General features: G+C 42.2%; 1 protein-coding gene across 2 annotated transcripts; it reads left to right on the top strand.

Annotated features, from left to right (window-relative positions):
• The first annotated feature begins 14,237 nt into the window (after positions 1 to 14,237).
• Positions 14,238 to 54,955, top strand: SNX19 (sorting nexin 19). 2 transcript variants are annotated; one of them, XM_082684021.1, is made up of 11 exons: positions 14,238 to 16,471; positions 18,621 to 18,759; positions 20,049 to 20,149; positions 20,266 to 20,385; positions 22,263 to 22,393; positions 23,696 to 23,792; positions 24,217 to 24,397; positions 27,092 to 27,221; positions 50,840 to 51,024; positions 52,250 to 52,337; positions 53,422 to 54,955. In XM_082684021.1, exons 1-11 carry the CDS (start codon positions 14,768 to 14,770, stop codon positions 53,552 to 53,554), a joined length of 3,009 nt encoding a protein of 1,002 aa, XP_082540147.1. In that variant the 5' UTR covers positions 14,238 to 14,767; the 3' UTR covers positions 53,555 to 54,955. The 2 variants fall into 2 exon arrangements, with proteins under 2 accessions (XP_082540147.1, XP_082540148.1); XM_082684022.1 differs by lacking the exon at positions 50,840 to 51,024 and having other exon boundaries at positions 53,422 to 53,628.
• The last annotated feature ends 17,134 nt before the right edge of the window (positions 54,956 to 72,089 follow it).

Here is a 72,089-nt window from a genome sequence, read left to right as displayed (position 1 = left end):
AGACTCACAAATACAGAGAACAGAAGGAAGGGAGTGGGAAGATGAGCAAAATAGGTGAAAGGGATAAAGAGGTACAAACTTCTAGTTATAAAATAAGTAAGTCACAAGAGTGAAAGGTGCAGCATAACATTTATAGTCAATAATATTGTAATAACTCTGTATGATGACAGGTGGTGACTATACTTATCATGGTGACCATTGCATGTTATGCACATGAAGCTAATAAAATATTTTATTATGTCAATTATAGTTCAATAAAAAAATTAAAAATAAAAAATTATCAGACATACAAAGTAGGTAAATATGCTAAATAATAAAAAATAAAATAAAAATATTAATTGGATAAATTATAAAACTTATTTTATAAATTATAAATTTATAAAAAACTGAAAAAAACCAACCCGTACAAATCACATCAAAACCACAATGAGATACCACTTCACCCTAGTCAGAATGGCTAAAATTAACAAGTCAGGAAATAATAGATGATGGCAAAGATACAAAGAAAGGGAAACTTCTTACACTATTGGTGGGAATGCGAGCTGGTACAGACATTCTGGAAAACAGTATGGAGTTTCCTCAAAAAGTTAAAAATACAGCTACCCTATGACCCTGCAATTACACTACTAGGTATTTACCCAGAAGATTCAAAGATAGTAATCCAAAGGGGCACCTGCGCCCCAGTGTTTATAGCAGAAATGTCCACAATAGCTAAAACTATGGAAAGAGCCCAGATGACTATAAATAGATAATGAATAAAGAAGTTGTAATTCATACACACACACACACACACACACACACACACACACACACACACACAACGGAATATGACTCGGCCATCAAAAAAAAAGGAAATTTCGCCATTTGCAACAATGTTGATGGAATTAGAGAGTATTATGCTAAGCCAAATAAGTCAATCAAAGATAATTATCATATGATTAGAATTTAAAAACCACAAAACAGGATCATAGGGGAAGAGAGGGAAAAATAAAATAAGATGAAATCAGAGAAGGGACTCTTAACTATGGGAAACAAACTGGGGGTTACTGGAGAAGGGGGTACTGAGTGATGGACATTAAGGAGGGCACTTGATGTAATGGGCACTGGGTGTTATATGCAACTGATGAATCACTAAACTCTACCTCTGAAACTAGTAACACATATATGTTAATTAATTGAATTTAAATAAAATTTAAGTCAAATTTAAAAAATAAAATAAAACTGATTTTGTACCCCCCCACCAAAAAAACAACCCATAAATGATATGGATGATAGGATTAGTAGACAAGGACATTATCATAACTACATTCTATATATTCCACAAACTAGAGAAAGAGTTAACATGTCAGAGATAGGGAAAACTTTTTAAAATTCTCAGCCTTCAAGTGATGATAACTACAATGTCTGAGATAGAAAATATAATTGGTGGAATTAACAGTATATTAGACATTGCAAAAGAAAATATTAGTGAATTTGAAGAAATTATCCAGCATAAAACATGGAAAGGAAAAAGATTTTCTGAAGGCACATCATAATCAAATTACTTAAAGCCAGAATTTAAGAGAAAATTTTAAAGCAGCAAGAGATAAAAGGCATATTTCATACAGAGCAACAAGATAAAGATGATAGCAAACCCCTTATCGGAAACAATGAAAGTCAAAAGAAAGTGAAGCAATATTTTTGAAGTACTGAGGAAAAGAAAAAAACCGTCAAACATCCTTGAATTCCATACCTAGAAAATACATCTTGCAAAGGTGAAATAAAGACATTTTCAGGCATAAACAGGTTTGAAAGTTTTTATTACTAACAGAATGTCACCAAACGGACACGGAAAAAAAGTTAAGGGAAGTCCTTTGGGCAGAAAGAAAGTCATATCAAAAGGAAATGCATGTACACAAAGAAAGAAGAGCACCAGATTCGAAAACTATACAAGTAAATATAAAATTCATTGTTATTACTTATATGTCTTCAAAAAACAGTTCATTCTTTAAAGCAACAGCAAAAATACTTAAATATATGTTGGGATTTACAAAATATGCTGAAATCAAAAGTATGAAAATACTGCAATGTTCAGAAATTGAAAAACTCTATTATAATATTCTTAAATTATGTATAAAGTGATATAATACTTTTTAAGATTTTATTTATTTATTTGAGAGAAAGGGAGAAAGCTTGAGTTGGGGAGAGGGGCAGAGGGAGAAGCAGTCTCCTTATAGTGCAGGGACCCCAATGTGGGCCTCAATCCCAGGACCCTGAGATTATGACCTGAGCCAAAGGCAGATGTTTAATCGACTGAGCCACCCAGGCACCCCAAGTGATATAATATTTTTTAATATTTTTTATTTTAAATCCAGTAAAGTTAACAGACTTATATTTGATTCAGGTATACAATATAGTGATTCAACAATTTTACACATTATAAAGTGGTATATTACCTGAGGGTAGACTATACTGCTTTAAAGATGTGTATATAAACCTTAAATGAGAGGTTCCTGGGGGCTCAGTTGGTTAAACAGCCACCTCTTAGTTTCAGCTCATTATATACATACATAAATTTAAACAAAACCTTAAATGAAACACAAAAAATATTGCAAATGAGGCAACAAAGAAGAAAATATGGACTTGGCCCTATGGTATACCAAGGCAGTTCTGGCATGTCAATTTCATTTAGTGTTGGCCAGTTTTTGGTCCATGTTTCAGCTAACAAACCAAACAAACTATTAGGGCCCCTTTCAAGTCTTGGAGCTGTACTATTAAAATGAGAATCTCTGCAAGAGGACCATATCAAGAAATTTTCTCTAACCCAATTTTATGTGCCTTCCATCATTCTTCCACACCCTTCATATCTATTCCCACACATATTCCTCAGATTTCTCTCTGTATAAATTGGAAATGCATTCTGTTATTTTAGAATGCATACACTTCCTTTTATCTCACCCTTAAGGGCCTGCTGAGACTTGAATCTTGCTGTAGATCTAGAAGCAATGAGGGGTCACATGGGGGTAGACCCTGAGAAGAGTTAGTAGTATCTTGCAAGGCAACTACCTCAGGAAAGTGTATTACAGTTCCCTTAGACAAAGCAGATTAATCTCTTCAAACAGGGGCAAGGGCAGCAAAGAAGTCGGCTTGCAGAGAAGACTCAGCAGAACTTAAGGGTTCACTATCACCAGCTTCATCAGGATCTGTCCACATGTCCCCATCCTAGCTTTCAGGATCCTATTCCTTCCTAGACAATGTCCTTAGTTTAACAGAATATACCCTATAAGATTGAGAATTCAATTTGCTTTGTAATTCAGCTACTTGGAGGATGAGACTCTGAGTCTGGCTTTAAGAAAGTATCCAAAAGCTTAGGGAGATTATAATGTTATAGTGATTTTACCAGGTAAGATCTACTTGGGCTCTATGGGAGGATCCAAGGGACATCCCTTTAAACACAACTATGAGAAATAAATAATGAGGTGAGCCCCAGCATTCTTATCTTGAGTAATTCTTCTCTGTAGGCCAGGGATTACAGTAGGATGCGTTGCCTCTAAATGAGGATATTAAATGAAGGGAAATAATTGGATCCCAAGGTAGCAGGGTGTTCAGCAGTGGCACTTAATCATCACAGACAAGGTGGGTAGACAGCATGTTCAAGGCAGTAATCAGAATAACCTGACACAGAGACTACACCATTGGTTCTTTGATCATTGTCCCTAGAAGAGATATAGATGGGCAATCTACTAAGTCAATCAGAAGAATTTTAGGCCAAGTGAACAGAAGTCTAACTTGAATCACCAAAACAGAAAATATTGTCTCTTCAATCAATTTTCAGACTTAATCAAGTTTTACCAGAGTGACTGTACATTGGAGAAAAGGAAAATAATTAGACTTTGGGGGATTATTGAAACATTGACTCTGAACTGTCACTGATTTTAGGAGACCCAAAATGTCACTGTGGCCCACAAGTCATAGTAGGAGCTATGCAGGTCAGATTATCAATAAGGTTCTAATTCAAGTCTATCCAACAGTGGGTACAGTGGATCACCAAACACAACCCATGGTTATTTTCACAGTTCCAGAATGCATAATTGGAGTAGACATACTGAGCAACTGGCAGAATCCCCCCAGTTTCCCTAACCTGCAGAAGAAAGTGAAAAGCCACTAAAACTGATTCTACCTGGGGAGAGAGTAAACCAAAAACAATACCACATTCCTACATGGATTTTGGAGACTGAGGCCATCATCAAAGAGTTGAAGGATATAGGGGCAGTGGTCGTTCCACATATTTCCATTCAAATCCCTAGTTGGTCTGTGCAGAGAACAGATGGATCTTGGAGATTGACAATGGATTATCATAAATTTAATCAGGTAATGATTCCAATTACACCTGCTGTTCCAGATGTTATTTCATTGCTTGAACAAATTAACACATCCCTGATACCTAGTATGTAGCTATTGATCTGGAAAAATGCACCTTTTCTTGATACCTGTTAATAAAGCCCACCAGAAGCAATTTATGTTCAGTTGGAAATAAACCTTCACTGTCCTAATTTAGGAGTATATCAATGCTCCAGCCTTACGTGATCATTCAGTCCACAGAAACTTGATTGCCTTTCCCTTCCACAAAGTATCACTCTGCCCCATTACACTGATGACATTGATGTGTTAGAAAGCTAAAACTAGCCACTATTCTAGATTTACTGGTAAGAAATTTGCATGTCAGAGGTTGAGAAATAAATATTAAAAAATTCAGATGCCTTCCGCCTCAGTGAAATTTCTAGAAGTCCAGTATTGACATCTATGTCAAGATATTCCTATATCTTCTAGGTACAATACCTAGTGACCCTCTAGATTTTAGAGGCAACATATTCCTCATTTGGGCATATAACTCCGGCTCATATACCAAGTGATCCAAAAAGCTGTTTTGAGTAGGACCCAGAATAAGAAAAGTCTCCGTAACACATCCAGGCTGGCATGCAAACTGCTCTGCTGGTTGAGCTGTATAATCCATCAGATCAATGGTGCCTGAAGGATCAGTGGCAGACAGGAACGCTACTTAGAGCCTTTGGCAGACACAGGTATTTTCTTAATAGAAATAAAAGGTATCTCTATACAAAGAATTGCACACAAAAATTCACACCAGCTTTACCTGGTATCGTTATAAACATTAAAAAATCCAATGTCGGGCACCTGGGTGGCTCAGTGGGTTAAGCCTCTGCCTTTGGCTCAGGTCATGATCTCAGGGTCCTGGGATCGAGCCCCACATTGGGCTCTCTGCTAGGCAGGGAACCTGCTTCTCCCTTTCTCTTTGCCTGCCTTTCTGCCTACTTGTGATCTCTGTCTGTCAAATAAATGAATAAAATCTTTTTAAAAATAAATAAATATAAAAAATCCAATGCCCATTAACTGCTAAATGAATAAAAATATTATGACATATCCACTCAATGGAACATTACTTAGCTATAAGAAGAATGGATCAATGAACAACGGATCTGTGCTACAATGTGAGTGAAACTCAAAACAGTTATGCTGAGTAACAGAAGCCAGACACAAAAATATTTAGGGTAAATGATTTCATTTGTATGCAATTCTAGAAAATGCAAACTAATCTAAAGTGGAAAGAGAACAGATCAGTGGTTGCCTGAGGGGAGAGGGCAGAGCAATGCTGAGTGGGCAGGAGGAACGTTTTGAAGATGACACATATGTTATTACTGTGGTAGTGGTTTCATGGGCATATATATGTCAAAACTTAATCAACTTGCACACTTTAAGTATGTGAAATTCATTTAAGATCAACTATACCTTAATCAACTTATAAGAAAATAATTGCATGGGGAAAATGGTTTTCTGTTTCCCAATCAAAATGATACTGTAGGCTAAATGTCTCTTATTATATTATATTATATTATTATATTGTTATGAGATTTGTTTTTTCCTTTTATCTTTATCTTCTTAAGAACTTTATACAATATTATATAAATTTGGAATGACCATATTACATTTGGACTTTATTTGGGAGAATTAGCTGGTAAAACTCTCCAGTGTTTTATTTGTGACAAACTTTAAAAATATTATTTAATTTCTTAATAGATTAGATTTATCCAGACATCCTTTTTCTTCTTGAAATTATATTTAATTTACATTTTTCTAAAATTTTTTCCATTTTGTCTCAGAGTTTGCTGTCATAATTTTTTTATCTTTAATATCTATTATACCTGTAATTATGTCTCTTTTTTCTGACTTAATATTGTTATTGTGTTTCTCTCTTTTAGTCCCACTTTACTTCACTGTATTTTTTCTTCTTTCTATTGCAATCAACTTTCGAATTTCTTACCATCAACTTTTGGCTTTGTTGATCTACTTTTTATTAATAATACTGCCTGAATCTGTGTATATATGTCTTCATTCCAGTTCCAGAAAATTCTCAGCCAGTAGCTCTTTAAATGATTCCTCTTCTCCAGTCTATCGATGTATTATCATATATCTTATCTCCTTGCTCTCTGTGAGGCAGTCTGAGTAATTTATTTAAACATATATTCCAGATCATTAATTTTCTCTTCAACTATGTATAATCAACTATCAAAGACATCTATTAAGATTTTTATGTCGGTAGTGTGATGGAGGAAAACCTTTTCCTCTACCTTCCTGGGTTCTGTGACTAATTTAAGAATTACATTGTAATTGGGGCACCTGGCTCAGTTGGCTAAGTGGCAGACTCTTGATTTTGACTCAGGTCATGATCTCGGGGTCCTGGAATGGGGCCCACTTCATGCTCCACACTCAATGGGGAGTCTGTTCAAAGATTCTCTCTCTCCCTCTTCCTCTGCCTTTACCCCTGCTCGCATGCTCTTTCATGCTCTCTATCTCTTTGAAATAAATAAACCTTAAAAAAAGAATTACATTGACATAAAAGGGATTAACGGGGAAAAACATTTTAATTACGTGTGTGTGCATGGGAGTTTCATAAAAACATGAGATTCAAGGAGGCAGCCAGATGATTGGGACTTACACACCATCCTGAGCTAAGGAAGAGAGAGAAGTGTTTCAGGCTTCTGCAGGTGGGGAGGCAAATTATGGGAAGGAGAGGGAAGGAAATGGATGATAAGTCAAGTTTGCCATATTACAGAGTTAACTGCATAACTACTCTGGGAGTAGCTCTCTTTCTGGTACAGGTACATTTACTAATGGAAATTTCATTTTTAAAGTGTAAATTTCCTTTATAAAAGGGGAAAATTAAACTTTATTTTAGGCTTTTTTTTCATTTAGCTCAAAATAATCCATATGCCAAAGTGGAATATTTTAGGGTAGCATGTTCTGAACTCCACCAGCAGTTTTTTTTTTTTTTTTCATTTATAGAAATTCTCTTTGGCTATTTTTTAAAATCTGTGTGGCCATATTTGATCATCTGTCATTGTTAGTATTTATGTTTCATTTCTTTGAGTTCATACACAGATAAGCATCAGTTAATTTCCATTTCTACAGTCCTGGTGGTCTAAAGCTGATCTGTTTGTTATTTCTTCGGATTCTCACCCAAGGTGGTTTGCCTTCCCTTATAGTTGATGACTTTGGAATTCATATTCAGTTTATATTAAATGTGAGGTAATTTGGGGAGCTTAAAATGAGAATATTTTCTCCCAGGAAGGATTTTCATATATGTCTTCCAGGAGCTAGGGAAAGTCACTGGTCTGGAATGTCTTCAAACTTCCCTCAAGGACTATGATGGCTAAGACAGGAGTCAGGGCTCTGTTCCACCTCCTTCTGCTGGAACAAGGCCCATAACCTGGATTACTGTTCTGCTGCCCACTACTCCCATTCTGCCGTTATCTCAGAATTTGTTTTCTGTTCTCTCCAGTTTGGGGAGAGGAACAAGATAGTGTACTGTGAACTCACCTACCTCTCCTCTCTCTCTCTCTCTCTCTTTTTTTAAAGAAGATTTTACTTACTTATTTGACAGAGAGAGATTACAAGTAGGCAGGGAGGCAGGCAGAGAGAGAGAGAGAGAGAGAGGAAGGTGTAAAGTTTTTTCCGGCGAGATAAACACAACCCCAGGCAAAGTGGGTGCAAGGCACAATTAATTAAAAATGCTCTCCGGCGAAATTTCAGGGCTCAGGAGAAGGGGAGCCAGGAAAGTTGTGCCGGGAGGAGGTGGGCACCCTCGGGCGAGGTTCCGCGACTCTGGAAAGCAGAGTGGAAGGCAGGGAGGAGGGGGCTTTTAAGAGGTCTTGAGGGGAGAGCTCAGGGGTCTTTTGGCAAGTTTCCCTTATTTGGATATTTTGCCTGCTCATCGGGGTCCCATTGGTCCACTGGAGCCCAGGGCAGGGGTCTCAGATTCCTGCTTGGGCCTTTGTTCTCCTGTCCGAGGCAGGAACTTTCGCCATCTTAAGTAGCCCTTTCTGCCAGCCCAACAGAAGGAAAGCAGGCTCCCTGCTAAGCAGGGAGCCTGATGCGGGGCTAGATCCCAGGACTCTGGGATCATGACCTGAGCTGAAGGTAGAGGCTTTAACTCACTGAGCCACCTGTAAGGGCCTATTTAGCCAGGGCAATTCCATCCAGTTAAACAGGGATTTTGTTTAGGCAGTAAAACTTAAACTGACCCTGCCTGCCCCCCAAGGGAACTTACTTAAAAGCCAGTCTGGGAAACCAGTCCTAGGTAATAAAGCCCAAATACAAGGGTGGGTCAGGTCAGGTGGAGATAACGGCCTGGAATGCGGGGATGAGTCGGGCCAGGTAGAGACATCCAATCAGTCGAGTGCACATACTGTCTCCCTAGCTACCAAGGAGTGTGGGCCCCACCTTTTGGGCGCCTTTTGGGTGCCAGTTCTGACCAAGGTGATAGGCTGGTTCAAATAGCTACTATAGGGTAAATTGTAATTCAATTGGCCACCCGTGTGTGTGACCTAGCATGACTGTGAGGCTTTCTCTGTGTGTTACAATCTCATTGGCCACCTGTGTGTGGCCAGGCCCAACCACATGGCCTTTGCTCTATAAGTTAGTCTGTAAGGCAGGGAGGGGTCGCCCTCTCTTTAAGAGGTGGCTGGCCCTGAATGGTCGGTTTGATTCTCGATGCTTGGTGAGAAATAAAGCTTTGCTTGACCTTCACTTTGTATCAGTCTCGCTCCTTTAATCATGGACCCATTATTGGGGGACCTTTCACCACCCAGGTGCCCCCTTACCTCTCTTCTTATGAGCCTATAAATTCACCAAAAAGTGTTTTCATTCAGGATCCAGTTGTTCTATTGTGGGAGGGCCTAGTAGAGCACTTGGTACCATGTGTTGTCAGTTGTGAAACTTAAGTCTATATCTCTTTGACTTGTTCAATGTTATTTTTAATTTTTATGCCATGAAAGCTAATGTTGGCAGATCGTAGGACTTCTCAGACTCACTGGCACAATCCAGTTCCTCACAATGAATTTACATATACCTATGTGTGTGTGTGCGCATACATACTGGTTCTGTTTCTCTGTAGGATCCTAAGAGAAATTTAAAGCTGTGATTGAAGTTAAGTGAGGTTATATTGGTGGGCCTTAATCCTATATGAGTGGTGTCTTTAAAAGAGAGACATACCAGGGAGGCACAGACAAAAAGGAAAGACCATGTGAAGACACAACAAGATGTCAGTCATCTGCAAGCCAATCAGAGGAGCTTCAGGAGAAACCAACCCTGCCAACATCTTAATCTTGGACTTTCGACCTCTAGAACTGTGAGAAAATGAGTTTCTATTTTATTAGAAATAAAATATTAGAAAATTAGACACCACTCAGTCTGTGATATGTTATTATAAGAGTTTCTAGCAAACTAATATGGGAGATTTCTTGGCGTTCCTCATGTTTTCTTTATTCCTAGAATTGCCCATTCCTCTTGTCGTCATAAGAAATTTAACCCATCCTTCAAGGCTAACTCAATTGTCACCTCTTCTGTGAAACTTTCCCAGATTCTCTGTGTTCCCATATTTTGACATATTTCTTTTATAGCATTTTTAATATTGTGTTGGTGCCTGCCTCTTGTACAAGACTGTGAACCCTTTAAGAATAGCAGCCATACGAAGTCCGTCTCTGAATTCCCAATACCTAGTTTAAATGCCTGTTGGATGAAGATATATGAATGGATGAATGAAAGAATACAGGAGACGCAATTTCCCCTTAAGATGCCATACTCCCAGGCACGTGGGTGGCTCAGTGGGTTAAAGCCTCTGCCTTCCGCTCAGGTCATGATCTCAGGGTCCTGGAATCGAGTCCCGCATCAGACTCTCTGCTTAGCGGTGAGCCTGCTTCCTTCTCTCTCTCTCTCTGCCTGCCTCGCTGCCTACTTGTGATCTCTCTCTCTCTCTCTCTGCCAAATAAATAAATAAATAAAGACCTTAAAAATAAATAGATTTTTTAAAAATGCCATACTCCCTGCTGCCCTCTGGTGGCTATTTATTCTACAACACTGAATCTTAAGGCAGTTTCCCCATAGCCTATTTTCCAACTTAGGAAAAATTCTCTGCTCCTATTTTGGTATTACCACAATCTACTCTCCTCATTACATCATCCACCCACTTCCGATCATCCCCCTCATTTACTGAGAACATTTGTACCAAGATCCCAGTCCTCACTCCCCTAACATCCGTGACTTCCAACGACATGTAGATCATCCTTCTCAAAGACTATTTCAAAATTTCTTCCTCAGCCCTAGCATGTTATCTACATTCTACTTCAGTAACTCATTACTTGGCCACACCCAGACTTCACTGTCATAATAAGATTTTCATATCTGGATATCTTGACTCTGTAGTAAGTTGAATAACGACCCCCAAAGATGTCCACATTCTAATCCCCAGAACCTGCCACTGTGTTACCTTTTATGACAAAAGAGACTTTGCAGACGTGATTAAGGTAAGAATGTTGAGATCAGAAGATAACCTTGGGTTACCAGGAAGGGGGGGCTCAATATAATGACAAGGGTCTTTATAGGAAATACACAGAAGGGTCAGAGTGAGAAAAGTGACCACAGGAGCAGAAACCTAAGTAATGTGAGGCCATGACCAACAGAAGACAGGCAGCCTCTCAAAGCAGGAAAGAGCAAGAAAGCAAGGTCTCCCTTAGAACCTCCAGAAAGAACACACCCCTGCCAACTGGGTTTAGATTTATGACTTTCAGAACTGTGAGAGAAAAAAAAAAAAAACATATGTTGTTGTAATCACTGTTTATGGTAATCTGACAGAGCAGCAATAGGAAACTAGGACAGGCTCTAACAGACCAATCTCTTAACCACAAGTTTTTAATCATCTGGTTCACTCCATTTCTTTCAGCACAACTAACCTTATTCTCACAATTGATATTCTCTCTCTGGCTACATTTTCTTTCTTAGACACCCAGACACCATGATTTAAAATATTAATATCTCTTCTCTCAAGACATCAAGGTCCTAACCCGAGCTAGGTCCTCAGTCCCTCTTTATTCTTTATATGAACTTTATTCTTTATATTCTTTATATGAACACGTCTACCACTCCTTCTGTTTCTCAGAGCAATAATTACAAACCAGGTCACCTGCCCCATCACTACTGCTCTCTTTAGGAAGCTACTTGACTCCTGCCTTTGAAAGAAAATCGAGGTGTGGCATGAGCTGCCTCCAGCATGCCCCCTTGCTGGAGTGCCTCCCCTTGCTCTCACTGTCCTGCTTACTTCTCTCTTCGGCCTCTCCTAACAGACCTTCCTGCTCTCTTCCCCTTGCTCTCTCTATCCTCCATTCACCTAAAATAACTCACTTACTTCTTTATTTTTTTCCAGTGTTTTCCAACTTTCTATGAAGACTTTATTGACACCACCCAACTCCCTGGTTGACCACCCCTCCTTCATGTTCCCATTTTATTATACATTCTTCTACTGCAACTGTCATACCAACCATGATAATGTTTTGTTACACTGATTTATGTGTCTTTCTCTTTCAACTAGACTGCGAGTCCCTTGAGGTGAATTACTGTGTCTTATTTGTCTCATTATCTCTAACACGTCTACCACTCTGCCTATAATGTTTTAAGAAATGGTAAGAAGGAAAGTAGGAAGGACTTAGTGAGATGGTGAGTGATACAGCCAGACAACAAGCTTCCTCCCACCACATATACATACCATGACCATAACCAAACATCAGTTCTGCCTCTCCCCTCCTCCCTGTGATTAATCTGTTTGGAGACTCAGGCTGGTCCCAGATCTCTAGGCAGAAACTCATTCCAGTCAAAATGACAAGTGCACTGGCATGTTCATCTGAGAGTCCTATTTCATCAAATCTACTTCAGAATCAGGAAGGCACTCTTGGCTACCTACGTACTCCAGACCATCTGGTCAGGTGGCACAGCGCCCACTTACAAGGTCAGTTTCTTGCTGCCCTGAACACTCCAGATTATATTGCAGAGTAAACTTTCTCTCTGAACTATCACAGGAAAATCTTCAGAATCACACTAGACTCCCTCTCATCCATTTCTTTTAGTTCTTGGTTAAATGGCAGGGATATTTCTCCAGAGCATCATTGCAATGTAACTGTCCCTCTGACTGAGGACAATGAAATGGTCTGGGAGGACAAAGGACCAGCTCCCAGTTCTTATATTCCTTTTTTGTGGGAAGGAGACACCAGTGAAGTGGTCTGTTCCATGGAAACACTGGACCACATTCTTTCATCTCAGGGATGTGTCCAGTCAGCTTCGTGGACATTCTGATCCTAAATCAAACTCTTCGTATTAGAATTGGTAGGCATTAACTATGCTTCACGTCTAAATGATGGTTCCTTTTGTATTCAAAAGAAATCATTGCCCCAACAGTAGGCATGAGAGAAGCTACGATATGTTTGCCTCTTGTTGGCACAGTTTTTGGTTGGAGTTTGCCTGAAGGTTACTTTAAACTTCTGGGAACTGATGCTATAATGATAAATGCTAACATCATAGAGAAAGCTGAAGACGAGTAATCATAAATAGTTTTATACAAATTATATGCATCCTGTGCCAAAATAAAAAAGATAGCTACCTTGCTAGCAGAGCTCCTGGGGACCAAGATGGGGAAGAAAGCTGGCTTCACAGAACACCGGCACATTCTAACACACTATCAGTTCTACTGTCAGGTATTCAATCTTCCTGTAGGTATTTCTGTCTGGGTAGATTTCAAAGCAAATATATTTGAGGACTGTCTGAAAATACATCTCTGCTTCTGCCTTCTTTTCCTATTTATTTGAGAAATGGGGAAGATGGCATGAAAGGGGTTAGAAACCAACTCTCACCCTTGAAAATCCAACATAAAGGCTACTTGCTCTGTGAGGTTCCCTCTAAACCACTGGAAGCCCCAGTGATCTGTCCTTCCCCTGAATACCTGTAAGATTTTGCATTTTACTATATACCATACTGACTTGCATTATTAGTTACCCATTCATGATCCAGGAAATTGTCTCCCCAATGAGCTACCAGGTCCTGTGTTGTTGTTGTTGTGGTTTGTTTTGTTTTAGGATTTTATTTATTTATTTGGCAAAGAAATAGAGATCACAAGTAGGCAGAGCAGCAGGCAGAGGAAAAAGGAGAAGCAGGCTGTCCGAGAGCAGGTAGCCGAATGCGGGGACTGGATCCCAAGACCCTGGGATCATGACCTGAGCCGAAGGCAGCTGCTCAACCCACTGAGCCACCTAGGCGCCCCTATCTGCCAGGTCCTTGAGAACAAGGACTGTTCTATTCATCCACATTACCTATTCACAGTGATTGAATATAGCAGATGTTCAAGGTATCTGATTGCTTGGGTAATGCCACCAGTAAATAACCTCCAAGTCCCAAATATGATTTTGTTACAGAGTATGTGAAATATAAGGAAAAAATCTATCTCTGTATTAACTTTGTACGCCTTGTGTTCTGCAATTCCTGAGAACAAGGTACACGAGCTGTGTACTGGGGGCTGCAGGGGGGCGCCAGGAGGGAGTGGGGTAAATGTTAAAATGTATCAAGTCAATTAAAAAATGCCCGCATGGGATTAAAACAAACTGGGTTACTGAGAGTTTGCCTAAGCAGTAAAAAATGCTGGCCGACTCCATTTAATAAAGCTAGAAGTCTCAGTCTTCGAGGGTTACCGCCTGCAAGGCGGCTCTGTGCTCCACCCGGCTTTGGGAACTTAGCTCACCCTTCAGCCAGGCAAGAGTTTGGGAGACCACTTTCCGCTGGTGTTGTCACGGCCGATCCTTACCACCAGGGGGAGCCGCGCGCAGCGCCGCTCCTCAGGACGCGCGGCCGTTCTCCCAGCATACCCCGCCCTGCCGACGTCGACCCGGAAGTTGTCGCCGGCAGCCGCCGGCCGGCAGCCGTGACAGAAACCGGGCGGCTGATTGCAGTCGCCCGGGGAACCGAGCCCGGGGGAGAGTTCCTCCGAGGGCGGCGGCGAAGACACTGTTGTGTCCCCCACAAATCGGGGTTCGGTCTGGGCGCGCCCCCCCCAGCGGTGTATGACCCGGTGTTCGGCGTCTGTAAGTGTTGGGTGAGGGGCGCCGAGGCCCTGCCCCGCCCTCCCCAGGCAGCGCGGAGCCTCTCCGACCTCTGCATTATGAAGGCCTCGGAGTCTCCGAGAGCGGCGTCTCCGCTGGAAGGGGCTGGAGCGAGGGGGAGAAGCGCCTCTGTGGCTTTGCGGTGCGTGTAGGACTCCGAGGACCCAGAGTACTGCCCCGGTCCCTGAATAGCAACCCAGATAGCCTTGTCTCCGTACAGTTAACGCCCCATTCCCGAACTCAGGTGAAGTAGAGAGAGGGCGATCGATCGACTGGGTAGCCATCTGCCCCTTTCAGCCATGAAGGCGGAGACAGCGTCCTCGTTACAAGAGGCTCCAGCTGGGTCGAGCTGGAACCTCAATAACCTGCTGAGTAGCCGGAAGCTGATGGCTGTGGGGATTGTGCTCGGCTGGCTCCTGGTCATCCACTTTCTGGTCAATGTGTGGCTCCTGTGCCTTTTGTCTGCATTACTGGCGGTGCTGGGAGGATGGCTGGGCTCCAACGCCATTGTGGGGGCTTCAGGTCGGTTGCACCTGGAACGCTTCATCCCAGTGGCCACCTGCCCTCCAAACCCTGAGGCAGAGAGGCAACTGGAACAGGAGATCGACCGCACCATCCAGATGATTATGCGGGACTTTGTGTCATCGTGGTATCGCACTGTGAGCCAGGAGCCAGCCTTTGAGGAAGAAATGGAGGCTGCCATGAGAGGGTTGGTCCAGGAGCTCCGGAGGAGGATGGGCATGGTGGACAGTCATGCTCTTGCACAGAGGGTTCTGACTCTCTGCGGTTGTCACCTGCAGAGCTATATTCAGGCGAAGGAAGCCCTGGCTGGGAAGCAGAGTGGTACCATTGATCCCTCCCAGCTCTGGGAGGCTTACTGCCGAGCTGCTGCCCCACATCCTGCTGTACAGAGCGTCACCACTGAGGTCACCTATACACGTGGCATTGTAAATTTATTGCTTCAAGGACTAGTGCCAAAGCCCCACTTGGAGACCCGGACCGGTCGCCATGTCGTGGTGGAACTCATTACTTGCAATGTAATCTTACCACTGATCAGCAGGCTGTCAGATCCTGACTGGATCCACCTTGTACTTGTGGGCATCTTTTCCAAGGCCAGAAATAATCCGACAGCGGTGGTTAAATCGACTTCCCCAGCCAGTGCCCTGGAAAAGCCCTCAGTGCCCACATCTCTGCCACTGATTGTTGAGGTACAGAGCCTCCCGGAAGTGAGAGCCCCTTCTCCAGCAGCAGCGCCAGTTCTACTAAACTGTAGTGAGCCAGACGGGCCTTCCCACCACTCCCCAGAAGTTGAAGAAGGCCATGAAGCAATAGAGGGAGAACTGGGTGGCCTGCCAGAAGAGAGAAAAATAGGAAACAACTCATCTCATTTCCTGCAGCCAGATATTCGAGGCCCTTTGTTTTTATGTGAAGACACAGAGCTGGAGTCTCCATTGTCTGAGCTGAGCAAGGAAACCATCATGCTCATGACCCCAGGCAACTTCCTCTCTGACAGGATCCAGGATGCCCTGTGTGCCCTGGAGGGTCCCCAGTCTCTGGAGTCTAAGGATATTGAGGGATCCGAAGGAATTGAGGGAGCAGAGCCCGAGGAGGGTCCAAGAACAGAAACAGAGACAGGGCTGCTAGTCTCCATGCTGACTTCCTGCCCAGAGATCCACATTGACACAGCAGACAAGGAAGTGGAACAAGGAGATGTCACCTCTCTTACAGCTTTGCTGACAGATCCAGAAAAGACCTGCCTCCCACGACCCTCAGGCTTAGAGAAGGATCTCACCAATGACGTGAGCTCTGTAGATCCTAGTCTGCCACAGGTTCTGCTTTCCTCTTCTCCAACTGGTCCTCTCACCTCAGCCACCTTCAGCTTTGAGCCCCTGAGCAGTCCAGATGGCCCAGTTGTCATCCAGAACCTTCGTATCACTGGTACCATTACTGCTCGAGAGCACAGTGGCACTGGATTCCACCCATACACACTCTACACAGTGAAGGTAACAGGATTAGAATTACAGTCACCCACTCTGTACTGGGAATGGGTTTGGAGAGCAGAGCCAATGAAGCTAGTGTTCTAAAGGAGAGAGGCTACTCTTCATTTACTATGTTCAATTCAGCAGTCTATATGTGAATGGTCTGAAGATAATTTGTAAAGCAGAGCTGGCTTTTCTTCAGTATCTATGCAAACAATCCTAGAATCTCAGAGTTCTTAGGATACTGAGGGTCATATATTTTTCAGTGGTTCCAATATAGAGGCTTGTCCAGAAATTCTCTTTCCAAACCTCCTTGTTAATTTCTTTCCTTTTTTAATTACTAGTATCTTTTGTACTTTGTTTAGGAAATATATATATATATATATATATCATCTCAAAAAGTTTAATAGCTTCCTCATTCCTAGAGGTATTTAAGCACAGAAGTAGGAACTACTTGGCAGAGATGATATGAAGGGGTTCATGTATTACATGGTGAATTCAGTTACAGCAGTGGCTCCCTGAAACTGGCATTAGGGTAGACTGCCTCCCATTCACCAGAAGAGGGTATTTTTATAAATTTTCATTCAGCTCTATCAGAGCCTATCAGAATCTTTTTAAAAAGAAGCCCAACTGATTTTTGAGGAGTAGCCAGGTTTGGAAATATATGTGTGCTGTTAGTGTCACTCAGGGAGCAGACCTTTCCACAGAAACTCCCAGGTGCTCTAGGATTAAGAGCCCCACCTTGAATTCTGTCTGGGTCTCTTACGCAGGCCTTTCCTTCACAGTGCTGGTCTGAGGGACTCTTACTTTGCTTATGTCAGTTCGTGATGAATACTTCACTCTGGCTCTAGAAAATTTTAATACAGCCTTAAACCCACCAACAAAGAGATTATGTGTTCCATCACTTGCCCCACAATATAATGCCTCCTCCAAACAAAAATGGTAACCTACCCCTAATGAGAACAAGTACATACATAGTTCTTGCACATTATTTCATTATATCTTAACTACTCTGTCCAAAAGTCTACCCTGCACTGAGTTGCAGCTTTCATGCTGCTCAGGGTGTTTGCTCTGGGGGAACATTCAGTACAAGTTTTCTTTTCCCACATACTGGCCCTCCACACATATGAAGACAGGGAACTTTGACCCCTTACAACATCTCCAGTATTCATGTGACTTACATACAGATGATATGTGCTTAGGGAAAAAAAAAATTTAGCTCCAAGAATAATAATTAATCTGCCCAAAGCAAAATAAAAACACATGTTCCTCTAATGCATTCCAGGCAAACAAATGATTTTATTCATCAGCTGTTTTGGATTATTTGTTCTTCCCCCTAAATAACATAAATAATCACTGGTCAAGTATAATGGCAAATGGTTATCCTTTTATAATGTCCAACCTATAATTAAGGAGTGAAAGAGGTGCTCTTGTACCTTCTGTTTTATACTCTTCAAGATTTGAAAAATATTAATATAGCCATTTTTTGAAAAGATTTATTTATTTCAGAGAGAGAATGATAAGTGGGTGGAGCAGAGGGAGAGGGAGAGACCATCACAAGCAGAATTCACTCCAAGTGTGGAGCCTGACGCAGGACTCGATCCCTCATGGCTGTGAGGTCAAAACCTGAGCTGAAACCAAGAGTTGGACCCTTAACTGACTGTGCCACCCAGGAGCCCTATAGCTGTTTTATAAGTAAAGAAAGTGTTTGCAGGAAGGGGTTTTGAGGGAGAAGGAGGAAATGGAGAATAGCAAAACTCATTTCTCTTTCTGGGCCACATATGTTGGGGAGCACATCTCATTCCTTAATTCAGCTATCCTTGGAATTCAAGTTATTTATTGCAACTCAGAGCAGCAGTTGGATCTAGTAGGTTCAGAAGTGGGACACTTGGGTGGCTCAGTAACAGTTAAGCTTCTGCCTTTGGCTCAGGTCATGATCCCAGGGTTCTGGGATTGAGCCCCACATCAGACTCCCTTCCCAGTGGGATTCTGCTTCTCCCTCTCCCTCTGCCTGACACTGCCTACTTGTGTATGTGTCGCTCTGTCAAATAAATTTTAAAAAAGAAAAGGAAGAAATAAAGAGAATAGAAACTTTTCCCTCCCTTTACCTCTGCTGTGCTCTTACTTTGTGGCCATTGAGCTGATGCCCTAAACAAATGTGTTCATTCAACAGTATGAGACGGCCCTGGATGGTGAGAACAGCAGTGGCCTGCAGCAGGTGGCCTACCACACTGTGAATCGCCGCTACCGCGAGTTCCTGAATCTACAGACTCGTCTGGAGGAGAAGTCAGATCTCCGAAAGTTCATCAAAAGTCAGGAGTTTCCCCAGCCCAGACTGCCTGCTTGCTTTACGCATCTAGCCCCCTGATCTGAGAGGCTAGAGGCCTAGTAGTTTGTGGGGAGGGATAGAGGAGGAGAACACAGCAACATGGGGCCCGTGTTCTGCCAGTTTGCTTTCATATGTTTTGGGTTTTAGTGCTGGATAGCACTGACCCCATTCTTTCTGAGGTACTTCTTTGCCATTTAATGCTTTGTTCTGTGGCCCATCTAGTTTAAGCTTAAGAAACTTTCACATTTCCACCTGTGTCCGTGAGGTAGTGTAAGGAGTTAAATCAACTTTTCCACATGCATGCAGACATGGATTGCTCTTAAATATTAAAATAGTATCCAGAAATACTTGCCATCCTTCCTTTAACAACCAGGCTTTTTGTGTGTTTGCTATTTGACACCCATAAGGCACAGGAACAGTAAGAAAATGTAATAAAATTTAACTCTAAAAATAAGCTAGTAAGCAAGCTACTAGCTTTTTTTTTTTTTAAAAAAAAAAAAAAAACCTACAAAACTGATGATTACCCAAATAAACCTTTTAATAAGTTTAGACATAAGTTGGGGATTTCAGTAATGCATTTTCTTTCTTTCATTTTGCTTTTTTTAAGATTTTATTTATTTGATAGACAGAGATCACAAGTAGGCAGAGAGGCACGCAGAGAGAGGAAGGGAAGCAGGCTCCCTGCTGAGCAGAGAGCCTGATGCGGGCTCAATCCCAGGACCCCAGGATCATGACTGGATCCAAAGGCAGAGGCTTTAACCCTTTGAGCCACCCAGGCGTTCCTGCATTTTCTTTCTTAATAATAATAGTTACCACTGAACTGAGCTTGAAAACTTTTGCCAGGTTCTCTTCTAAGTACTTTACACATATTAGCTCACTTAATTCTCTGAACAGCTTATGGATTAGATAACTGTCATTATCCCCACTTTATCGAGAGAAACGTCAAAGAAGGATTAGGCAACTTGCTGAAGGTCATTCTCATAGTAGGGATTGGAGCTAAAATTTAAACTTGGGCAGCTGGACTTTAGAGCCCTCATTTGTAACTCCTGAGGCATAAGGCTTCCTCTACCTTATCCTGAATACTGATAACAAGAGTAGAGTGTATGTACTATATCCTTGGGATATATTTGGAACTCCCTAAATAAAAAAAAATAAAATAAGATTTTAGGAATATATTCAACCATTCTGTTCTCTTTGCATATATGATGTATCTTATATGGAATATCTCTCAGTAAATGTTAAGTAAATGAGTTTGTGTTTCGTTTTTTTAAGACGTGAAGGGTCCTAAAAAGCTCTTTCCGGATCTTCCATTTGGCAACATGGATAGTGACAGAGTAGAAGCCCGAAAGAGCCTCCTGGAATCCTTTCTAAAGGTCAGCATCCTTCTGTTTTGGCTGTGTTCTCATTCTAATTATCAGATACCCGAGCCAACCTGGAAAGACCTGGGGACCAGAATTTCTCTTTGAAATCCTTCTTGTATCTTTTTCAGCAACTCTGTGCCATTCCAGAGATCGCTAACAGTGAGGAGATGCAGGAGTTCCTTGCTCTGAACACAGATGCTCGTATTGCCTTTGTCAAGAAACCATTCATGGTGTCCAGAATAGACAAGGTACCAGCAGGGCCACTGTGCTCAGCTTTAGTTTCTCACCAGAGTGTATGCAAGGATTAAAAAATAAAGGAGTTTGGGGGTGGGGAGAGACAGCAGAGAGGAGCCCATGGAACGTGGATGAGAATGTTCAATACCTGTTGCAAATACTGGTTGGACCATCACTTTACTGAATTACAGTGGGCAACTATGACACTATATGTGTTCACACATCTCCTAGACAATATTATGACATTGTTATTCAGTGGAGGAAAGTAGGGATAGATCTGTACCTCCATAGATCGGTGGTGGCAGAAAAGTCTCCTGGAGGTAAAGATCCTTCCTGGTGTTGGTCACTCAGGAAAAAGAGCCCCAAGACAGGGCACAAAGCTGGATTTAGACTGGTGTGGTGACTCTCTGTTGGAGAACAGAGCATGGAAAGAATTATACTTTTCAAGAGGTTAGCTCAGAACCTTTGGAGATGGTAGAAGAAGGGCATTTGTACAACACATTATATCCTGTAAGCAGGGATTACCAGATGATTTTAGAGTCTCCAGGGCACAAGTCTGAGGTTTATGTTTATTCAAAGATGGCATGTGTTTAAAAAGGTTAGAAACCACTGACTCACTGGAGAAGGTGGGTCTCTCTCTAGATTTCAGGAGATAAAATGAAAAAGTGGAATATCGTGGTAGGAATTAGGAGACATTCATTGCTATGAAGAAAAAGCTGCAAACTGAAAAGGGAGGGATGAAGTAGAATTCCCCAGAATTCCATGTGGATGTGTCCATCTACACAGATGTGTTCACTCACTGACTTACCAGCCACTTACTGCTTCCCTGGTCAAGTATGAGCTTGACCATGAACAGGACTAACTGCTGGTGATATAAGAGTGAACAGAGCAGATAAGAACCCTGTCCGCAACTACAATTTTGTGAGCCTTGAGAACAAGTTAAATTTTCTAAGCTGCATTATCTATTCATGCTGTCCTCTTGTTCTTTCCCTGGTTTGTTACCCCTGTGCTTTATCATCATCTTACCCCATCACTTAAGCCTTGTCTTAGCTGTACTAGCTATGTTCTTTGTAGAGGATAAACACAGACAAGAATTAAGGAAGGCATGATGCTGCTGTCAGCCAGCAGTGTTAATTAGCAAGGAGCACCAAAGGAAAAGTAAAGATTTCTTTTTACTTCTTTGGTATTTTAGGGTTTCATTTGTGAATTTTCCTTTTTAGCCGTTTTTCCATTCCGAAAAATATACACAACTCTTGCTTTTCAGTGAGGATTGTTTTATTTGGTCTTTACGAGTAGTTTATGTCAACTCTTATTAATTATTCCTTAATTTTGACATGAGTAATTTTTGTTACTCTTTCTGTAAAGAAGAGAAATTGTGTGGATTAACTGAAAAAAACAGTTCTTTACTCTGTGAATTACTCTGAGTGTGTTAATATTATATATGCTTCTAGAATATATTTCTTATTTGATAATCTTTACTCTTTCTCTTTTCCATTATTCCTACCTATATCACTTCCATTTATTCATATCTTAGTGAAAGTATTATTGATTTGGAAATGAAAAATCATTCCTTTATATGCAAGAAAAGAAATTGAAAAATGAAAACTATTTCACCAGCCTGCAGAACTCCCAGCTTTTTATTTATCTCATTGTTTGTTTTGCCTTCTTTTCCCATGGCATTGTTTGTCTTAACTCTGTGAGGAAGCAGATTTTTATGGCCACCGAGAAAAGGGGGGATAGTTGCCAGGAAATCTGTCTGGTATCTGACTATGCTGATGAAAAGGCTCCACTAGCTAGCCTGGCTATCTGCTCATCTTCATTGCATAAAGCACCATAAGACAACTGCTCATTTGGTGGTTTCTGTCTGACCCTGCACCTCTGACCCCTGCAGATGGTGGTAAGTGCTATCGTGGATACACTGAAGACAGCATTTCCTCGCTCCGAACCCCAGAGCCCCACAGAAGAGCTGAGTGAGGCCGAGACAGAAACCAAGCCCCAGACAGAAGGCAAGAAGCCCAGCAAGTGAGAAGCCCTTTGGTCACGCGGGGACCCTTTCCAATTCTCAGGATGATTGCCAGTCCTCAACCAAAGTCTATCCCCACTTTCTGGCCCTAGGAGAGAGGAGATAGGACATACATACCAGTTTTTATACAAAGCCAGACCCCACACTCCTCAGTGCTCATCCCAAAGGAGCTTGAGATCCAGCATAGGTATCCCTGCTAAATGTTTGTCTTGCCATGGGAACCCAGGGCTTAAACTGACCATGGAGTTTTGACTAGAGGGAAAACTGTAGAATATGGATACTCTTCTTTTCTATTTTCCTGGAAAATTGAAATGTTTCTTTCCTATTAAGAGCTAAGACTTATAACTGATCTCTGTGATCATTTCTGGAAATCTTAGCTCAGAAGATGCACATACTAGCAATAAACAGGAAAGGGCCAGGATGAACACATATAGGGCCTATTTTATGCTATTCTGTCCTGCGCTAGGGTCCCACATTTACCCTTCCAAAATCAACATGTGGAAGGGAAGGGCATCACACTTACCCCTAACTGCAGACTTCATATCTGTACCTGGACCATTATGAAGATTTCGAAAGAGTAAGTGAGTGAGTGAAAGAGTTAAGAGAATGTGTGTGTGTATGTCTGCGCATGGGTGTGTGTGTGGGTGTGCATGTGTTGGAGGAGGGAGAGGGAAGGGTGGAGAGTTTGTATGTCTGTTTCTGTATGTCTGCCTGACTGTCTTTTTCTATGTTCGTGTCTCAATGGACCAGCAATAACAGTTTTTAGCCTTTTTTAACTGAGCCCATATTTTGAAGGATGACTGTGATAACTGTGCTTATAAGAGCCTCGAAATATGAGGTTAGCACTTGTGGTTCCTTCCCTACTTTTATTTGGAACACTGGGAGAGAAGTGGATGTATGAAAAGGGCACGAACAACAGCAACAAAAACCTTGGTTTATGCCACTTGTCAATTTAATCTCCAGCAAATTTTTAATGAGTAGATAGTATATGCTAGCCATTTTTTAGCTTGTGGGAATACAACCAGGATAGGCTGGCCCCTATTTTACATTAGCAAAAGCCTTTTCACAAATGCATCGTGGACATAGCTTAGTGCAGTGGTTGCGCTATGTATTAAGAACTGTCAGAATGTATATCATTTTGGGAATTTCAGGACCAGGTCTCTCCTGGCAACTCTGATCATAATAAGCTCCCAAGAATAAGTATGGGTGTTCTTGTTTTAAGGTATTAATACTTATCAGCCCTTTGTTTGGAGATCAAAGCCATAAATTATGTTGTTTCTGCTCTTTTGTGTCAATACCAGGTCCAGATTGAGGTTCTCCTCCAGTAAGATTGCTCCAGCACTGAATATCACTGAGGCACCTGAGAAGATTCTCTACGGTCTCCAGGAAGGCAATGTGGTAAGAAGTTCCTAGATAACTCCTGGAATTAATAGCTGGGATGTTGATCCTGCAGTTACATTCTCCAAAGTCAGGAGAGATAAAGGTGCCTTGCTAAAGGACTTAACCAGCATCTAGATCTCTGATTTTTATTCTAAACTCAAGGGTCATGGGCTTACAATAAAAGATGGCAGAATGAGAAGGAAGGCCAGTTCCTGGGAGAGAACAAATGACCCAAATGTATTTGCAGTGAATGAGAATACAAAGACATTGTTTTACTTGGGATTTAGGTAGAAAGTGAGAAGTTTCCAAAGGTGGCCACAGAGTTAGTTGGGTTCAATACTCATGATACTTAGTGCAGGGAAGGAATAGGAAGAAGCTGAAAGGCCATGGTTACTCTATTTTCTTCATTCTTTATGTGATATGACACTGGCACTTTCTTCAGGAGTCAGAAATCCTATCCACATCTGTGATGGAATCCTTTATTGAAAAACAGACAAAGTTATTAGAAATGCAGCCAGCAGAAGCCCCAGGAAAAGATCCAGAACAAATCCCTAAAGGTTGTATGGATGGTTACTTGTCTGATGCAGCTGTGCCCGCCCAAGATCTCCGCAGTGGTGATCCAGGTACGTGACAAGATCTCCATCCCCACAGAGAAGGGAGGCAGGGTGTGACAGTCAGGATTCATTGATGTAATTTCTTTTGTGTTCAGCTAAGCAAGCTATGTGTTAAACACCAGTGTTTGAGGTACTGTGCTGAGTCCTGGGATACAAAGAAGAATTTGACACAGTCCCCAGAGCTGAGTCAAACAGGAGCAAGGGACAAAAACAGGGAGTTCTGGTCCAGCAAAATAAGATCCATGAATATAATATTATCTTATGTTATTTTTGCTGTGGTTTGGCATCTTTGGACTCCCTTGACCTACGAACTTTCTTTTGTGTCTTTGGTACCCCTTTCCTGGTTTTCTCTCTACCTCTCTTGTGATCTCTTCTCAGTCCCCTTTGTTGGTTCCCTTAGTAGCCTTCCAGAACTTTTTTTTTGGCTCTCTGTTCTTACTCTGTATACTCCCCCTGAGTGATCTCATTTGTACTCTTGATTTTAAAGTCTAACATGTGCTGACGATGCCGAAATACTGGATGTCATATTTCCACTTGCTTACCAGAAATCTCCACTTTGATGTACCATAGAGCAACTAAAGCTCAAGATGGAATTCTTCCTTTTTCCTGGATCTTTTCCTTCTGTTTTATTTACTACTGTAACAAATGACACCACCCGGATCCCCAGCATAGAGCAGGAAGGGAGAAGAGGTGAGGGCAGGGAGGTTTGCTTCCCCAAAAAAATACAGTTTTTTTTTGTTGTTGTTGTTTTTTGTTTTGTTTTGTTTTGTTTTGTTTTACAGAGGAAGAATTGGGAGCCCTGGGTATTAGTATGTTTGCTGAGCTAGAACTTATAAAAAAGTTTTCAGTTCCACTAAGACAGTCTCCCTCTGAAAAGAAAAGATCACAAAATCCTGGGGAAAGAGGGGAGAAAAAAACTGATTTTAGCATTGTTTCTCAGGTGTACTTGAACAGTCACCTGACCTCTGCTTTATGGACCTCAGCTTAACTGTGTAAAAAAACCTCACATATCTGATATCTTCCCACATATCTCACTGGTTAAGTAAATGAAGTGTTAAAACAGCAAAAGCATCAGAGAGCTTAGAAGAGAAAGTCAAGCCTGTAAATTTTGAACATCATATCTCTAAGGGTATACTTTATGTGTGAGGTTTTCTTCCAGCCCTGAGAAACAAAATGCTCACATGATGCGAAACTTAGCGTTTTCTTCCAGAGGACTTTCTTCCCTCTGTTTCCTCTTATTTTTTACTGCTATGACAGGCTGTCACCACATGGTGGCAGCTCTAGGTAAATGCTAAACTTGAGAAAATCCTAAAATCCAGAAGGGTGGCTGATGCTCTGCATGGTACTGTTTCCCAAGGAACTGAATATCCTGTCTTTGAGGAAATGACTGGACATAAACATACCAGTTCCCATGCCCCCTTGAAATGCAGTGCAGAAAAAAAAAAAAAAATATATATATATATATATATAGAGAGAGAGAGAGAGAGAGAGAGAGATAAATATATTAGAGGGGACTAAGAAAAAAGTAGGATTTGGTTCTCAAAAATTCATCCAAATCTGAAGTTATTAATGTCCTAAAGAGCCCTTTAGGGAAGAGAGCTTGGGCAAGCTGGCTGAGACAATACCCTTTGGTCCAAGACTAACAAAATTATTGTTGATGATTAAGTATGATATTAATCACAGCATTAGCACCAGATTGCTGAGATTCACTCTGGAACATTATGTATTCCTGGGGACATCTCCTAGGAAGCAAATCACAGATGACATGGGGCCCCTTGAACGGGGTTAAAGAACGGATGTTTCCATCCATAAAGTACATCTGTTCAGGAGATTTCAGCTTAGCATGGGTGTGAAGTCACTTGTGGTCTTACCATTCTTTGATAGAGGAAAGAAATCAGTCATTGTTATGGCATATGTTACCAAAGGTGGAGTGTTCTTCCTCAAAACACATGTTATCTCAAAACCAAAAACTAAAGCCTTCTGGATCCCAACCCAGTAGCTCTGTGTAATGGAGATACTTTCAAAGCAAACTTGTTTACAGGGGAATGAATCCCCAAAATTTCCCCAAATCTGTTGCCCACAACATTTCCATGATGCTTTGTGGAGGCCAGTGGAACATAAGAATGGAAGAGACTGGACTTTGCCAGTTCCAGTTAGTCATTATTTGGGAGCAGTTACTTGGAATAGAATGTATTCAGTTCCTGTGGGGGAAGTACAAAAGAAACAGAAGCTAGATAGGCAAAATAATTATGTGCAAAATCTTTTAGAAAGATAAATATTACTGAGTGACTAAGGAATATAAACAAAGAATTATAAAGAAATACAGAGCCTGTCACTGAACTTCTTAGATATAAAGTAAACCATCTCTTGATTTGAGTACAGAAGAATTACAGAAATCTAAGATGATTGATAAAGTGGTGAATACCTGGTGCGTTGAAATATGTTCCCCAGAATGGGTCTCTTCTGAGTTACTTTTTTTTTTTTTTTAAGATTTTATTTATTTATTTGAGAGACAGAGATCACAAGTAGGCAGAGGCAGGCAGAGAGAAAGAGGAGGAAGCAGGCTCCCTGCCGAGCAGGAGCCCAATGCAGGGCTCGATTCCAGGACCCTGGGATCATGACCCAAGCTGAAGGCAGAGTTTTTAACCCACTGAGCCACCCAAGTATTCCCTGAGTTACTTTTGATGCCTTTTCATTCCCCAGGAGCAGAGACAGAGCTAGCTGACACAGCCCTAGATCTGCTCCTCTTGCTGCTGATGGAACAGTGGAGATGGCTATGTACAGAAAACATTCAGAAAGTTCTTCATCTTGTATTTGGGACCTTAGTTCAGAGGTAAGATGGCATAGTTCTTCATTGTATTAGAGTCTCAGATTGGACAGGGGTTGGATATGATGCTGAATTCTGCACTGGAGAGGGAAAGAGTAGAGTCCAGGAAACCTGCAGTCATGAGGAAAGACAGAGACTCTGTCATAGGTGCAGAGGGATGAAGACTGCCTGAAGAGTACCAAAAGGCTTGTCTTAATCACCTCAACGTCTAAAGTATAAATGGTTCTGCTTCTGTAAGACTTCTGGCATAATCCACTGAGTTATACGGTCTGTGATCTTAAAACACTTCACCTCAACTCTTCCTACTCGAGGATCAATTCTCCACCCAGTTATACCCCCTAGACCTATACCTTCCAACTTGTTGCAATGGACATTGCTCTTCACTGACAGCATATGTTTACTGTGATGATAAACAATGAGACAAGGAGAAAACAGATCAGTTCTTTGAAAATAAAGATTGTTTTCTCCAAAAGGTGTGTAAACATTCACAACTAAAAAAGTATTTACACAGGATGGTAAGGAGTAAAAGTATTCTTGTATATAAAGCGTGGACTGTGATCCCAACACCACTTTCATCTCCTAAAAGATCTGCACATGGGTGGAGTTTTTAGCTGCTGACTTCCTAACCATGAAACTAACACAGACTCTGCTAAACTCAAGATGGTCAGAGACACAGTCTCAGAACCAGACAGGTATACACAATGCTTGTGTTTTGACCATTCTTGTTCTGATTTCTCCCTTTTGAGACGTCCTGGCAGATCCTAAAGGAAGAAGTCAAATTCTGGAGGTCTTCTCTTAGCAAGTGGCTCATGATAATAGGTCACTCCAAAAAGAAAAACTCTTTTTAAAAACAGAATTATGTGTCCATTCTACAAGTAGAAAATCCATTAACAAGGAGCAAGTAAATCTCCCCTCCCACTCTCAGAGTTACTTAAGATCAGAGAAGCTTAAGGAGATTTAATAATAAAAAGACCTAGGGAAGGAAGGCAGTGCACTTTTATATTTGCTGAGTGCTCATCATATGCCAGCACCTGACCTCTGTGTTCATATATTTTCTTGTAGCAGCCAAGTGAGGTAGGCAGTCCCATTTTATAGAAGTAAATAGAGGTTGGCAAGGTCAGCTAGCATTCATAAGGTCATAGTTAATGACACCTGGACTTTGAAGCTAGATGTGTATAACTCCAAAGCCAATGTGCTTTTTCCTACATGTTGTAGCTGACAACTGGTCTCCAGGCGAAACCCACATATAAAATGCTGACTAGTCGCCATGCCTTTTGACTTTCCCCTTGTCCCTCCTCCATATTCAGCTCTGCCACTAGAGTGCTTTTTTCCAAAAAGCAAATATGAATATATAGTCTGCACTTAATATCCTTCAGTTGTGCCCTATTGCCTACAAAAGTGATTTTTCTACTATGTTTCCCAGAGTTCTAGGGGCTCCACAGAGGTGCTTTAGAAGCTAAGGGAAAACTGAGTAGACCATGATCTAATCAAAGAAATTTCATTTTGGTCAGTGTAATAGGCTGGGATCTGGGTTATTTTTTGTTTGAGAAAGGGCTCCACTGTGTTTAAATATATATTTATCATATTACGATTTCTCCTTTCCTCTGTGACATGGCTTGGTCCCAGCCTTATTTCTAATTCTCCCCCATGCAAACCATTCATCGTGGCCCGTACACTCTGTGGTCTCTCTTTCTTCAAGTCTTTATTCATCCTCTTATCTCTACCCGAATGGTCTTTCTCTGTTCATTCTTCTCCTCATTCTATCTCTCTCATTCTTTCTCCTTCCCTATGTTCAAAACTCTCCCTTTTCTTGTCTGCTTGGCCTACTGCTAAATAATTTTCAAAAAATTAAGCATTAAATGTCATTTATTCTGTGACTCCTCTCCCACCTTCCTCCAGAACTAAGGAGCTCTCTTTTTTACTCTCAAAGTTCTGATGATTATACTCATTACAGTACACAGAGAAATGATTTTCTTTACCTAAACTAGAGGTCCTCAAGTTGGGGGCAATTTTCTTCCAGGGCTCTTTGGAACATCTGGAGATATTTTTGTTTGTCACAACTGAGAAGAGAGGCAGAAAGCTATTTCATCTAGAGGGTAGAGGCCTGGGATGCTGCTAAACATTCTACACTACACAGAACAGCATTCTCCCTGCCCCCCACCCCAAACAACAATGAATCATCCTACCCAAAATATCAGTAGTGCAAAGGTGAGAAACTTTGCACTAGACTATCAGTTCTTTAAGGACTAGACATGGCTATATATCCACAGCAACTTACACAGGACCCAGGACATAGAAGGTGTTCATTAAAGGTTAGAGAATACAATAAACATTTCCTTTCTCATTACCTTCATACTTGAAGTCAAGCCTCTGTATTGTATTCAGTCATCTGTGAATATTGCTAACTGACCCTTCATTTCTTTCTTCCTCTATTAAGTTTGCCTTTGCTGGTCTCCTAGTTGCTTTCCAAAAACTGGAAGATTCTAAAACAAGCTAGTATGTGATAATTGATTACCCTCTGTCCTTGAAGTCATTTGCTTGATGAATTGGTTTCAAAACATAAGAAATTATTCAGAGGAATAGAAAAGTATGGATGAGTCAGTAGAAATTTTATAAAAAGATTAAGATTCTTATATTAAATATATGAAGGTTACTAAAGTTTGAACAACTCAGAATATTAAAGGGCTAAGCCAGTTACCACGTAAGGAGAGAGAAATATATTTGAGAATTACAGACAGATCATTGAAAAAGTAGTATCTTACATAGTTAGGGTTCTATGGGAAATTAAATACAAGGAAATTTCAGACTGAGAATTCTAAGCCAGATTGCGTTTACCTCAGTGAGTAATGATTATAAATTCTCTAGGGATAGGGAAGAGACAGAGAGAGAGTGGAGCAGATGAGATGTGCAGAAGTAAATATATCGTGCCCTCTGGTATAAGCATACTGGTAGACCGTTGTCCAGGCTGTTTGTAGCATTCATCCACTTTACCTTGAACTGCTCTTACCTCTCTGTCCAGCTAGAAGATTGTTTTGGTCTGACTCATTTATGCACCAGGCTGGTCAATAGCGAATGAAACTGACTCAGTCCCGACTTTTCACATTTTATACAGTCTCTTGGGGTTTAATACTGAGGGCCTTATCCATGATCATTAGGCTAATGCATTGTGGAGCCAGAAATCAAAACCAGGTAGTCCAAAGCCCAGATTCTTATCTACATCTTATACTACTTCTCAGCTACGATTAATCTCTCTGAGCTTTGGTTTCCTCATCTGGAAAATAAGAATAATAATAGTATCAATCTGTTTAGGTTCATAAAAGGTGTCCAGTAGATGTTACATCTTAATAGTTGCACTTAAGGAAAAGGAAGGAAGGATAAAAAGTATTTTCTCTTTCTAACTTCTCCAGTTAGTGGCCCCAAATTTGCTCTACTTTTATGTCTTCAGGATGCCCACTCTATACTAATCTCCTCCCAGAGCTACGATTGTCCCCGCAGTGCCTATCTCCGAGTTAACACAGAACAGAGTACCCAACCAATAGAGACTTCGTAAGTCCTTTCAAAGTGACTTTGTGCCAATGGGCTCATATGTTAAAGCAATAACCGGAGTGTTCCCGTGTCTTACATTGGGAAGCAGACCACCTACGTCTCTTTATACCACAGACAAGCGTAGATTAAGTACACAGAGTTTAGTAGTATTTTTTTAGGATTACTGGTTACATGGGTGGGGAGAACTGCTGGAATCAAGTAGTGCCTTTCCTCATGAAAAGAACTTTGAATCAGGCTAAGTTTTAACCTTTGTGTCCCCATCTAGTGACACTTCCATGAGAACCATGCTTCTGGTTAGCTGGGTACATAGCTGTCAGGTGAATGAAAATGAGCAAAACCCATAGATATGTAGCTCACACCGTAAATAGTTAGGAAGAGGGCTTACAACTAAATTTCTCTTGACTTTCCTTTTACCATTTTTTTTTTAAATGAGGTGGCATCTCTATTTGAAAGGTGGAAAATTCTGGATATATTTGAATGAAGCCAATATGAATCTTGTGCAAGAACAGAATGTTGTGGCTATTGCTTTTGGAAAAGTCTGTTATAACTTACAAAGATAACTCCGCTATCTTTTGGTCTGTTATCTTTGTTCACCATAGATTTTTCCAGGTGATATTTTATACCTATGCAGTTGTCTAATATTCCTTCCTGTCAAAAAGTTCTTACTTATTTCTAATGAAATTTTATCTTTAAGTCCATTTTGTTTTGTGTTAACTGCAATGGAAATAAGAACACAGCCGGCTGACACCCTTCTCACCCTGAGTCTCCAAAGACTAGAACTAAGAGTCTCATCCTTCCCTGGTCAAGGTCTTTAATCTTTCCCTAGAAATCATTCCACCTTTTTTAATGATATATAAACATGCCCTCTTCTCAGATATCTTCTGCTGGGTTCACAGTGCTCTTGAAGCTTTTTTTAAGATAGGAGTCTAGAAGAAACTGGATATCTGGAAAAAGAACCCCAATTCCCTTTCCAGAAGTTTGAAGGATCTGTGGTGTGTGGTCTCGTACCAGCAAGTTCCCCTGTGTGTGGTAGATACGGAAAAGACAGGATTTATTGCAGGACTCAAAGTGCAGACTTTGGTGACATTGTCACCTTCAGGATATTTAGAATCCAACAAACCTTTGTTGAGAGTTTACTTTGTGCAGACACTGTACTGAACACACAAGCATATTGTGTCACTTAATTCCCCCAAAAGCCTTGCAAAAGAGGTGTTATGATCCCCATTTCAAAGATGAGGAAGCTGAAACTTACAAAGAATTGTGGCTATTTAATCCAGATTACAGAGCTATTAAGTATACCACAGGCAGAATTTGAACCCATGTTTATCTGATTTTCAGCTATAATGACTTTCTCTTTCAGGGATTGCCTTGGGATTTGAAAGGATTAAAAACTAACAAAAATATTTTCCTCAGAGTAGTCTACATTCCTCAAGAGGACAGTATCAGTCACTTTGTAAACTCTAAATCATGTTTCTATGGGTATGCACATTCACATGTAGTACAAAGGGTCCTGCAGCATCCTAAGGTCAGCCCATGTTACTTGTCCCCTGGATAGCTTACGTTTCTTTTTATTTTTAAAAAGAGGTTTATACAGTGCTGTGTTCTTGGGCTTTACTTGCTTTGGTAAGCAAATAAGCTGGAATTTGATATCCCCCCAGAGCTACAGCACCTTCCCTGCCACTTCACCTACTATTGCTGCTTGGGCAAGAGGTATGGTATGGTCCCTGCCTGCTTCCTGCTTTGGCGTTGGCCTCTCTGAGACTGTCCCCCTGACTGCTGCCCAGGGAGAAGCATGTTTGCTGTGTTTCTGAAACCACGAAGATTGGAGCTATATCCTTTTGCAGATTACGTGGGCTCTCCTTTGAGCACTGTCCTTTAAAGAGAAGGAGAGTCGGCATTGGGGCCACTGATAGTTACTGCTACTACTCTAGTCATTGTGAGCTCACTGAGCTGGGATATGAGGGACGGTACAGCTATCTAGATTTACATTCATCTTTAAAATGTTCTAATTTTCCAACCTCCTGCATTATCATCTCTAAGAAGATAAGTTCTGCCCTCAGCTTTGTTTACTCTCCTTGCTCCCTTAAAAGACCTATATATGCGTAACTGTCTTGGACACCAGGGACTCTTGGCAAATCACGAGTGTGTGCTGCCTCACTCTCGAGCTCTCTCTCTAGCCTGCAAAAAAAAAAAAGGAGAGTAAATTCAACCTCATGACCCCGCCTTCTAAGCCAAGGTTGGAAGCGTTCTGAGCTGAGCCAGGCTTCATAAATCTCCCTTGATTGTTGATGGTGTGGAGAGAGTGGGGGAAGGGAGCTGAAGAGAAGTTAGATGCCCAAAAAAGGCATTTTTAAGTCAAAGGGAAGTCTTGCACGCATGCGCGCCTGACCTCATGTGTCAGCTTCTGTGCTGGGAACATCCAATTATGTAAGAAGGAGCACTCCTTGTTTGGAACTAGAGACAAAGGGAGGGGCAGAGAAGTGGGGGTAGCAGACTTAGCCAAGAAGTGAGTCCAGCTTGTGCAGACTGTTCATGTCCGAAAACAGAAGAAACTTACCAGTATCCCTGCAAGCATCAGAATCAGGGTTAGGAAATTGGACAAATACTCAGACATGACTAGGTTGGAGGGAAAGAGGAGAGATGTACCGTGCTCCATTGATGGTAGAAGGTTTGGGGCAGGAAGATCCAGCCAAGGTAAGGGGTGAGATTATTATGGAGTCCTGATGTAGAGCAAAGGAATGAGAAGAAGCTGGATTGGTTCCGTGCCTGGATGCCCAGAGCAATGCCACGATAAAAATATGAAGCAGGCTAGCGGTAGAGTACACGAATGCCACGTCCTGTGGCTCTGCCCTCCCCATGGCCCCAAAGATGGCATCAGACTCTGTGTCAAAAAGGCAGCAGACACATTCTTGGCATCTACATCAGGATTTCTTAAAGAGTGAGTGAGTGAGTGTGTTTTTGTGTGTATGTGTGTGTGGGTTAGGGGGGCACGTGAGAATAGAATAGAGTGGGAAAAAGAGGAAGGAAAAAGAGGAGAAGGTTCTGTAACCTGTGGGCAAAGGAGAGTAGAAAAGTATGTGGAGTCAGGAATTCTATAGAGATGAAGGAGAAAAGAAAGGATGTGTCCAGTTTAAGGAATCCAACAAGCATTGGACCCAGGAGAAAATGAGATGGCAAGCTCTGGACTTTATGCCAGGCCATGGACTTGTTTTCTTAGAAATTCTGTCTCTACAAACCATCTCTCAGGAAAGGTCAGGAGCAGGCGTGTGGAAAAAGAGGAGGGGGATTCTTGCAGAGGGCTGCACTGCCAGGCACACTTGTTCACCTTACTGAAAGACAATTATGAATGATTGACCACATACTCTGCTTGCACCGGTTCTTATATGTCACTTCAGAATCTCACGTGTTCCTTAAGTGGAGCCCATTCAAGGGCCTCTTTCTCCATGGGCATGTCTAAGTAGCAAATGGTTAAAGGGTCTTTCTGACCTCAATTAGATCTTAAGGGAAACTCCAGGCCTCCCACCAAAGGGTACAAGCAAGTGGCACAGGAAAAGAGCTGACATTTATTTAGTACTAACTGTACCAACTAAGCAATTCTGTGCTTCATGGACTGATGTGCAGTGCAGTTCTGTGAGATAGACCTGTATTTACACATATTACAAGTGAGGAAAAGGATATTCATATTAAGCTTCCCAGAATCATAGAGCTAGTAAGTACCAGCCCTGAGATTCCACTATAGTCCTCCTGGCCTCAAAGCCCATGCAATTTCTGCTATTCTGTACTGCCTCCCCACTCTGCAGGGTTTCTTCCCAGGCCATGGCCACTAGAACTGTCCTCACTTGCAAGTCCCTCTGCCTTATTTACATGTAATCTCTTTTGCTTTCATCTGTGTGGACTTAGGAAAACAAAAACTCAGGAAAACGAAGGTAGTAAATAAATTGATTTCCGTCAGCATATTTCTGATTTTTATTCTTAAAACACTCTTGGATCAGAGATAATCTCCCTTAGGTATCCCTATTCTGCATCCTGTTCTCAGAAAAAGATTTTCAGAGTTAAGACTTAGCGTTTCTCAAGGAACATAGACGACAGCTTTTCTCCTTTGCTCCATAAACTTCTCTTTCTTGTAATTCAGTTCTGGCGCCTTGTGGTTTCTTATACCTGATCTCTTTCTTTGAAGTTTCTGTAGGAAAGTAGCATACTTTTCAAAAGCCCCAGATACAAACTAAATCTCAAAATTACCTCAAACTAAGTCTCTAGATTTTCCTGTCAGATTATTTTCTTGCCCTCTCATTATTGACTCAAGTAGTTTTTAGAGGTCCTGAAAATAATTTTTTGCTCATGTTGTATTGTGCTTCCTTGAAGGAAAAGGGACACTGCTTGTCTCGTGCCTTTCTCACTAGATCTTGACAAAAGGGAGGTTCTCAACTTCTGTATACTGGGCCTGGGTAGGCCTCAGGAGTCTTATTATGAGTGGTCTCCCTGTCATTTTTCTTAGGTGTTACTTATTCTACACCTACCTTCAGATGAAAATACCGTGTCTTTTCTATCATATTCTGACAGTTTCTACTTGAGTACATCTTTAAGGACATAACAGATAAGTGCCTGTGTGTTTTTGCAGTTCTGCCTGTAAATTCTCATACACTCAGAGGCAGAACTGGTCATTGTATCAGTTAAAAATAAAGCGGAATCTCATGAGGTATTTAAACCTAGCACCTTTCTTCAAGTCAAGTTACTGGTATCCCTCCCATCTGTAACTAAACAAATAGGAACCCAGCACAGTTTGAGACTGTCGGGATCCTGAGCTGGGGCCCTTGCCTTATTCATCTTTCTGTCGTAAGCACCTAATCATATACATGGAAGGCATGTAACAAATTTGGTCCAATGAACATCACATGCCATTCCATTCAAATCAGTCCCTTTGTTTATCACTAGTGAGGATCCCAGGATTCCTCAGTCATGGGGAGACAAGAAACACCAATGTAAACAGAGTTTCTGTTTTATCCCTCCCCAACAGCTCTTTAAGTGAGCACCTCAAATTCGCAAAGCCATAGTTAAGCCTAAGAGGAGTTTTTTCCTTTGCGCCCTTCAGGCCCTCTCCTATCCTAGTGGCACTCTTCTTTCCAAAAGAACATAGTGTCCTCTATGCCATGGGCCTCCTACTGTGAGACCCATCTAAGCTGGTCCTCTCTGGAAGCATGTCCTGCTAGTGTGCTTCTCAGCCTCTTTCCTTCCACACAGGGAAATAAGAATATGGACTTTGAAGTCAGACAAATCTGAATTCAAATTATACTTTGCATTTTACTATCTGTGTGACTTAAAACAAGTCTCTTAACCTCCCTCTGCCTCAGTTACTCTCTACGTGGAAATAACAGTGCCTGGCTCATAAAGTTAGTTGGAAGATAAGCGATGATAACGAATGCCTCCTGAGGCATGCCTGGTACATGGAAGCACTCAGTAACTTTGGTGAGTTACTGACCTATGACACATCCATATGGATAAGTTCTCATCCCATCTTTACAGGCTCCATGTTCCATTTCCTTGGAGATTCTAAATTGCCAGGGCAGTAACATACCTGATGTAAAGAATATGTTTACATTTTAATGTGGGGTTTGTTTTTTGTTTTTTGTGTGTTTTTTTGGAAAAGTTCTTTATAGTGTTCTTGCTTTTGGGATCTGTTAGTAGCAAAAGACCCTGGAAGACAGAAATTCTTTTCTGCACCCTTCAAGTCAGGATCCCTTTCTTCATATGATCTCTATCTCTTCACTCTTCCATCCTGTCTTACATACTTAAAGTCTTCCCTGGTCATATCCAGAGCAGAACCTCAGAGTTTCTTCAGAACCAGGGAACTGCCCCTAACCCAGGTGTCCCTAACCTTCTTCATTTGCTTCCTAGGAAACTAACTTTATGCAGTTCTTGTTATGGTGACCTCTTTACAAATAATTTTTGAAAAGTCTGTATAAGATTTGATGCCTGTGTGTACTTATTAAGTAGCAGCTCCCTGCTAGCTCTTCAGATCTAATGTGTGACTGTTTCTACTTCAGGGGACTTGCAGCCTAAGAGAATAGAGAACCCTTATGAATCAATTAGAAGTATTGAACAATGTGAGGTTAAATGACATGGCATAGGCTGTAAATGCAGTAAAAAAAAAATTGGGATTCTTGTTTACATAAACGTTAGGGAGGCTTTATAGAGCAAATTAATTATTTAGAGCTAGATGTAAGATAGGTATCATTTAGACAATTTTAGTGTAAATATTCCAGACACCAAGCATTTTAAAGAGGGGGGAGGGCATTATTTCTGTTTTTAAATAAAAAGTAATCTTTAAAAAAGTTTTTAGTATATTCATCCAGTCCCCCTCTGAGAGAGACAGAGGCAGAGTATGTGTGTGTGAGAGACAGTGTTCATGAGCACAGAAGACAGAGGGAGAACATTTTGTCAAATACATCTTGGAAAGTGCTGCAAGGTTTTGCTCCTTGTGGGAGTAAGAACAGGAATTCTCCCTTTGGGCACCAGGTGGCGCTGCAGGTTAAACTATACCCATTTGCCTTCTTCAAGGGAGTATTCTTTTTGTGATTACAGGTCTTGTCTCGGTGGTGATAGTAATGAAACCATTCTCTGTCTTATTCCATGATTCAGAAGCTACTTATCTGCCCTCTGCTCTGGGCCAGTGACTTTTAAATGAGCCCAATTTCTTTATCTTTCACCCTCCTCCCCTCTGTTCTGATCAGTCTTCAGTGGACACTAGCTTCTTTGAGCAGTATGTACTGCCAGAAGTTGCCCCTTTGAGTGCATTCCACTCCTCAAGGAGTCAGTGCTGGAGCTGATTCACTTAAGAACATTTTTGACTCAGAAACCCAGAGTAAACCAGAGAGTCTATGGTGATTAAAGCAGCTGAACATCCAGAAAAAATTTGTTGGTATTCTCTGTAAGCTACTTGGTCCTATACTCAAGTCCTTTTTGGATACCAGAATCCTAGATCTCCATCTCACTGAGGTGGACACTGTCAGGGCTAGATTGCACTGGTGCTGGGAATCTTATCTACCTCTCAAATGATCAAGGGTGTTTCCACTGCTTTCAGCCATGAGTGGAGATCATTTGGCTCTTTCCTGTTAAGTTGGTGCTGGCAACACAGCCATATGTTAATTCTTGAGGTTCTATCTTTACCTCTGTCCTTATATATAGATTCAGCAAGTGCCCTGTGGAGGAGTAGGCCTGTATGGTACTAGCACAGCGAGGGAGTAGGGGGTGAACTAGTAGGAAATACACCTTAATCTAGTGCTGATGTAATTATGCTGCCACAGATTTTCTTGGGGGGAATTTAGCCCTTCCCCAATAAATATATAATCTCTATAAACATGGTATGCTTGCTATACAAATTCAGCTTCAAGATAAGTCCCATGTCCACCTCCTCCCCTGCCCCCCTTGTTTTTTAACCACAGGTGGTGCCCCCAAAATCCCTCCTACTATGTGGAGATTCTGGAGTTGTCGCCACAGCTGTGTTCCATATCCTAACTATCAGAGTGTATAACCTTCTCTTTGGAAAGGTTTTAAAATTCAGGCTATAGACAAGAAATGGGTAACAAATACTTTTAGGTACCTCTTCTTCCCCAGGATGCTTCTGTCCATTATATTTCCTTTTCCCCATTCTCCTTCCAGTATTTTCCCTGTTTCCTTAACTTTGACATCTGCTTCTGTCTAAACCTTGTTCTCTTTGAGGATGGTCTGTTCCAGCTTCCTCTAGCCATTTTCACAGCATAATTTGGAACACTATCATGTCTGCTTATTTAAACCCAGTCCCTAATTCTCTCCCAGATCATGGCTGAGCATACTCTAACCTGTAATCTAGTAGAAGTTGGGAGCCAGTCCCATCATGTACAGCAGAGTTACCACCTTTCCATCCTACACTTCTCCCTCCTCCCTCTTTTGCAGTGGTGGGGATTGCCCAGAGCAGAGTCTAGACATCTCGCTGTGAGGTAAACTCACCAGGAACAATAGGGGTTTGGTTGTCAAGACAACAGTGAAATCCCTGCCTTCTGCCCTCCTTTTTGTCTTGCCTTTCTTTCCAGTGCCCCAGTTCTAAGTGTTTCTCTTCCTCTCCCTGCCATTTCCCCCTCCATGGACTCAATATTCCCTTGAATGAGTGGCCATTTTAATCAGTCTTGTCCCTCTTCCCCCACCTTCCAGCCCTAGGTGCTGAGAAAGAAAGTCTCAGGATAGCTGCCTGATGACTGTGAATGACCCAAGCTTGCTGTTCACATGGGAGTGAGGAAAGAAAGGGAAAGAGATTATGGATCCTGAAGTCCAGTCCTTGCAGTAGAAGTCTCACAGTTATAGTATATAGAGGGCTTGTTTTAGGAAAGATTCCAAAATAAAATTTTCACATTACTCGTAATCCCCTGGGGTTTCTCCCTAATATTCCTAAACATACAAGACAGAAATGGTTCACTGTTCTAATATTTATACCCCTAAGCCTGCCAGGAGGGGATTCCATTTTGCAAAAGGGGCAACTCAGGCATGAAATGCAGAGCTCACTCGGGATTTTTTCATTTCTAGGACATGGTACAGTTTTTTAAAGAGGATCCAAAGGAGTCTTCAATTCGGGCACAAACACACAAGCACTTTCAAAAATGCTTTGTTTTTCTCGTTTGATCTTGATATAACTTTGTTAAGAAGGCAAGGCAGGAATTAGTCCATTATATTAAGAAGGAAGCCAGACCTCAGTTCATTCAAGCGGTCAAGCCAGGCTCAAAACTGTGGCTTTACAGTGTTATTTCCATTCATTGCCAGACACTGCCTGTGTGAGGCCTTTCTGGCCTTTCTGACCACTGAGTCTGCCTTTCCCTAGAAGAGTATGAGCTACTTTTATACTCAGTCTTGCCTTGAAAAGTGTGGTGACAGAGGAATCTCTTGGCTTTGGAGCAGAAACATGGACTGTTCCAGAGACTCTAAGGGGTTTTCTGGTTGTGAGACAGATGTCCTACTGCTTCTTTTGCATGGATCAAACAAGGAGCACAGGCAGTCATCCAAGAAACATGACTTTGATTTTGCCTAGCTTTCAAGTCCATCAGCTGTGATGTTTCAGAGTTGGATTATGGTGCATTAGCAACATAGTAAGGAGCCGAAAAAAGTTGATCTGAAGGTCTTCAGAGGTACGCTACAATTTGTGTAAGAAGCTTTTGAATTAGAATCCTAAGGGTATCACAATACTCAAATCCAGAAAAAATTTCTAGAGCTTCTCCCTTTGCAACTAGTCTCATTTATCCCATGAATACAGAGCTTCTCAAATGTGTTTGTCTCCTTCTGTGTTTGTTAGAAAGGTAACCTGACCCTTGCTTTTGGTCACTTTTCACCCAAACATTCTGCTACCTTCTTTTCTTCTTACTAGTTTCAAGTAATGGGCTGGAATTAGTTTGATGCTGTTCCACCCACCAGGGGCACTTCCCAAAATACAAGTATGACTCACAGTCCTTTGCTTTTTCTTGACTTTCAGTTTCTTCTGTCCTCTGGACCTATTTGCCAGGAAAAGTGACAAAAACATAGACTGCTGGCAGGTATCTCTCTTCTTTAGGATTTAAAGAATGTGCCAGAAACAGAGGATGGCTGACCCATTCCCTTCCTTCAACCTCCCTTGCCTGCCAGGGGAATGCATAACCAGGTGTGAATTGCATGGATTATTCATGATGAATTCTTAATTCTAGCTCAGCTGACTTAATGCCCACAATACTGATAACATTTACCCTACAGCTTCTATGTTCGCACACAGTTTAGTTTTAATGGTATCGAAACAAAAGGTTATTAGGAAAATAAATATGCTAGTTGTTTACATAAAACCTACGAAATGCCCAATACAAAGGATTTCTAGATTGTCCACTATTTTTTAAATCTCTTACTGCCTTCCTCCATAAGCACAAATAATGAAAAGCTTGCTGTTCTTTTGCTGCTTGAAGTATGAGGATGTTTGCCTTTTGTAAAGCTTATTTTGAGGTGCATGTCATCCATTAAAACCATTGTTTGTCCCACAGAGAGCATTAATTCCCTTAGTAACTAATATTTATTGATTTCCCATTCTGTGCCAGACACTATGTTGAATGATCAAAATACAGAACAAGACCCCACATTCCTACCCTAGGAATTTAATATCCAGTTGGAGGAGCTATCTTATAAAGAGTTAGAATATAAGGTTTAGTATTTTTAAAAAGACTCTATAGGTGATGAATAAAAGGCATGAAGTAATGGATGATGAGAGGCCCAGAAAAGGCTCACGGGAGAGATGACTTTTGAGACAGGATTGAAAGGATGAAGGGAAGTTGTGAGCAGACGCTGGAGAACAGAGTGTTGGTGGCAGAGCAGTGAACAGCCTGGCAGATTTGTGCTATTCGAAGAAGACAGGTATGATTAGAAAAAGATGTGCAACAGGAGGGACCAGATTACCCTGAAGAAGGTGCCAACTCATAGAGAGCCTGTGAGCCATTCAGAGATCAAGTTTGCCCCCATTTGCGGGGAAGCCTTTTTTTACAAAATGCAAACAGGTGATGACAGGACCACCTTTGTAACTTAGAAAATCACTTAAATAATGCCTTGGAGGACTAATAGAAGGAGGCAAAGTTAGAACCAGGGAGACAAGTTAGGGAAAGGGTTGTACCGGTAGAAATGGAAGGTGATGAGGAATTGCTATAAAAATGGGAAAGGGTGAGGAGTGCCTGAGATGGAGGAGGTAGCATCACCTAGATTTAGTGATTTTTTTCAGTAATTCTGTAGTGTTACAGGAGGGTAGGTAGATTCGGAACAGGGAAATGGAGGAACCAAGGATGACTCCCGTTTTCTACCATGTAGCTTGAGACGCATAGCTAAGAGGATGATAGAGCATCTTTCTGCCCAGCATATCTGACATGTGATTAAAAGTCTGTGGCTGCTCATCAAATCAGTACATTATAATCTCCTTTTGTGTAAAAATAAATGACAACACATGAGGAAGTAGGGATTGTAGTCCTAGTAACTTTGAGATTTATTGATATAAGGCTTAAGGACCCATGAGCCCAGATTGTATTTTTCATCTTTTCTTTTATCTACAAGTTCTTTTGTCTTTGGAAGAAAAAGGAAAATGTAAAATGGTATAAGCTGGTACAAAGGGAAATTTTTCAGAGTTTCTGTTCTTTGGCACATGATACTCACAAGGCAGATTCCCAACTCAAATAGAGCATACTCAAGGATAGTAGAATATACGTGGCCGAAGACCTGTCAATTCAGTGAAGAGCAAGAAGCCTAAAAAAAGAAAAAAAAATTTTTTGAGATAAAGCTAACTCTGGATATTATGAAAAACAGCTGACAGGAAAGTGGAGGTAGTTGAAAGGTTAATAAAATTCACAGGAGAACAGAACAGAGCATGAGAAAAAATAATACCATTTTGTAGGCTGTAATAATGAGTTAGCTTCAAATTCTAACACTCAAAGTTATCACTGGGAATTGCGGATTGATTCATTCAGTACTTGATAGCTTATTGTATGACTCGCACTATTATGGTAAATGCTGAGGAAAATATCAAAATGAATTAAGTAAGATCCTCTCCCACAAAACCTTAGAATCTTAGTCTTTTGGCACTTACATGAAGCTCCACCAGTATGTGTGGAGTAAATGAAATAAACTAATTAAACACAGAATTCCAGTGAGGAAAGGAAAGAATCAAGATCAGATGAAACCAGTATAGTTAACTGATTCTAGACGTATGCACATACTTTTAAAAAGAGGCAAAGGAGAGGACACACACTGAGTAATGCAAAATAGTAGTGATAGAACTAATGAGAACGGTGTTTGGTAAGCTTAAACTCAGAGTTGAAGTTGTGAATAAATGTTAGGAAAAAAGACTTAAAAACAGCAAAGAAAATACAGGTAAATCTTTTGAAACAGGTGCTATAGTAGTCACTGGCTACATTGAGAAAGCATTTATTCATTTAATTTAACAGTGAATTAGTCTGTTTGCTAAGCTGTCTAATTTCTAGGTTTTTTTCTGTCAAGGAAAATGGTTTGACAAGAATTAGACAGACACGATTATAAAATAGGAATGCAAATAAGAGAGCACTTAGCCTATTTTTAAGTTCCTATACCTGATCCAGATGAATTATATTCTACAGAACTTAAAATTTATATTTATCATTGAAGACCTAAGATCATTGAAAAAGTTGGAGATGGTCAAATATCTTGCCTTTTAAAAAATGGATACAGGTCATTGACCCTGACATTTACCTCTAGAAATTTCTGAAGCCGATCATTAAATAGATGTTTTGTGAACATGTGCAGAGAGGGAAATGGCGAGCCCCAGAAATCAGTATGCATTCAGTTAGAATGTGCCCAACCTGATTAGCATAGTTTCTTTCTTTCTTTAGCAGGATTATTAAACCATTAAGGTAAAGGAATGCATTGGTTATTAAACTGTAGGTAGAGTCCAACAAACTTTTGCCATATTCTCATAAAATCCATGTGGACAAAATGGACATACATGGCCTGGACTGTAGTACTTTAAAAAAAAAAAAAAAGGTTTTATTTAGAGAGAGAGCATGTGTGTGAGTGGGACAGGGGGCAGAAGGAGACAGAGAATTCCAAGCAGACTCTGCGCTGAGCACAGAGTCCAGCATGGGGTTTGCTCCCACAACCCTGAGGTCATGACCTGCGCCAAAATCAAGAGTTCAACGTTCAACTGACTGAGCCACCCAGGTGCCCCAACAGACTGTATATAGGACTTTTAAGTGATCCATGGTTAGTTGGGTTTCTTTAGCCCAAGAGTATCTGTCTAACAAATTTATGTCATCTTGCAGGGAGATTTCTAGTGATAGAGCATTTTTCTTGTTCTTATCCTGGTTAATTTTTTCATCAGTAAATTTGCCAGTAACAATAACATTAGAAGTATGATTAATACTCTGGGTGACAAAAATCAGGATTTGAAAGGTTAGAATAATAGGTGAAAACCAACATGATGGAGTTAATAGAAAGAACTGTAGTCAGAATTTAGATTTTTTTAAAAATTGCACAAGTGCAGAAGGGCAAGACCAGGCTTAACAGAGGAGCATGTGATTTTCTTGTTAAAGTACATATGTGGAACTAGGGTCCTAGTTGACTGCAAAACTCAGTATGAGTCAGTGCTTTGAAGTGTGTGCCCAAAAAGCCAACACAGTCTTCGACTGTATTAATAGAAGTATAGTGTATGGAACAAGGAAGGCACTAATCCTCTGCATTCTTTCATCTTTTGCTGGTCAGGGCACATCTGGAGGTTGTGTTTGGTTCTGGGTACTCCATTTTAAGAGAGAATAAAAAGTAGCACACACCCAGGGGATGGAACCAGGATGAGGAATGGTTCATTTCTCTTCAGTACTTTATTGAGTGTATTCTGTGTGTTCAACTTTGACATTGCCAGAATCAAGGATGTGTATCTTATAAAAGAGACTTAGGGGAGAAATAACAGTTGAATTTAAAACTGCAAAATGTTTTTTCAGGAACTCTGCCCATTTTTAATTGGGTTATTTAGGGTTTTTTGGTGTTGCGTTGTGGGAGTTCTTTATATATTCTGGATATTAACCCCTTATCGGGTATATCATTTGCACATATCTTCTCTCGTTCAGTTGGTATCCTTATCCTTTTATTGATAGTTTCCTTCTCTGTGCACAAGGTTTTTATTCCAGTGTGTTACTAATAGGTTAATTTGCTTTCATTTCCCTTGCCTGAGGAGACGTATATAGAAAAAGGTTTTTATGGCCAACATCAAAGAAATAACTGACTGTGTTTTCTTCTAGGGTTTTATAGAGTCAGGTCTCACATTTAGGTCTTTGGTCCATTTTGAAAGAGATTTGACCTAGTAACTTTAGTACTTCCTATTTAACTCCAGAGGGTAGAAGTAAGAACAATGACCAGAAGTTACAACGAGGCTGATTTTGGTTGTCAGTATTTAAGGAGAATCTCTAATAAATTGTCATTCTCCTTTTCAGGAATTTAAGCAACTTCCCCACAGTCACATTCCTAATTGGTGGCAGAGCTAAGATAAAAGCCCAACTTTTTCTGCATTCATGGACCAGAACCCTTGGCTCTGCCATGATGCTACTCAGGAGATTTAGACTCTGGGAGGAGGTGAAGTAGGGATCACCTGTTTCCTTCCAGCTGTGAAGTTGTATGTTCCTATAAGCCTTTTGCTAAGCAGTGCTTGTTTTTGGTTCTCTGTTTTCATGTGTTAATAGGTGAGATTATTGGAATAGATAACCTCTAAAATTAGACAGATGATTTCTTTAATTTCCTTCCTCGATTCAAAATGCTTCAATTCTTAACACTTATTAATTTTGTAGCTGTAACTTGTACGTTACTAATCAAAAACAAAACCTGTGGCTAGATACAGAAGTGTGGAACTCAGATTCTTAAAGCAGGGTGTTTAGGCAGTATGTAGTTTTCCCTTGAAGCACATGTTTTAAAGATGTGGATCTATGATTTAAAACATGAAAGCAAAAATCAAAGAAGAAATTGTGTAGACTCTGAGACATTTTAGATTTCACAGTAGTTATTGGGAAAAAGAAGCAGGGGTTTCTTGTCCTTGAAGTTCATTTCCTCCCTATTCTTCTCCCCACACAAGGCAGGAAAGGATGGTGACCTAGATACACAGTCAGAGGGCAACAATGCTGAACTTTCTCAGACACAGCTGAGTAACCTGGGCATGGCCAGTTCTAGGACTGAGAAGGCTAGAGCCGAGAGCTGACAAGGAGGAACTGTCTGTAAACACAAGAAGAGGCCATGGCAGGAAGGCAGAGGCCTGGGAAAGGAATCAGAGGGACTGGAAGTGTTACTTTTATCAGGTGTGACATTGGCAAAAACAGCTTGTTTAATGGGAAATGCCCTGGATCCACAACATCACCCTCAAGATCTCTCTGTCCACCCTCTGCGTTGGGGTTACTGATTTAATGAGCAAATACTTGTAGTACTGTGCTAGGACTGTGGGACAGAACACAATGTTCACGATCTATGCCATTGTAAACATTTTACAGGGTACTTGGGGGTGGGTGGAGGTGGGGAGTGTTTCCAGGAGGCTAAAAATGTAGCTTGGGCTTTTTCCCCCTTTTTTTGGAACTCCTAATTCCTTATACTATATCAGTGTTTTTCTTGCTATTTTTAAACTTCAATCCACAGTAGGAAATACATTTACATCATGACCCACTGTGACACACATAGTACATGCAGGCACACACAAATATATCTGATAGATCCATATAAACATCCATATATGAAACAGAGGGTCCCGAAACATGAGATACACATTCATGTTTTCTCATCTGTTTCTGCTTAGCTGTTTTTAAATGTCACAGACTACAGTGTTGAGTGCATAGCCACCTCTAATGCTGTTGAGCCCACAGTTTGAGAAATGGTGTGCTACAGTGACCAGAGTTGAAGTGAATGGAAATGGCCCAACACATGGCTTCCAACATCCTAAGTCTAAGGCAGTGATTCCCAACTGGGGATGATGTTGCCTCAATAGGACGCGCAGCAACATCTGAAAACATTTTTGACTGTTACACAAGAGGTACCTGGGAGGGCAGGAATTCTGCTAAACATTTGACGGTGCACAGGACAGCCCCCCACAACAAGGAATTAGCAGTCCAAAATATCAGTAGTGCCAGGGTTGGAAAACTCTACTCTAAGGGTAATAAAATGAGTTGACACCTCTACTGTAAAACTGTTTAGAATGGTAGTACCTTTAACCTGATCTTGTTTTACCCTCTCTTTTTTCTTTGAACCATATTTCGTACATGAAAATGAGGTGGAAGTGTAATCACCCTTGGGTTGCCTACAGAGGTAGCCAGATGGATAAAAAGGGTACAAGGAATAAGTCTGTTGTTTTCTTTCGTTTGTACTGCACCAGGCATTTTTGTTAGATTGTTACTGCTGTTAGGAATATTTTCTGTGTTATGACTTCATGATCCTCCCCATGGACCCCTCGTCACTCAGCCACAGTAGCTCTTAGCAAAGAAGTGAAGGGACGGTGGGTAATTAGATTAAACATCATCCCTATAAAGCTTTTTCTCCTTAATCGTGAGATTTGATTCTGTTGTTTTGATGGGAAATGACCTTCCGCTAACCTTGAGGTACCATCTTAAGCCCTAGCATTAAACTGTCTCCTTTTTAGCTATTGCTTCATTCCTCTATCTGTAGCTATTTCAGATCAGGTTCCTGTGAACATGGACTGGACATGCACTCCCAGTGTAGTAGAAAGCCCTCATCTCCACATCCTCCCTCCTTCCATGTCTGGCATCAGAGAAGATCTTGAATATCTCCGTGTCAATCTGTTGTTGCTTTTTTCTCATTTTATTGGCTATTTCTAGGCCCACTAGGAAGGCTGCCTTGTGCTCAGAATCATCCAGGGACATCCTGACAGAACAGACCTGGTTTGGCTTTTTTTTCTTCTTCTTTTAATGGTGAAAAAAGGTAGGATGGTAGGCAGAGAGATAGCTATAAATCTAATATCAGAACTGGAATAGTAGTAGAAACTAAAACCAATGCTATTTGTGGCTAGTCTCTACCATATTTATTTTAGCGTATTTACCTCATGAGTCTTGAATTACATAAACAATAACATTTGTATTTAGTAAATGAATTCTTATAAATAATTTACAATAAATAAACCAAGGGATATGTGTGTGTATCCACCTTGAAACTTTAGATTTCTGTGAGCAGTACCAACAGATTCCAGAAACTGATACTGGAAAAGCTCCTGTGGTACGTTGGACGTCAGACACACACATTCCATTCCTTTTGCTTCAAGAGAGGCTATAGGGACACAGATTTCTTTTTAACTTTCCCACTTGTAGGTTAAGAATAGAAAGACAACATGTGGAATAGAGAGATGAAGGGAATTAATAAGAAGATAAGGCGTCAGTCTGTTTTTTAATTTTCCAGTGTTAATCTCTTCACCTTATCTGCTCTAACCCATTTTCAGAATGAACTGAGCAGGATGAAGGGAATTAATAAGGCTAGATAAAGCACTGTGGTGGGATGTGTGGCATTACACTCTGGAGGAGGATGATAGAATAAGAGGAAAGGAAATGGGGATGGAAGGGGTAGAAGAGCTCATTGGATGAAGAAACCCCTGCCCTCTTCACTGTCATCAGTTGTTGATTCTATGCTAGGTGTTAGGCAAGGCAAATAATACCGGATCCCCGAATCTGGCCATTTACAACTTAAAAAAGGTATTTTGTGGAATAATAAAACATGCCTTGGAAATTGTTCTAAAGCTCACAGACTTGTTTCTATTTTGTCTGAGGGGCAGGTAATTTGGGTGGTGGAAGTAGTTGGCACTGGTCATTTTCTTGGTTTCAGCTATATCCTTTTTTTCTTCCACTTTGGGATGCTCATCACCCATGACGAGAGAGTATACCTCAGAAGTTCTGTGAGGCAAAGCAGAAAGCTTTGCTGCCCTGCCTCTTTTCCATAGGCTGCCTGGGGCTAGGAAATAAAACCTGGCTAACCCCAGATATCCAGGAGAAAGGCTCCTGTTCTTGGAGGAGGAGAGGTGAGAGGCACCTGGGCAAGAGGAGAATCCTGAAAAGAGTGGATGTTTAAATCTTCACGGTACCAGGGTGTGTGGTTGACATCTTTCGCCTTCGGAGTATGGAAAATAGTAAGACTAACAGAAACCATAGTACTTCATAGGTAGAAGCCACATTCTACATTATATGCCTCTTTCTAGACATGCAGTTTGTTTCTTTTCTGCCAGTTTGCACAAGTCTTATATTTTCTTATGTTCATTACATTCCTGGGACAGACTCTTCTAGAGCCTTCTGTTGATCAGTTCTGTGCCTCAGGGTTTATAGCTTGACAGTTCCTTTACCAGCAGCTGACATTCACTTGGAGACTTGAGTTCTCTCTGTCAGTTCTGCTTAATGCCCGCAACTTGTCTTGACTCACTGACTCATCCTCATCATCAAAGGGTTTATTTTTACTTTTTCCTACTTTGGTTCTTCTTCCCAACATTCCCATTTAGAGTTTAATAAGCTTTTGTTCTGTAGATTTATATACATTTATACATTCATATTTTGCCACGTGCTAAAATTTGTTGTGCACCCCGCTGGTGTGCTTGAGTCACTGAGTTACGATGGAAGAAAACAAAGAGGACATCCTTGCCATGGTGCAGCACAGGGGCCTGTTCCTGTCAGGTGAATTAACAGTAGTTCAAAAGAGTCAGTCTCCTCTCTTGTAACACAAGCCCAGAAGGTGACCGAGGTACCCAGATTTACTGGTGAATATTCTGTTCTGAGAAGGATTGAGTGGATATTGAGGTGCCTCTGTAGAGTGGGGTCACAGGCATCAGGGGCCCCAGAGGACAAGAGTCAGGGCACACTGTGCAAATGTGAATGAGAACTGAGCTAGAACTAATTACAGCTGAAGGCCTCTGGCTTAAGACTCTCCTGACTTTTCGAAGGACTTCAAGATTTTGGTTTTCAGGTGTTCACCCCCGCCCTCCAGTCACTCAGATGAGACCCTGGTGCATGTCATTCACCTTAGCAGAAGTCATACTCAAGGTGAAGAACGAGAGTTGGGTCACCTGATCCCCTGCAGAGAATCTGATCAGGCCATCGTATCCATCTCCCTTTGCTGACCCTCTTCTATAAACAGGAACAGAAATTCTTGCTACTGGATCCCTTTCATCAAGCGTCTTAGGCTCGCTGAATGAAAAGCCCTATAAAAAGGAGATGCAGCCCTAATAATAACAAATACGATCGTGATGGCTATTTTGGGCAGGAGCAGCTTTGTGCCGCTCTTGATCTCCATCAGTGTCTGCCATTCCTGCCCTGCCATTACCTTTCAGACTTCCTATTCTTAGAATCGTTTGTTAGCCTTCAGCCTGGGGGATCGCAGCCCCCAAGGCTGGAATGCCTAGCTTGAGAGGAATGCAGACTGTCTGGCAGAGTTGAGGTTAAATAAAGTTTGCCTTGGCAGCCCCCTCTGCTCTTGGATGGACGACAAGTAACTCGGGTATAGGAGCAGTGGCATGAGCTGCCACGTGGTGCAGTACCAGCAGAGGAAGCGTGGCTGCTGGTCCGTACGTTCCAGGCAGAGCCCGGGCAGTCTCAGCCCTGCTATGTACTAAGGAGACCTTGGCAGCCTCGAACCTCAACTAGTAACCGTATTGCTCTGAAAACATGGAGGAACAAATAAAGAATGAGAGAGAGAATGCCCTGCAGGAGCTGCAGATTTGATGTTTGCCCCCCCTCCAAGTTATTGCCTCATTTTTTTAATGTGAGACAAAGGAGGAAGGTTTCATCATAACAAGAATAATTGCAATCAGTCAACAAACATTTCTTGAGCACCAAGGCACTGTGGGGAACTTTTTAAAAGTGTAAGACCTAGAACTCTTGTGATGCTTATAATTTAGTCGGAAAAGTAGAGCTGTAAACACATGAGGAAATAATTTCTGCTCCAATGTAAAATATGAGTTCCAAACCTATGCTGTAGAACTAAGTGCCACAGGGGGTCTGAGGGGACAAAGAGGAGCACTTCTGGCTGGAATGATCAAGAAGAATTTTGTGGAGGAGGTGGGATTCAACAGATCTTTCGAGAATAGCTGACTTCTGGAAAGAAGAGCGCCTTGTCAGTGAGAGGACTTCCATGAGCAAAGGACAGATGAAGGGTACTCTCAGAACCGCTCATAGGGACATGAAGAGCAGCTAGAAGTGGACGGGTGGCAAAGCAGAGAAATTTGTGTAAAATCACCAAACCCTTAACTGTGAAGGCTGTGTGTGCACATCGCTGAGAGGACAGTGCTTCCCAAGAAGACAGTTGGCAAGCTCCAGTCCTGCCCAGGGACAGGGGCCCTTCTAGTGCTCTGTTCTGTGAAACCCCTAATACAACATGGAGCTCCTAGTAGACACTCAGTAAATAACAAGATTATTGTTATTACTCCTCTTCAAATTCTGTGGCCCAAAGTTGTTGAATTGGCTTGATGTCACTTGTGATAATTGGTACTCCCTTCGCTTTGCCCTATTCTGATTGCTCACCTGCCTTGCCGTGGTGTTTCCTTCAGATTTATCAGACCTTTCTCCTCTCTTCCACCACAGGTGGCTAGAGGTGCAAGTGGCTAATCTAACATGTCCACAGCGCTGGGTGCAGTACCTCCAGCTTCTTCAGGAGTCCATCTGGCCTGGTGGGGTTTTACCGAAGTGTCCACGGCCTGTGAGGACCCAGGAGCAGAAAGTGGCTGCTGAAGAACAGGCTTTGCAGAGCCTGATGGGAATCCTGCCAGGTAATTGAACAATGAGATTATACTGATAATTATTCCTTTCCCATCCTGCCTTGCCACCATTACCCCACACCCCTCAGAAACCTAGACTCAAAAATCTGTTGGCCCACCATTTCTCAGACTGATAGGTAAATGCTCAGAGCTGTGATTCTTCTACCCCTCATTCAAGTGATGCTGAGGGAATGGAAAGGATCACTGTGACCACACCATAAATAGTAGGTGAGAATCCTGCAGCTCTGAGGTAATAACAGCTCTGCCTACACCACAGAGGCAGGTCTCAGAACTATTCCCAGCAGATGAAGATTTCAGGTTCTCTGCCAACTCATGGTATTTGGACCAGGGAAGAAAATGATATGTCACACAGAAGCTCGGCCTTGATAAATTGGGGTCGTTGAATAAGGCATATGGTCCTTAGCAGTAGATAAAAACCAACTCTGAAGAGGATTTTTTTTTCTTTACTTTCTATAGGGTCTTAGAAGGTTGGAAAGGCAGTTTGTTACTAATGGCTGTGCTGTGGTAATGAGGGTATAGTAGTGAATGGCTAGCTCTTAGGACAATGTTATATACTCTTGTTTTTCTGTTGTATTTATTTTTTATTTAAATTCAATTAATTAACATGTAGTGTATTATTAGTTTCAAAGGTAGAGTTCAGGGATTCATCAGTTGCATATAAAACCCAGTGCTCATTATATCCCGTGTCTTCCTTAATGTGTATCAGCCAGTTACCCCATCCCCCAACTCCTACCCCTCCAGCAACCCTCAGTTTGTTTCCTATGATTAAGAGTCTTATGGTTTATCTCCCTGTCTGATTTTGTCTTGTTTTGTTTTTTCCCCTCCCTTCCCCTGTGCTTCTCTGTTCTTAAATTCTACATATGAGTGAGATCATATGATAATTGTTTTTTTCTCATTGACTTATTTCACTTAGCATAATACCCTCCAGTTCCATCCATGTTATTAGATACTCTTACCAATCTCTGTTCTCCACCCTAAACTGTTACATCAGACGTACCTACAGTGACAGGTTACAGAATTATTTCTTCACGTCCATCCTTTTTTAAACACTTAAACGCTTTTCTTAGCTTTTCCCTGTTTTAGTTTGGTTGTGTGGTTCAGAAGTTTGCCAGAAGTTCCCAGTTTGGATAAAGATAGTAGATATCATGAGATAATCTCCTTCGAATCTCAGGTTTCAGTGTTACTGCTGAAACCACATCTGTTTTTTCCTCTTCAGATATTGTGGTAGAAATCCTTGGGGCGAACAGATGCCGGCTGAGCTGGAGTCTAGTCTTGGAGTCACTGCAGCAACCCCTTATCAACAGGTAGGGTGGAAGGCATGTATGCAGCATTTCTACCGCTGAAGCCATCTGTGATCTCAGGTATCCATGGATTCTAAGTGAGCAGCCCACATGGAGTGGTGGATAGAACTGCAGTCTTTCTCTGCCCTAGGCCCTGACTGCTAATTGTGATGTCCAGGTCCATACACACTAAGGAAAACCCACACTGCCTGCTTCTGAGCAGGTTGTCATGCTGCTGTGGGCCATTGTTGGGCCAGCCACTGTTTCCATGTGGAAGAACTCGATGCAGACCCCCATGTGAGCTACTGAAAATGCCCTGTCACCCTCCAGGCTTATTCAGTGTGCTTAGCAATTTTTTCAACACCTGCCTGTGAACACTGTAAGAACATCCCATAGCCTGTGTATGACAGGCTGGATGATTATTTTCAGTTCTGTGTTCAAGGCCTCACCGCAAAGCTGATTCTGTGTTAGAATCAAGAATTGTCTTTGCTTAATAGCAAGGAGACAAGATAATGAGGTTGAGCTCTGATAAAAGGACCCAGAAATACTGAGTGAACACCCCTAGAATAACCCAGAAGAGGTAGGTAATTTCCTTGCTGTTACTTGGGATACCAGTGCTTCTGAGAAGTATTCAGGACTTCCAGTCATTTCTCAAACTCTGTCCCAAAGCAGACTATACCTATTAACTGTCACTACACAAGGGTGCTAGCTTTCGCTTCATTGCCTGTAAGGTCACTGGAGATTTATAATGATTAACTATGAGAAACAGCCATAGTCAGAAGCTCTGAAATTTCTTAATAAGTTGATATCACAGGGATTTTTCCCCTCCCTCACAGTCTTCAGGGCAGTGCTAAGGGAGCTATATAAATAAATGTGGAGTTTCCTGAAATTTAGTCTCAAGTTCTGTTTTCAGCTTCACTGGGGTCATAATCTTTATTCACAAAACTTTTATTTCATGGCAGAGGCTTCATCAGGCTATTGAAATTTAGAGTTCACTAAGGATATCAGTAATGGGCAAGTGGGGGAAGGGAAAATAAATGTCATAAACAGGATCTGGTATCTGTTGACTGAGCCAGACCCTCTAAGTTGTTTTGTCCATTTGTTTCAGGCACTTGATTTACTGCCTCTGGGACATCATCCTGGAATTCTTGGATCTCAGTGCCTCTATTGAGGAGTCAGCCATAACCACCTCTGCCTCAGATACACCAGGCAACCCCAAGAGAATGGGTGTCTCCCCTTAGCCATAGGTTATTCACCCATTCTTTGAAGGCTGGGAAAGGAGGGTTGTTGTGCCACCCCACGACCAGTCAGGAACCTGTGCCCTCTGCAACTGGACTGTAGCTCAGAAGACCTAGGGTCCCAGGGACACAGTTCTTCCCCAGCTCTAGTCCACAGGGCAGGTGACATAGCAGATGATGGGGAAAATATGTACCAATCATATGCATATCCATTTCCGTACTTTTTTGTGGTGTTCAGATTGTTGCTGGTGGGTAGATCCTGAAAAAGGAATCTGTGAGGTAGAAGAATGAGCCCCTTTTGCCTCTCCTTTGCCCTCCTCCCTAAGATTGTTTGCCAGGAGCCTGGCCCTGTGTATACATGTTCCTAATCCACCAACACACAAGCTATAGATGGACCAAGCGAAAATTGATAGCCAAATTTCATGGAGGAACAGATAATTTTCTAGAGCTCTCTATTCCGACCAGGAAACTGCAGTTTCTTTTAGGACCACTCCTAAAACCAGACCCCCCAAGTTCTGTCTAGTTTCCCAACAGTTCCAGAAGACAGAGGGAAAACATTTCTCAAGGGACTTTTTGGTGATTGACTATTCTCCAATACATCAGCCCTATGGAGGATGTCACTGAAGGCTGCTTCCCTGGGTGGCTACACTTTTTTCTGCTCAGAAGCAGACTGCCAAAGCTTCTTGGTAGATCCACCCCACTCTCCACACCCTTTTCTAAAAGAGAGTTGCAGCAAAGATGTTATTTATTAGCTTTACTCCTAAGCCCTCTCAAAGAGCAGTTGAGTTTTGGTCTCTGTGACCTTCTCTCTGTCTTCCTTCAGCAGAATTGCATGGCAGATTGCTTATTCAGCCCAGTGCTTCCAAAGGGAAAGGAGACACTGGGAATGCCCAAAGAGTAGGAAACCCAGGGGGCTATGGGCTTCGGTCTTCACAAGTCTCCAGTGAGGGACTTTTAAACTGAACCGATAATATTAGCAAACCTGCAGGGAATTGATTACCCACAAAAAGCTTTTTACTTCTTGTTCTTTAAGGATCTAATTAGTCTTTGAGAACACTTGAAGATGAAGGCAAAGGTGCTATATCATGCTGTAGTGTCTTAGAAGAATGGAAAAATTAGGAGAAATTGTTGGTAGGAAAGGAGGCAGACAACGTGACGTTAAATGCATGTCAGTAGCTGACAGAAAAGTTTTAAGGAGGTCATGGGAGACCTCTGCCCCCTCATCCCATTAGCTTTGCGCCTGCCTGTTCGTGTCCTGCTGTCACTGAATTATGGATCCTCCCATTTGGAGGGGGATCTTGGGATTAGATTGATGAGAATGGGATGGGTCTAGAATGGGCATCAGGTTATCTTAGACTCTGAAGTAGATGATGTGCACACAATTAAAGTGGTTTATGGGAGAAAGTTGTGCCAATCTTACACTCTTTTTTCCCCCCTCTGGCGGCTTTTAGCCATAAAATGAGTCCTGCTATGGTTGGAAGGCTTTAGGTCGAATATTACTGCCTAAGGACGAGGAGATGAATGAGATCATATCTCATGGCACCTTCTAGCCTTAAAATTTGATTGTTGCAATGACTTTATGGCTCCAGAGCTCTCCCACCCCGGACATTCACAGGCAGAAGGAGCTCAGCATTTCTAGCTTTAGTAAGTATTTGCAGGAGTGTGGGATTGCAGGGAGTTCAGCCTCACTTACGGAAGCCGATCCTTCACCTTTTTCAGCTCAGGCCAGGTTGCCCTTTGGGAGAAATGCGGTAGCTGGCTCATTCCCACTCACCTTCTCTCCTCATACGTACTCAGCCACCTACATTGCTTTGAATCTCTGTTGTTAGTTCTGGTTCAGATGTCACACAGAGCCCCAGTATGTAAGCTGACACACCACAAAATCCCTGTGGCTGTAAATTCTAAGTAATTTTTTAACACTTCTACCACAAAGAGAACTTCCTTTTATTTCATGTTACATAAGAGATGCCACTTCTGTTGTCTGTGCCCCAAAACATACACATAAGCTGTCCTCAGGCCCTCCTACCTAGAAGGAAAATCATGGATGTCACCAAGGAAATAATCAAAACCCATTTGTCAAGTTTCGGTAGCAGGCACAGTCAACAAGGGAGATCAGCACTTGGGAGAGAGCCACAGGTATCAAGAAAAGATGCTCCCAGCTGAGAGAGTGATAAAAGGCAATGACGAATTGGGCCTGCATTGACCCAGGACATCGTGATTTTTCTTTGGCTCTACCCAGCACATTCATTTCCAGTTGTTACTCTTTTCTTTGCAACCAACAACAGTTGTTAGGTCCTGGGTGGAGTAAAAATATGTGTATATGGCTATATGAGTCAGGGTGCTTTGGACTGAAGGAAAACTTGTAGGAAATTTTATTTTCTTCCATAAAACAAGTACCTGAGTAGGTAAGCCCCAGGGGCTGATGGATTCAGCAACTCTGACCTCATAAAGGGCCCAGATTCTTCCCATCTGTTCCCTTGCCATTGTAGACATGCTTGTCCTGTTCTCAGAATGCCTACCTTCATCGTTGCTGCAGTTCAGAGCATCACATCCATATATAACAATATGAAAGAACAGAGTCATCTCTGTTAGTGTCCGTAATCAAAGGAGTGAGACTGATACAAAGCGAAGGTCAAGCAAAGCTTTCACGCCAAGCATCAAGAATCAAACTGACCGGTCAGGGCCATCTCTTGCAAAGAGGTGACCCCTCCCAGCCTCACAAACTAACTTTTATAGAGGTAGTTTAGCCAGGCTATAGGTGGCCAATGAGACTGCAATACACAGAGAAAGCTGCACAGTCATGCTAAGTCTGCCACACACAGAAAAAAAAAAAAACTGCTAGGTAACACATGGGTGGCCAATTGAATTTCAATTTACCCTAGTAGATATATGCGCTCCCCACTGATTGGATGTCTTCACCTGGCCTGACCCGCCCTTGTATCTAGGCTTTGCAAGTAAGTTCCTCTGGGAGGGGCAGGGTCAATCTAAGTTTACTGCATTGGGTCAATCTAAGTTTGCTGCATAAACATAAAATAACTCCCTCTAGCCAACCAGGCCCTTACAATCTCTTCCTTGTTTTTTATTTTAAAGAATGAGGAAACCTTTTTCCAGAAGTCCTTCAACAGTGCTTTTCACATTGGCCAGAACTGTCACCCCTAAGCCAATCCACAGCTACTGAAAATGGCATTACCTGGTTGACTTGCAACAATATCCCCCCCCACCCCCAACCAGAGAGGAGGCCACCCTCCAGGAAAGTTAGATACCTAATAGATGTTAGCAAGGAAGTAGCAGAGAAAGGGTGTTAGTAGATAATGTCTATTATCATAATCATCTGTACAACTTCAACAATTCCCCCATGGTACTCTAAAAATATCTGGAACCAGCTATAAGGGAGAACATTTGCTGAAGCCACCACATGAAGCTCTTCCACTTCACCTGGAGTGACTCACTTAACCCATACACAACCCTGTAAGGTAGGTTCTATTATCTTTTCCCAGTTCATAGATGAGGAGCATAAGGCACAGAGGGATTGTGAGTTGCCCATAGTCACTTGAAAAGAAATGGCAGAGCCTGGGGCACCTGGGTGGCTCAGTAGGTTAAAGCCTCTGCCTTCAGCTCAGGTCATGATCCCAGGGCCCTGCGATCAAGCCCCACATCCGGCTCTCTGCTCAGTGGGGAGCCCGCTTCCCCACACCCTGCCTGCCTCTGCCTACTTGTGATCTCTGTCTGTCAAATAAATAAAATCTTTAAAAAAGAAAGAAATGGCAGAGCCTAGATAACGAATCCTGCCAGTCTACCCTCAAGCCTACATGTGTAATAACCATTATACTAGTCTGTGTTTCTTCTTACAAAGCAAAATAAGACCTGAATCTCATTTTTAAGGAGCTCACGATCTAGTGCAGAAGTTCACAGACCTTTTTGGTAAAGAGGCAGAGAGTAAATATTCCAAGCTTGTGGCCATATGGTGGTCTCTTTTGCAACTGCTCAGCTTTTCCACTGTAGCATGAAAGCAATCATAGACAATACAGGAAGCAGTATCAGTGGCTGTGTTCCAATAAAACTGTATTTACAGGAACAGGCAGCTGACCGGGTTTGGCCCATGAGTTGTCTGCAGGCCTCTTGTCCAACGAGTTAGAACAGTGCTTTTCAAACTTTCATGTATGTGTGATTTACGGGGACCTTGGTAAAGATTATGCAGAATTTCTAACAAGCTCCCAGATGTATGCCAATGAGAATGCAGATCTTCAACCCCATGTTGAATGGGTTAAAACATGGAAAACTCTCAATTGATTGATACACTCCTAAATATATAAGAAGGGCACTTCACTGAGAGTAGAGAGCCATGGAGAGCCTGAGGTGATGATAATATCTGAATTGACTCCTGAAAGATTCCTGAGAATTCACCAGTAAAAACAATGGGGGGGGGGGTGTCCAGAGGAACAATGAATAATGTGTGCAAAGACAAAGTCTAAACAAAAAGACAAAAACTGTGTGATTCCACATATCTGAAGTACCTATCACGGTCAGTCTCACAGAAATAGTAGAACTGTGGTTCTTGGGAATCAGGGGAATGGGGAGCATGTAATGGGTACGGAGTTTGAATTTTGCCGAATGAAAAATTACAGAGATAGGTTTTATCAACCATGTAAGTAGGCATGACACTACAGAGCCATATGCTAAAAATGGTTAAGATGGTAAATTGTAGATTTTGTTTATTTTACTACAACAAAGAAATGTAAAATGAAAAAAAGCTATGGAGAGCTACAAGGCACAGGCTGCAGGGAGGGAATGGTGAGAGGCAAGGGGAGGCGAGGGCCCAGAAAGGGGCCTATCTGGGGCAGTGTGCTAAGGAAGCTGGCACTGCTCTACCTCTATACAGTGGGGAATTGTTGAGGAATCTTCTCGAGGAGGATTTTTCACCAAAGTTAACAGTTCCTTCTCATGGGAAACATGAGAGTTCCACTGCACATGTAAACAGCCCTTGGATTTGACATCTATCTCAGTCATTTTCTGATCCCTCCCCTGTTCCCATTATTTCTAAGATATGAGATGGCTTTAGGGTCTATAGAGTATAATGACTTGGAAGCAATAACAGCCTGATTGAAAACCTCGCTCTGCCACTTAATCAGCTGTGAGGAACTGCTTAACTTCATTGGGACTTAAATTTTTCTATTAGAAAAAGGGACAACTACAACCATTTTGAGAAGTGAATTGTAAGAACAAGGTTTATAAAATAACAAGTGCTGTGCTATAAAAATGTCAATGGCATCATCTCCTACTCATTTGGAGATGCCTTGCTTCAGGAACCATGCAGCTAAGGTGTCCTCTGGCAATCCTCTGTTCCCCAGGCCTCTCAGGAGGAGGAAAGGAAGATAGAGATGGGAAAGGGAACCAACCAAACGAGGAGCAGTAATTGGGGGGGGAAAGGAAATCATGATGTTTGTGTAGTCCAAGACCCAACTGGGCAAGCACTTCCATAACTTGGCATCTCCATTTCCTTTCCACTGAGACTGTCAGAAATCCCAGGGCAGTAGATGCTTCCACTGCCTTTGTGGACAAGAGAATGAAACCACTGCAGGGTGACTTTCTGCTCACAAGCTCCCATTACTCCTTTGTGGTGTAAGGCATGAGAGAGGCAGCTGCGCCCAGAATTGTTTCTCAGAAAAGAACTAGTGAGGGGGAGACTATAACAAATATTACTTGCATATCCTAAGACTCACCCAGTATTTATTACACAAAGACATCACTGGCTCATTTGAAAAAAAAATAAAGGCAAATGTGTCAAGAGAGTGAAAATCATCAGAAGAATGTGTCAAGAGAGTGAAAATCATCAGAGCCCATTTCCTGCTGTGACCCAGCAGCAACAGGGTATGAAGCCAAGGCAGCTCCCAAACAGTGGAGAAAATGTGGGCACCCGCAGCCTTCTTGGCAGATACGCTGTGCTATTCTCAGGTTTGCTGAGCCTTCTTGCCGCCTCCCTACACCTCTCACCTGTCTCTGGTCTGTAAGTGCACTTGAACTCTGCTTTCTTGGAAGTGCATACAAGCATGTGACAGAATCCCCAAGAACTCCTGTCTCTGATGTCTCTTTAACATGACAAAAGCTGGCTTCTCTCCATATCTTGACTCTTCAAAATTCACCTGCAAGTGCTTCTGTAGAAGTCACTAGCACAGTTTCTGAGATGTGGAAGTTTGGGAGAAAAAAAAAAAAATGAAAGGGAAAAATTAATGATACCAAGATCCAAACTTAGAAAACCTATCTTGAAATGACATTATCTGCTCTGTTCAACTCAACATAGACTTTTTTGTCCCCAGAGTTTGTTTAGGAAATGCAAGATAATATTAGAGGGTTATAATGATTAAGAAGGTAGGTCCGTGTCCTTTATCTAAATCCATATTGTGGCATGTTTATTTTTTTTCCCTTCACCCTTTTTCCCTGTCACTGTTGCAGCCTGTCATAAGCAATGGAGAGCTGGCTATAATTACTTTCAGACACTTGGGCTAATCAATGAGGAAAAAAGCCAATCTAGATAAATCAAAAGTCTGTGATTGCAGAAAAGTTTCTGGTCTGTCTGTAGAAGCCATGACTTCACTGTTCTGGGTTGAATTGGATTTAGTGACCTTCAAGGTCATTGGCCCTTTTGCCTGCAGTCCTTAAAGAATCATCCTGCCCCAGTAGCAATGAAAAGATTAACAAAGATTGAGCAAAGTGTCTGCATTTGTATCTTGCCATTTCATATCAATCCTCTAGAAAGGATTGACCTTCTTAAGAAAAAAAATTTTTTAAACCCTTTTGGAGTTTATGTTCTTTACCTGTGCTAACATGGAATCCAAATTCAAAGCAATGGCAAGCCAGTTCCTTCCCACCTTTATGTCCTTGTGTTGGAAGTTTGCTTGTAAACGCAAATGATTCAAGAATACTTAGGGCACATTTCATCTAACTCTGGGAGAGTCACATAGGCTTGGTGGGCAGGGTTCAATAAGATGGTTTCCTATAAATGTATGGGCCCGCATCCTGCTTTTTCCTACTTCTGTCCTTTGACCCATGCTCTTCCAGCTGTGCACACATGGGCACCCTCTGTCAGGGCCAATTCAAGTTTCACGGTCTCCATGGAGCTTTATCTAATGGTGCCAGCCAAAATTCTCTCTCCTTCCTCTGTGTGACTTTACACTGCCTGTCAGTGTGATCAAAATACATGTGCATTTTATGGGGTCCTCAATAAGAGATTCTAATTCGTCAAGAGCAAGGAACATACAATCTGTTTTATTCCCATTATATCCCTATGACTCAACCTTCCCATAGACACACCTAATGCATAGCAGGTACAAAATAAATGTTGAAGCTCATTTAGTTAAAGGAGATTATGCTTATTAACTTTTAGAAGGTAAAATATGTTAACAAGTTCACTGAATTTACTGGGGGCAGAAGATGTGAGAGAGGGACAAGAGGGAAGCACATTTTCATTTTTCTGACCTTATGTCTTTGTTCAACAGCAAATATCAAATGAAAGAAGTTGGTTTTTGTATTTCCTGTGCCAAAATCCACACATTTTATAACAATACTGTTTGCAGTCTAAGTATGTGGGCCATAAGGTGCTAAAACTGTAAGCTTTTTAAAGAAAATTAGTCCTGATTTGAAGTTTTTTTTCTAAATTCTCCAGTCACAAAAATACACAACATACCCTGTCTACTCTCTACTCCTCACCTTTACCTACTGGATCAGAAAAAACAGAAGTCTTCAGGAAATAATCTCAGCTCTTGCCTATCACAGACACAAATTTATAAGAAAGCGATTACCATGAAGAGAAAGACTTGCTTGCTATCCGACTTCTTTACAATCATCTTGGAAATCCTTTGGTCCCAGATTTAAGATTCTTTATTTCCGATATTCTCTAACAGCTTATCTAAGCCATGTCTAAAATCCCACAAGGAAAACTCTTCGAAGACAAAGTAAAAATCTTGAAGAAAAGAAAGGATAACAGAAATTCCCCCATCACTCTTACAGGTGTTTGCTCTCTTTCCCACGTTTCCTACTGCAACTCTTTGCCCAAACACAACAGATCAAAACTAGGCAGCTGCCATAAGAATGAAAGCTAATGAATCAAAGACATTTGAATTCATTACAGGTCAACATGTTGGCCCTGGGGGAATAAAATCACCTGCTGTTTTGGAGCCCCAGAATGAGTCTCCAGACCATGATTTGAAAGAGGGCAAGAGCAGGTAAAGGAGCACAGGAGGAGGAAGTTCAGTCTGAGAATTAAACCAATGATGCATTTTATGAAAAGAAGGAAACTCTAGACAATATAGTGCTTGGGTCATATATTATCTTAGAGTAGGTCTGCATAAGAAGAATCCCATCTGCTGTGGAATGAAGTCCATTCTGATGCCAGTGAACATTTGTACAACACATGATGTGGAATAGTCTCTGGAGCCAAGATTGGTTCTGAATCCACCCCCAGGCAGGTTGGTCAGTCTCCAGTGTAAACCTCCCTGGGATTAACCACTTATTCCAGTGTTGTGCACTGGATAATTAATGCCAGATCTGTTTCAGACAGCTTTGTACATCCTGCATATGGATGAAGATCCAAAAAAAGTTTTTTGGTGATCTGTTTGGGTGGGGTAGAGAAAGCTGAAGCAGAAGTCACCCCCATGTACAGGTGTGTTACCTTGCAGATGTGGGCTTATGGGTGGCAAATGGCATTTACCAGGCAGAAGCTTGCCTGGACAGATAAGGGGGGAGAAAAGTGTGCCTGTGTGGATACAGAAGCAACATCTGTAGCCTTAAGGCAGGAAGAGCAGAGCTATGTATCTTATAGCAGTCTGAAGAGGATTGAGGTAAGAGTTTGTGATTCAGCAAGGTTTGGAAATGAAAGAATGCCCACTGTTGGGGTGGAATGACCCCAGTTCTTTCAATATTAGGGTTTCTATGGATTTTTTTCCCACATGATAGAAATTTTCCTCTTCCAGTCTCATTCATAGTGGGCACTGTTGGACTAATAATTTGCCTAAGCCAATTCCTTCTCTTTTTTTCCCCCTGATTCCTCAATTCCTTCTCTATATTATTTCTGAAACTCCTCCTTTTAAAAAAAAATTTTTTTTAAGAGAAAGAGAGCATGAGTGGAGGGGTGGGGCAGAAGTAGAGGGAGAAGCAGACTCCCCACTGAGCAGGGAACCTGACTCAGGGCTCTATCCCTGGACCCCAGGGAACATGACCTGAGCCTACAGCAGACACTTGACTGACTGAACCACCCAAACACCCCCTGTGAAACCCTTTCCTTAAATACTAAGTAAATAAGAAAAAAAAAACTTTTCAAAAAACTGCATATTTCTGGGTCTCTTTTTAGTGTGTGTAGCACCAAAACCGCTTTTCTTCATCCCTAAATTTTTCTCCTATATCGGCTTACCAATCTTCATGGGTTGACTTGGCTGCCCCACTAGTCTAATTGCCTTTTTGATAAATTAATATGGACAGCAACTTAAGTTTACATGTAAATCTTAAACATGATATTTCTTGTACTTGACTCACATTTGGTATTCTATAAGGAAGATTGCCCTGTCTCCTCCTATGAAATCAGAATAACGACCAATCCTAAGATTAAACATTTTGATAAATTCTTTCCACGTCCCAAACTGTTCACACAATGTTACAGACCAAATGTTTGTGTCTCCAAAATTCATATGTTGGAGCCCTAGCCCCCAGTGTGATGGTATGTAGGAGATGGGGTCTTTGGGAGGTAATGAGATTTAGATGAGGTCAGGAGGGCAGTGCTCTGATGGTGGCATTAGTGCCCTTCTATGAAGAAGAAAAGACAACAGAGCTTCCTCTTTCCTCATGCATGTGAAGAACAGACCATGTGAGCAGTAGTGAGAAGATGGCCACCTACAAGCCAAAAGCAGAGGCTGTAGAAAGAAAACCACCTGCCAGCACCTTGAATTTGGACTTCCATCCTCCAGAACTGTGAGATATAGTTACTGTTTAAACCACCACTCTGGTATTTTGCTACAGAAGCCAGAGCTAAGATACACAACTATAAAGTTTAGCCATATAAATCTCTTCCCTTCATCAGCTTTTATGTAGTAGTGTTCCAAGATTCATTGTTTACATATAACACCCAGTGCTCCATGGGTTTATCTTAAATGGTCTGGACTTAACACAACTTGCTTGAAACATACCAGCTGCCTTCATTGAGAAGCACCTAAGGTAGTCAAGTGTCCATCCTACCCTGCACCTTCCATGATGTCTGCCTGTCTTCCTCACTGGGCTATAAACCCCTTGAAGCCAGACTGTCTTGTTTACTGCAGTCCCTCCAGCATTAAGCATTATACCATGACATCTCACTCTTTTCTCCTTATGCTGTCATCTCACAATTTCTCAGACAGCTTGTCTAGCTCCTCTGTTCTCTCCACATAGGCCTGTGACAGACTTGTCTGTCCGTAAATGGACTTGGCAACCTTTTTGTGTCAATGAGTAACAGTTTTTTCTCTTCTGGTAGTCTTGGAATCCTCATTGACATTTGGCAATTTTCTTTCCATCTTCCTGCACACAACTCTCAAAACCCCCTTGACTAGCCAGATGACAAGAACACCAAGTTCCATGTAAGCAAAGGTGGACCCTGACCTTGTGTCTGTCCCTGCCCTCCCCTCTGCTGTGAGAGTATACCGACTTCTCAGTTTGATACTGGAGGAGGGCATATGGTGCAAATTTCAAAGCAGCAGCAGGCTTCATCTGAAACTTGGGGACCTCCTATGATCCTGTTGCTGTGGTAACCACCACCACCTGACTCTAATGCCCTTTGAGACTGTCTGATCTAAGGTGGAAATGTCCCCCAAAAGCAGACCCCGGACTGGCCGCTTCTAACTATGACCCCTCTCATAAGCACATAGCCAGCTGGGACTCTCTGTTGCTTGGGTGAAAGGGGCCTCTATATTACCACAGGAGGAATCAGATGAATCCTGGTCTTAAAAAAGGGTTTGCTTCTTCCTCCCCCCCGCCCCCGCAAGAGACATAGTCTTCAGTCCCCAACCTACTTCTGTGACACGGTTTTCTCCCTTTCTTATTACATTCTGTGTTCAAAATACTGAGCTGAAGTAGGAAGGAGCAATAACACAAAAGGATTTGAGTTATCTTCCTGTCAGGAGAGGAAGTCTCTGCTCCCAGTGTGGAATCAGAGAAGGCAGGACAGGGAGCAGAGAGTCAGCCCCCTGAGATGTGTTATTGTAACTGATCATTTCAACTCACAGGAACACACAGCACCATAAATGGGAGCAGATTTCTATCTTAAAGGGAAGCATTCCTTCCCACAGGAACACAGGTGATTTAATAGTATCCAATCCATGAGACCCATATAAATGATGCCCATTTAACTCTTTAGGAATGTAAAGGCAGAGAAGGAAGCATTTCAAATAGGAGCTTTAAAAAAGTGGCCACTTCATTCTTTGGAATTATCACATGATACAGATTTTGAACAAATTCCCATTCACTCCAAACCGAGGCAGAAGGGAAGCAACTAACGGGAGGAGCATGTTTGCCTGGGCACTGGAAGGACTAGCTTCTAGTCATGGGCCATAGTGATCCTGGGCAACTCTCTACTTGCCTAACTGAGGTTTCTTTCCGCCATGCAGAGAGGTTGGGCTGGATAATAGGTAAGACCCTGTCCAACTCTGTAACATCAGAGCTGTGTCTTCCAGTTCTTGGCTAGTTTCTGGAACAGTGATAATGCTCTCTCAATGTGTGTCATGGAAATGAATGTATTATTATAATTCATCTTGACTTTGATCTCTGGAGATTTTCTTCCACCTCATTTGGGTCTTGATTTCAGGAAGGAAAGGGGAAGCAGGCAGGCAGGAAGGAAGGAAGAAAGGGAGGAGGGAAAAGGAAGGGAAGGGAAGGGAAGGAAGGAAGGAAGGAAGGAAGGAAGGAAGGAAGGAAGGAAAGAAGCTTTGAGAAATTCTTTCCGAGAGGAATGTCTTGCCTCTCTCTGAGCTCCTAGTACATGAAGTTCCTATCCTACATGTTCCCTCTTTAAGCCTGCCAAATCAAATTGATATAAGTATGCCATATAGATTTAAGAAATAAACTACATCCCCAAATTTTCATGGAGTCCAAAGACCTGTTCATCTCCAATCACCCTTAGGACAATGGCAGTATTGATAATCAAAGTACACACTTTATTTTTCATTTTCCAAATTATTTTCCATGAACCATCTCATTTTAGCTTTTTATTATTTCTCTGAGGAATATAATACCTGGCACATATATAGGACTTTCAAAATTACAAAGTATATCATATCCAATATCCTTTTTAGATTCTGACACTTTTTAAGTTAATTTGAAAAGTTATTTGCATCCTCATTTTACTGAAAGAGGAAGCTGAAATAGAGAGTTTTTCTCTTGCCCAAGACCAGTTGCCCATTTTCTCAAGAGGCAAAAGAACCAGGATTAAGAAATCGGCTCTGACAATAGCCCCCTAGCTCTCCCACTGATGAATAGGTCTGTGTCCTTGGATAAATTGTTTAAAATCTCTGTGCCTTGGGCACCTGGGTGGCTCAGTGGGTTAAGCTGCTGCCTTCGGCTCAGGTCATGATCTCAGGGTCCTGGGATCGAGTCCCGCATCGGGCTCTCTGCTCAGCACGCAGCCTGCTTCCTCCTCTCTCTCTCTCTCTCTCGTTGCCTGCCTCTCTGCCTACTTGTGATCTCTCTCTGTCAAATAAATAAATAAAATCTTTAAAAAAAGAAATCTCTGTGCCTTAGTTTCCTCATCCATTAAATTGGAATAATAATGGCAATTTCCTCACAGAGACTGGGTAGGGGAATGGTCTAAATCAGTTAATATGTTTAGGATCCTTAAAAAAGCATCTAACAGGGGCACCTGGGTGGCTCAGTGGGTTAAAGCCTCTGCCTTCGGCTCAGGTCATGATCCCAGGGTTCTGGGATAGAGCGGGGAGCCTGCCTCCTCCTTTCTCTCTACCTGCCTCTCTGCCTACTTGTGATCTCTCTGTGTCAAATAAATAGATAAAATCTTTTAAAAAATCTAACACATCGTATCATAATTGTCATTATCATTGGCAAAGCCTAGACTAATACCTGGGTCTTCCAACTTCTAGCTCCATGATGTTTCTGCTTCCTTACATTAATATTATCCTTACTATACACATGAGCACCTACAGCCTACAGAGTTTAAGCACAAAGCCCATCCAAAGCCTCTCTTAGAGAAGTCTAGAACTGATGTGTTCTGGACTCCATTTAGTCCTTCCACCATTACACCATACTGCTCTTAAGTGTTTAAAAGTTTATAAACCAAGCAGTCTCATGAAATACTACCGACCGGCTGAAGGTAGACTCTCCCACTCTTCCAGGGAAAGGATCTTCTACCTTCAGTCTTAAGAGAGCAAAGGTTTTCAGATGGCTCGTTGCAATGGGCACGTGCTTACTGCCGTCTCCACACCATTCCTTAATGTTGTCTGTCCACTGGGATAGCCTCTGTTCTTTTCCTTCCAACTGCAATTATCATTAGTGCCAGATGATTCAATATTTTGACTATTTATGGCTCTCGGAGCACAAGTCTTGCTTTTTGTGCTTTTATTATGTACCTTGAGAGTAGACTATGTTGTGTGTAGGTGTGTATTCTCCACTGCACATGGCAAAATACTCAGTCAATAGCAGGTATATAAATAGTTCTTGATACATGAATTGATTAATTGCTTGATGGGCCAATAGTGCATTCTCCCATTGATTGACAATTGTTCAAGATGCTCGAAGAACTTGCCCAGATGGCATTTATCATTACAGTGACAGAACAAAGTAGAGGTTTCAGGAGTTGTCTGTGGGGGGAAGAGCAGGGGCTGGGGAGGGAAGAAAGGTCCCCTCGCTCTCATCCGGGCTGGCTGCCGCAAAGCCTCAGAACCTGGCCCGTGCGACTGTCTGAGCGCACACTGTGTGTGTGGAAGACTCAGACCTGAACCAGACCCGCCCTCCTGTCCACAATCCGTACCCCTCACAGCATAGCCAGACCAGACGTGACCTTGCTCTACAATTAAAAACAAGTGAAAGTCATCTGCCAGGGTCACTTGGCACCAAAGTCCTGTGACAGAAGGGGCTCCACTTAAAGGGCAACACAAATCCAGGGCATTAAAATAACCTGAATGGTGTCGTTTTCTGATCAAATGCCTTTCCCTGTCGGGTTTGTGATTTTTGAGCCTGAGAATGTCCCCTCGAGGCTCAGGTTTCTCTGCTGTCACACTGGTCTCAGGCCTGGAATGTGAGCACCGGCCACGGAGGTCTGAGGTAGCTATGTCACAGTCCCAGAATGGAGAGACATTATCTCATAGACAGTGGCAGCAGGCAGGCACCAGGGTGCTGCTGGCGGGCACAGTCAGAATCTGGCCCGGTGAGTACTTCTCACCTGAGGTTCCCAGCAGACAGAGGGTCTCAGGCCCCAGATGCCAATCTGTGCCCTAGTAAACTGCGGTCTCGCAAAGCTTCCTACCCAGGAGTTGGCACAGGAAAACAGAAGCCAGGATACAGACAGGCTCCTCTTTGCAACAGGTCATGTTGATTTGTAGGAGGGTGATCCCAGATGCATCTGAGGGGCTTGGTTGGAACTCAGAAAACAGCCTTCCACGTGGAGAAAGATGGGGTGCTAAAGGCAGGGCTAGGCTTCCATCGGTCCTTCCCTGGGCCCCTGAGGGCAGGATTGCTTCCCACAGGGCAGGTGGGGCCTGGAGGCCTATGAGGTAACCATCCCTTTCAGCTCTTGGAGACGATGAGGCCCCCAGGGGAAACCAGCAGCCCTCTCCTAGAGTAATAGAGGTCATCAGAGTCCTAACCACTTTGATCATGAACTATCTTGGAGTTCCTACCCAGCCCTGGGGGCAGGGAGGGGGTCCTTTCCTCCTTGGTAGCCTATTCACCTGGTTATCTTTCCCTGGCTCTGCTCTGAGACGCTTCTGTTACAACCAAGCCATTTTCCAAACAGGTCCTGCCTGCTCCTGCCTCCTCCCAGAGCTCATTCCTTCCTGGACTGAAGAGTCTTCCCCTCCTTAGCCTGCCCTTTAATCGGGGTCCACACTGGATTGGTTCCTTCTGCTCCGCCGGGCATCTGAGGGCCTGTGGCTCCTTCAGAACCAGGAGTGTCTGCTCCTTTCATGTGATTGGTGCCACACACCTGCTTCAGGCTCCTTCAGCACTTTGATGGGAGGTCCTCAATACTTGTTAGTGAAATCGGTGGGAAAATGAATGAGCAAACAAACATTTCTGTATAAAGTAAGGACCTTTCTGGCTAATGATGTAACATATAGTCTGCCATGCGATAACGCAAGGCTTCCTTTCAAAGAACCAAAGAGCAGGGGCACTTGGGTGGCTCAGTTGTTAAGCATCTGCCTTCAGCTCAGGTCATGTTCCTAGGGTCCTGGGCTTGAGCCCTGCATGGGGTTCCCTGCTCAGTGGTAAGCCTGCTTCTCCCACTTCCCTGCCTGTGTTCCCCCTCTCACTGGGTCTCTCTGTGTCAAATAAATAAAATCTTAAAAAAATAAAGAACCAAAGAGCATTAGAACTATAGAAGGTCCTTGAAAGGAGGTCAGTTCTCAATTGTACAGAGTAGGAAACGGAGTCCCAAAGAGGGAAAAATGAATGGGAAAAGCACTTGAAAAGTTAATATCTCTGACTTCTTCCTAGGACTTGGCCTGATGTGACAATTAATTCATCTGAACAAACTTGGAGCTATCAATTTTCTACTGGTTTTGCATTTGAATAATTTTATTAGAGTCAAAAACCAAACAAGAGAACAAGGCTAGTCACATAAAATTTCACCTCTTCATGCTTCTGAGTGTTTTCAGAGGCATTATTGAAAAGGAATGATCTGCACTGATTAGGTCCAGTGTCCCTTCAGTAGCCCAGACTGGCACAAATACTGAACCATTGTTTCTTTATTCTTCCCAATCTTTGTGTGTCAGGCAGGACCCTGCAGGACCATTTCCTGGAATAAAGAGGAAATCTAGGTATAAGTTCATAGCTAAGCTACAGTTGGGGTTCCAGGTCTTCATCTGGCCTTCTCTGTAGACACCTGTGTAATGCTGACTGCACGTCACTGAAAATGGCCTGGAACCGTTCAGCGCCACTAATGAGCAATTCAGCTGAATGTAGGCCCTGGTATTAATCAGACAAACGGCCATTCTCAATTTCCTTTTTTTTTTTCCCCTAATTCCCCTGAGGGTTCCAAGAAAATCCTATCCTAAGTCTTCTCTCCCAGGTGGCCCTTGAGGGTGGTTGCCCCCTTGCTCTTCTTGTAAGATTGTGTTTGACAGCAATAAAAACCAACAGTTCAACAGTAATAATTTCTTGGCAGGACAGATTGGTATGAGACTTGTCCCAAAACAAAATAAGCCTTTCAAGGAAGTGTATTTCAAGTTGGACTCACGTTCCGAAGACACTGAGATTCTTATATGACTGACATAGCAGCCGAAGGCTGAGCCTCAGCCAGGGCCGTCAATGATTGTCAATAACACGACAGAGCAGAGAGAAGACTCAGGGGCTGAGTATGCATCTGAACAGTTCAAACAGAGGTAACTGGAAATGCCGCGGAGCTTGTTCTGGGGAAAAGCTTTTTATACCCCAGCTTGATTTTCTTAAAAGGCCTTGTTAGTGACTTCAGGCCTAGAGGAGGATGTGGCGGGTCAGGGTAGTATCTCCTTTCCTTTCCTTCCACTTCTTCTGGCTACCCATTCCTTCCCACCATTTCCATAATTCTTCCCATGCCACCTACCACCATTTCACTGCTGTATGTGCCACTCAGAGGAGCTCTCTGCACATTATGCCCCCAGGGAGCATTCCATGTCCCCTGTGTATGGCAACTTACAGGCCTCTGGTTGTCTGCATCCTGAGTTGTTATAAAGCCTTGCTCTCTGGGCTTGGTTGCAGTGCACGGGTTCACAGACCGACTCAAACATCAATGGTGGAAATGTCCGCTGGGGTCATCATTTTTGGCTACGACCTGAGGATAACCAAGTCGCTTTTGCGCTGCAACCTCGAAAGGCCACAAGAGTGCGCCCAAGACCTCCCAAGTCAGGTTAGGACAAGAGGCATTGAGGCCAGGAGGTGGCGCTGTTGCCTTAACCTTCAAGAAGGGAGAGGCTCCAGTTTAGGCAGGCTGTGAGCATACCAGTTTGGGGGACACACAGGCAGCCTCAGGTGACCCCTAGATAGGATGTTATGCTGTCCCAGCCAAACATCGCTACCCGACTCTGAGATTAAAGCCAAGTCCCAGTCAGCCTGATTCAATAAGAAAGCTCTGGAGGAGATTATCAGAACTCTTGGGTTCTAGTTCTGACTGCCCCGCTGTTTTGCTGGGAGGGCTTGAAGGAAACCACTTATTCTTTTGCCCCTACAGCTTCCTCGACCTTCCATGCATTCAACCAACATAACTTAAGATTTAGGAGTGTCAGGTGGGCTTAGGATTTGGGAATAAGAAAGACAAAACCCATGTTCTTGACAAATCCACTGTGTGCAGGGGGTGGGTGGGGGGGGGCGCGTATCATCAGAAAGTCAAGGGTAGAGAAAGGAAGTGTAGGGAGGGAGGCACACACAGAAGCACACAGGAAGAGGACTTCACCAGCCTGGTGGGTGGGTGAAGAGTTCCTGGTGATCCTAGAGAGTCTCACAGCTGAATGGGAGCCATGGTGGTAAAGAAGGTTTAGAAGGGCAGAGGGGCACCCAGGGCAAAGGCAGAGGCAGGAAAGAGCCCGGTGGTGAGTGTGGCTCTCGTCTAAATGAGTATGTTAGAAAGTGGAGCTGGATGAGGACACAGGGGCCAGGCAGTTGGGGTTTGCAGGCCCTGTCCAGAGGTCCCTCTACAGGCTTTGTGGGCCACCTGCTCTGAGAAAGGGAGAATTACAGAGACCAGTGGTGTCACTAATACATCTGTTTATTCATAGGTGCATAAATCTGCACTCATTTGGAGATAAAGGAGTAACCCCCACAGGCGAGGGAGGGTTGGGAGAGACATTGGAACAACATCCACCTTCTTTTTCCTTTTTTTTTTTTTTTTTTTTTTTAAGATTGCATTTATTTATTTGAGAGAGAAAGGGAGAGAGAGAAATAGAGAGTGCACACTAGCAGGGTGAGGGGCAGAGGAAGAACCAGACTTCCTGCTGAGCCAGGAGCCCTGACATGGGGCTCAGTCCTGGATCCAGACTCCAGGATCATGACCTGAGCCGAAGGCAGATGCTCAGCTTAACTGGCTGAGCCACCCAGTGTCCCTAGTGTCCACCTTCTACTGGGTTGTAACTTGACTTGAAGTCACAGCTAGGCACCATGGTTCTCTCTCTTTCCTTCCTGACCAAGGAGTACAACAAACTCATTAGGATATGAACTTGTTAAGCTGAAGAGCAGCCATATATTTATTTAGCAAGATAATATGCACATTATTAATGCAAGATTATAAGTCACCAATTTATAAAATATAAATTGTCATTTATTTAGCAAAACAAAGGTATGGGGGCACCCAGGTGGCTCGGTTGGTTAAGCATCTGACTTCGGCTCAGGT

This window comes from Mustela nivalis, assembly GCF_964662115.1.
Source record: "Mustela nivalis genome assembly, chromosome: 9".
NCBI classification, from domain to species: Eukaryota; Metazoa; Chordata; class Mammalia; order Carnivora; family Mustelidae; genus Mustela; species Mustela nivalis.
Note: the sequence above shows the minus strand (reverse complement) of the source record. Positions and strands in the feature narration are given on the sequence as shown.

What these genes read in the sequence shown, in the direction of transcription:
- SNX19 (XM_082684021.1), top strand. Translation starts at nt 14,768, where the DNA reads ATGAAGGCGGAGACAGCGTCCTCGTTACAAGAGGCTCCAGCTGGGTCG. An exon ending in TTTGGGACCTTAGTTCAGAG is followed by an intron (nt 27,222 to 50,839) that starts GTAAGATGGCAT and finishes CTTCCACCACAG; the next exon opens with GTGGCTAGAGGTGCAAGTGG. An exon ending in CCTGATGGGAATCCTGCCAG is followed by an intron (nt 51,025 to 52,249) that starts GTAATTGAACAA and finishes TTTCCTCTTCAG; the next exon opens with ATATTGTGGTAGAAATCCTT.